Source organism: Musca domestica, unplaced genomic scaffold (assembly GCF_030504385.1).
Source record: "Musca domestica strain aabys unplaced genomic scaffold, Musca_domestica.polishedcontigs.V.1.1 10, whole genome shotgun sequence".
Classification (NCBI taxonomy): Eukaryota; Metazoa; Arthropoda; class Insecta; order Diptera; family Muscidae; genus Musca; species Musca domestica.
In genome coordinates this window covers 10245040-10317128 of record NW_026712115.1, presented here as the reverse complement: position 1 = coordinate 10317128, position 72089 = coordinate 10245040, and the positions used below count along the sequence as shown (strand labels likewise).

At 37.0% G+C, this 72089-nt stretch overlaps 3 protein-coding genes and 2 non-coding genes across 7 annotated transcripts in view; 3 read left to right on the top strand and 2 right to left on the bottom strand.

Moving 5' to 3' along the window:
- The window catches only part of LOC101901005 (protein late bloomer), an 18498-nt gene extending 2050 nt beyond the window's left edge, over positions 1-16448 (bottom strand). Inside the window, exon 1 of one of the 2 annotated variants that reach the window (XR_009342870.1) lies at positions 4181-13844. Coding sequence is in view for 1 of the 2 variants with exons in the window: in XM_059126225.1 (XP_058982208.1) it covers positions 16249-16308 (60 nt within the window). In the remaining variant the exon portion in view is untranslated. Of the gene's footprint in view, positions 1-4180; positions 13845-16248 lie in introns of those variants that run through there. The other variant, XM_059126225.1, reaches the window with a different exon arrangement.
- Positions 16449-23080: 6632 nt separating this feature from the next.
- Positions 23081-40065, top strand: LOC101893639 (protein late bloomer). 2 transcript variants are annotated; one of them, XM_005181857.4, is made up of 5 exons: positions 23081-23234; positions 39114-39281; positions 39358-39516; positions 39604-39801; positions 39865-40065. In XM_005181857.4, the coding sequence occupies exons 1-5, from the start codon at positions 23175-23177 to the stop codon at positions 39934-39936; spliced, it is 657 nt and encodes a 218-aa protein (XP_005181914.1). In that variant the 5' UTR covers positions 23081-23174; the 3' UTR covers positions 39937-40065. The 2 variants fall into 2 exon arrangements, with proteins under 2 accessions (XP_005181914.1, XP_005181913.1); XM_005181856.4 differs by lacking the exon at positions 23081-23234 and adding an exon at positions 36681-36820.
- A 3911-nt stretch (positions 40066-43976) lies between these two features.
- LOC101893923 (dynein light chain Tctex-type 4) lies at positions 43977-58032 on the top strand. Its single transcript, XM_020036171.2, has 3 exons — positions 43977-44322; positions 57414-57740; positions 57811-58032. The coding sequence occupies exons 1-3, from the start codon at positions 44306-44308 to the stop codon at positions 57974-57976; spliced, it is 510 nt and encodes a 169-aa protein (XP_019891730.2). The 5' UTR covers positions 43977-44305; the 3' UTR covers positions 57977-58032.
- A 4134-nt stretch (positions 58033-62166) lies between these two features.
- TRNAT-AGU (transfer RNA threonine (anticodon AGU)) lies at positions 62167-62240 on the top strand. Its single transcript has one exon. It is a non-coding gene; the product is annotated as a tRNA-Thr (tRNA).
- Positions 62241-65435: 3195 nt separating this feature from the next.
- On the bottom strand, positions 65436-65509 carry TRNAT-AGU (transfer RNA threonine (anticodon AGU)). Its single transcript has one exon. It is a non-coding gene; the product is annotated as a tRNA-Thr (tRNA).
- Between the last annotated feature and the right edge of the window lie 6580 nt (positions 65510-72089).

Genomic DNA, 72089 nt, shown 5'->3' with positions numbered 1-72089 from the left:
TTTTCTGTCACAGGCTGTAGCATCTATTACGAACTTCAAATACCACATCTCAAACAACTTCGGTGGGTATTGTACCTAAAATCGTCAAAATACCGAATATAGGGAGGTACTGATATATGGGGCCTATACGAAGACCTGGACCCGCACAGACAATTTTCTGTCACAGACTGTAGTTCCCATAACGAACTTCAAATACCAATTTTGAAACAATTCCGGTGAATAATGTCGCTAAAATCATCAAAATACCGAATATAGGGAGGTACCGTTATATGGGGGCTATATGAAGATGTGAACCTGCACAGACAATTTTCTGTCTTAGGGTGTAGTATCCATTTTGAACTTCAAATACCAAATTTGAAACAATTCCCGTGAATAATGACGCTACAATCATCAAAATACCGAATATCGGGAGGTACCGTTATATTGGGGCTATACGAAGACGTGGATCTGCACAGACAATTTTCCGTCTTAAGGTGTAGTATCCATTTTGAACTTCAAATACCAAATTTGAAACAATTCCCGTGAATAATATCGCTAAAATCATCAAAATATCGAATATAGGGAGGTACCGTTATATGGGGGCTATATGAAAACGTGGACCTACATGGCCCATTTACGAACTTAACCTGCCTACTGGAAAAATAAACATGTGTGCAAAATTTTAGCCATCTATCTCAATTCATTCGAAAGATAGCGTGATTACAACAGACAGACAGACGGACAGACAGACGGACAGACAGACGGACAGACAGACAGACAGACGGACAGACAGACAGACAGACGGACATCGCTAAATCGACTTAGAATTTTACGCTAATCAAGAATATATATACTTTGTTGGGTCTGATATGAGTATTTCGAGGAGTTACAAACGGAATGACAAAGTTAATATACCCTCCGTAGTATGGTGGAGGGTATAAAAAAACAAGTAAGTAAAGGCTATAGTGCGGGGGCGACAATGTGATACCCTACAACACTACAATATGTTAGAAGCTCCCTCATGTCCAAATCCATTTTGGAAGATTTCGCTTTTGAAATAATGTCACGGAGCACTGCCCAGATATTTCCCTCAGCATTTTGACCAGGGACATTTGGCCAATATTTACGAACTCCGTCTTGCTGTTAGTTGTTGTGGTTCATTTCACGGCTAAATATAATTCAATGGTCACCCAAAATGCCAGAATTCTTCTCTGTGCTTAACTATCTTCTCAGGCGTGTCGATTGGTTTCAATTGTGTGATCAGGAAATTTTTTCTGTTTTTGGATCATTTGAACCCCTATATATTTTGCGATCATCTCCAAAAGCAAGAGGCCTTTCTGTGTGTCCAAATTTAAACTCATCTATATGATTTGCTTGTCAACGATATTTGGCTATATTCGTCAACGAAATCAACACAAAAAACAGAAGTTCGCCTTTTGTGTATTTCGGATATGGCACACAAAAGTAGTGGCCCATTCTACCCGCTGTCCTAAACTCTAACTTCATGCGAGATTTCGTGTTTCGTGTTCGTGGTTTCTATTTGTGACGTTTATAACGGCTGCAAAATCAGGAACATTTTGAGTTGCTGGTCCATTTTAACCTCTAAATATATTGCGGACATCTTTGAAAACAATAGGCTTCGCTCTTGTGAGCCAAACCCTACCTTTGTGAAAAATTTCGTGAGGATTGAATGAACTCAACTCACATTATTCACCGGAATTGTTTCAAATTTGGCATTTGAAGTTCATAATGGATACTACAGCCTAAGACAGAAAATTATCTGTGCAGGTCCACGTCTTCGTATAGCCCCCATATAACGGTACCCCCCGATATTCGGTATTTTGATGATTTTAGCGACATTTTTTAACGGAATCGTTCCAAGTTTGGTATTTGAAGTTCGCAATAGATACTTCAGCATAAAACAGAAAATGGGCCATGTAGTTCCACGTCTTCGTATAGCCCCCATATACCGTACCCTCCAATATTCGGTATTTTGATGACCTTAGCGACATTATTTACCGGGATTGTTTCAAATTTCGCATGTGAAGTTCGTAATGGATACTTCAGCCCATGCCAGAAAATTGTCTGTGCAGGTCCACGTCTTCGTATAGCTCCCATATAACGGCACCCCCTATATTCGGTATTTTGATGATATTAGCTACATTATAAATAGATTTTTCTTTAAGTTTCGCATTTAAATATTGCATTAACTTATGACAAAAGTTGCCTATGCAGGTCCACGTCGTCGTATAGGCATTCGGTATTTTAAAGATTTTAAAAGAATTTTTAACGGATTTTATTTTATTTTATTTTTTTGGAAATTGATAAATTTGTACCGAATGGTGGAGGGTACTAAAAGTTCGGCCCGGCCGAACTTATAGCTTTTTTACTTGTTGAAACTACATCTATGCATTCAAATCGAATGATGATTTTTTGTGGAATATTTGTTTTTTTTTTAATTTTACTATTTTTTATTTCCATGACTTTTTCAATCAAAATATAAAAATGTTACTTATAACATTTTAGGTATATTTATGATGTATTTTCATTTTTTCACATTTGTCCGATGCAATTTTTTAATTTTTGCTAACCATTAAAGAAATGTTAGAAACCTGGAATATTTTAAAACTTTTTACCAAATAATGCTGATTTTGATATACATGTACTTTTTTCTTTTCTACAAGTTTGACCAATAATAGCAACGGAACAATAACGGAAAATAGAACTTAATAATAAGACGGAATGAGTAACGGAAAATAAGTCTTTGCATGCGGCCTTGCCAAAAAGTGAATTGTAAATTCCAATTACCTTAGGTTGCCATAATTTTTAACATTTCTTATCTGAAATTTAGTTAGTTTTATCAAAAAATAAATAAATATAATAATACCAAAGTTTATCAAATAATTGTGAAAATAATGACTTTGTCAGACACCGTTACTGTTCTTCAGTCTAAACATTTTTTGTCAGGGAGTTCTAAAACATTGTACTCATATTTTATTGGCAAAGCAATTATTTATATTGAAAAATTAAAATTTCAAACCTGCTTCATTTTGTACGGTATGAGTATATATCAAAAAATGTGGAGTAGATATGTATGTACTTTTTTGCAGGTTCTGCCCAGTTTTCCTCATTCATTTCAAATTGGAATTGAAAACCTAAAAACTAGCATTTTGGTTTGATGTGTTACCATCACGTACGTCTTATCTTTTTAGCTTCTGTAAATAGTTAATATTTTATGAAAAAAAAAACAAAGAACATTCTACCTCAAGACTTCAGTTGATATGAAAACTAGTGCACTTTTTATGTACATATACATATATTCTAAAAAAATTATCTTGGATGACATAATTAGCTATATTCACACTAGATTTAACATTGTTGAAATATTGCAATGTGGGGAGTTAATAGAAAATCGAGGAATCCGAATTATTATTAGTTTTAAAATTTGGCATACAACACTATGCGACAAAATTCAATTTTGTGGTAAATCCAGTAAATTTTGAAAGAAGAGCTAAAAAACGAAGACATGTGTATCGGCATTTTGAAAGCTTACATTGAACAAAATAAATGGGACAAGTTCCCCCATTTTCCACAATTTTGCTAATTTTCGGATTAAGATTCCTTGGAACCCGTGTATTTTAGGTACATAGTGTCTTCGGCAATGTTGCAGATAAAAATACGTGGAATGTTTTGAACGCTCTAGCTAGACAAGAAATGGGTTTGTTGGCCTTTTTTAAAAGGTATCGTAGCAAGTCAAAATATGTTGCAACAATTTTTTATAAAGAAATTCTACTATTGGTACTAGAAGAAGTCAAGATTTCAAATTTTACCTAAATGTCAGGAATCCACACATAATACAAATACAACTCAGGGTTAAAGCCGCATTTTTTAAATTTTGTGCAAAAAACACCAACAAAGCACCATTTTAGAAGGATGCCGTCAAAGACAGAAGTATTCTTCTTCAAATTTTTCTATAAGTCACGAAGGGAAAGAAATCTTTTTTTCTACTGCACGTCAAAAAAAAAAAATGCATCAATGTTCTCAAAAAAAAATCCGAAAATATTCCTTAATTTTGTTTATCACTTTTTAAGGACCTTATCGAGTTGACGCCTATAAATATGTAAAATATAATTCAGTGGAAGCTTTTAAAATAAGAAATATTCAAAACAACATTTTAATAAATCTCAGAATGAACCATTACATTGTGACGACGTGTTTTCACTTTGAAGCTGGGGTAGGTTCAGCGGGGGCCAGAGTCGTCACAAAAATTTATTTGTTAGGACATAAAGAGAGAGAGAGCGAAGCAAAAATATTTTCTTAAAACGTTATAAATTTATTTCCTTAAATAACACTAAACACTACACTAAACACAATAAAATCACGTTCAGAACTTTTTACGAAGAACACTAAATCACAAAGTTCAGTCGAAATGTTAATAAACGGGTAGCAGTGGTGGCAGCTTGGCACAGCGGCGGCCCGATGAATAGGCGAGCGACGAATAGAGTGGCGGCAGCTTGGCACAGCGGCGGCCCGATGAATAGGCGAGCGACGAATAGGGTGGCGGCGGCTTTGGCACAGCGGCGGCCCGATGAATACGTCAGCGGCGAGTAGTAGTGGCGGCAGCTTGGCACAGCGGCGGCCCGATGAATAGGCGAGCGACGAATAGGGTGGCGGCGGCTGTGGCACAGCGGCGGCCCGATGAATACGTCAGCGGCGAGTAGTAGTGGCGGCAGCTTGGCACAGCGGCGGCCCGATGAATAGGCGAGCGACGAATAGGGTGGCGGCGGCTTTGGCACAGTGGCGGCCCGATGAATACGTCAGCGGCGAGTAGTAGTGGCGGCAGCTTGGCACAGCGGCGGCCCGATGAATAGGCGAGCGACGAATAGGGTGGCGGCGGCTTTGGCACAGCGGCGGCCCGATGAATAGGCGAGCGGCGAATAGGGTGGCGGCGGCTTTGGCACAGCGGCGGCCCGATGAATAGGCGAGCGGCGAATAGGGTGGCGGCGGCTTTGGCACAGCGGCGGCCCGATGAATACGTCAGCGGCGAGTAGTAGTGGCGGCAGCTTTGGCACAGTGGCGGCCCGATGAATACGTCAGCGGCGAGTAGTAGTGGCGGCAGCTTGGCACAGCGGCGGCCCGATGAATACGTCAGCGGCGAGTGGTAGTGGCGGCAGCTTGGCACAGCGGCGGCCCGATGAATAGGCGAGCGACGAATAGGGTGGCGGCGGCTTTGGCACAGCGGCGGCCCGATGAATAGGCGAGCGGCGAATAGGGTGGCGGCGGCTTTGGCACAGCGGCGGCCCGATGAATAGGCGAGCGGCGAATAGGGTGGCGGCGGCTTTGGCACAGCGGCGGCCCGATGAATACGTCAGCGGCGAGTAGTAGTGGCGGCAGCTTGGCACAGCGGCGGCCCGATGAATACGCGCACGACGAATCGGGTGGCGGCAGCTTGGGCACAGCAGCAGCCCGATGAGTACGTCAGTCGCCGTCAACGCAGCCCGAAGAATAGGGAGTATTGCTACAGCCCTCACTCGACCCTGCGTTCAGTCGCCGTCAACGCAGCCCGAAGAATAGGGAGTATTGCTACAACCCTCACTTGACCCTGCGTTCAGTCGCCGTCAACGCAGCCCGAAGAATAGGGAGTATTGCTACAACCCTCACTTGACCCTGCGTTCAGTCGCCGTCAACGCAGCCCGAAGAATAGGGAGTATTGCTACAACCCTCACTTGACCCTGCGTTCAGTCGCCGTCAACGCAGCCCGAAGAATAGGGAGTATTGCTACAACCCTCACTTGACCCTGCGTTCAGTCGCCGTCAACGCAGCCCGAAGAATAGGGAGTATTGCTACAACCCTCACTTGACCCTGCGTTCAGTCGCCGTCAACGCAGCCCGAAGAATAGGGAGTATTGCTACAACCCTCACTTGACCCTGCGTTCAGTCGCCGTCAACGCAGCCCGAAGAATAGGGAGTATTGCTACAACCCTCACTTGACCCTGCGTTCAGTCGCCGTCAACGCAGCCCGAAGAATAGGGAGTATTGCTACAACCCTCACTTGACCCTGCGTTCAGTCGCCGTCAACGCAGCCCGAAGAATAGGGAGTATTGCTACAACCCTCACTTGACCCTGCGTTCAGTCGCCGTCAACGCAGCCCGAAGAATAGGGAGTATTGCTACAACCCTCACTTGACCCTGCGTTCAGTCCAGTCCAGTCACCACAAATAGTCAAGGCTTATTGTTTGGCTTACTAAGACTCAATTCAACCGAGGTTGCGCGCCTTTTCTTCCTCCCAATCACACTTGACTTACCAGCCATCAACAGAAGACTGATCCCGATTGGGTGAAATGCGTCTCCTTTTATACCTTTTTGGCTGGACAACGATTGTTGTTTTCTCATGACAGCAGCTGATCCCAATCTGACAGTTTTGCGTAGTTCCGCCATTTGCCACCAGGGGTTCCAATGTTGTATTTTAAGTATACTTCTTTCTACTAGGGGACAATAATAATGTACCCCAAAAACGAAAGCATGACTTTTGGGCGTTACATGGCATCTCTTCCTCCCTCTGATTTTTGATTCCTTGATTTGCTTTCTCTATTGCTATTGGGTTTCAATAGCCAGGAAGCCCTAGGGTGTTATGTAACCTTTTATTTCTCCGACATGGGCACTTTGGTTCGACTATATCTCGGTCGAATAGGAAGGTATGTTAGAGACCAATTGCAGAAGTTCGGAGAGATACCTTCACTACCCCGTCTGCTGATATTATTATGCGGTACTGCTTGCCATCTTGTTTAACAATTCGCTTCAGTTTGTGTCCCTTTTTCCAATTGTTTTTAAACTTCTCGATACGGCTTTGTAGGTTTTCGGGATAATTTGGCAGTTCGAGAAATGTGTTATTGTTCACGGGATTGTCTGTCGAGGACGATGGCGTTGACTCAGTTGGGATTTCAGTGACTGGCAATTTGATTGTACTTGGTGTGCTATTATTCTCCTTCGCCCGTTTGAATTTTTTCGTGTTGGGGCTATCTTGCTCCATCGTGATGTTGAAATTTTGAGAATTGCGATGGTCTTTGAAGTATGGGCTTATATTAGGACACTGATTAGTTTGGGTATTGTCAATTTAATGTCTAAAAATAAAGTAAGAAATTATAATGAAATGGCATCACATAAACGTAAGTGGAACTACAATCAACATTCTACTTCTATGTCTACCATTTAATTTTGTTCTTCATAAAAAGGCTTAATTTCACTTAAGTGATGTTGTCTTTTCCTCGGACTACAACGATTACTGGAGATTGGAATTTTTGTACGACAAACGGCCCTCCGTATTTGGGCGCTAGTTTGGCGGCGAAATTTTCGACGGCCTTCGACTGAGGATGTAGACGAACTAGAACTTGCTCCCCAATCTTTGGTTTCCAAACTCGTCGTCTAAGGTTGTACTGTCTCCGCTGGTTTTGAGATGCTTTTGCCAAGTTTCGACGCACTATCTTAAATATTTCTTTCAACTCCTGGGCCCGGTCTTCTGGTAAGACTATTCTAGCACCAGTTCCTGTTGTGAGCTGATCATATAATGCCTGGGGCAGTCGCGGTTCTCTTCCTTGTGTCAGGTATGCCGGCGAATATCCAGTGGATTCTGATGCACTAGTGTTTATGGCTAACATTATTTCGGGCAGCATATCGTCCCATGTATTATGTTGTTTCGAAACTTGTGCTATCATTGTTTTCACTGTCCGATTTGTCCTTTCAGTAGGGTTCTCTTGCGGGGTGTAAGGAGCCGTAAGTTGATGCTTTATACCCATTTCTGCTAGGAATTTTTCGAATTGGTTGCTAGTGAATTGGGTTCCGTTATCAGTTATCAATATTTTTGGAACCCCATATCTAGAAATAATTCTTTCTCTGCATGCCTTTATTAATCCCTCTGTCGTAGCCTTCCGCAATGGAACCAACTCCGTCCATTTTGAGAATCTATCCATAATAACGAGTAGCATTGAGTTACCGTGCTTAGATCGCGGTAGGGGTCCTACGAAGTCCGCACAAATAGTGGCCCATGGTTCCTCCGGGATTCTTATCAACATTTCCCCTGCTGGTTTCTGTTGGCTGACTTTATATTTTTGGCAACATTCGCACTGCTGGACATAACGTTTGATGTCCTGGAACATACCAGGCCAAAAATATCGGTTCGCCACCTTGTTGCTAGTCTTTCGCACTCCCAAATGACCTCCGGTGACACTGTCATGATTTTCTCTAAGGACCTGAATCCTTGATCCGGTGGGCACACACAGCTTCCATGGTGTGCAATCTTCATCGTTTATTTGCTTGGGAAGATGTCGATAAACATTTCCCTCAATGATTGTATAGTCTGGATACTTCTTCGGATTCTTGGTTATGGTTTCCTTCAACTTTTCTAGCCATGGGCACGGACTGGTGTCATATTTTACTGTGGCTAGGTCTAACGTTTCCAAAGGTGTTCTCGAAAGCGCATCCGCCACAACGTTCTGTTTTCCTCTACGGTATCTGATCAAAAAATTATATTGCTGTAGCTCGAGAGCCCAACGTGCGAGTCGACCTGTAGGGCTTTCAATAGAATTTAACCATTTTAGGGCCAAATGATCGGTAATAACTATAAACTGGTAACCCTCTAAATAGGGTCTCATGTGTCTGATGCCCCACAGTATGGCTAGACATTCCTTTTCAGTCGCTGAGTAGTTCTTTTCAGCCTGTTTTAAATGTCTGCTGGCGTAGGCTATGACACGTTCCACGTTATCTAACTCCTGTGTTAGAACTGCTCCAAGGCCATAGTTGCTGGCATCAGTTTGCAATATGAACGTCTTTGTGAAATCCGGACAAGCCAGAACGGGGGCTTCAGTTAACTTTGCTTTTAGGTCTGAGAATGCTTCTTGTTGTTCGGGACCCCACTTCCAATGTTTTCCCTTTTTAAGAAGACTAGTCAATGGTTGTGAAATTGTTGCAAACTGTGGGACAAATCTTCGGTACCAAGATGCTACTCCAAGAAATCTTCGTACCTCCTTTACCGATGTTGGAGGTTTCATTTCCACTATTGCGGCAACTTTATCTGAATCCGTCTTTATTCCCTCGCTACTCACAACATGGCCTAAATACTTCGTTTCTTTTCTGAAAAATTCGCATTTCTCAATGTTTATTCTCAGGTTAGCTGATCGCAATCTTCTGAACACTTCTCTCAAGTTCCGCAAGTGTTCCTCAAACGTTTTTCCAATGACGATGATATCGTCAAGGTATGCAAAAGCGTGGGGGTCCATTTCAGGCCCAATCACACTATCTAATGCCCGTTGGAAGGTTGCCGGTGCTGAATGCAAACCGAAAGGCATCACTTTCCACTGATATAGACCTTTACCAGCTACCGCAAAGGCCGTGTATTTTCTGCTCTCCTTCGCCATCGGTATTTGCCAATATCCGTCTTTAAGGTCCAGGCTACTCACGTATTTGGCATCCCGTAGTCGATTCAGTATTGTGTCGATGCGGGGTAAAGGGTAGGCATCTGGAACAGAACGTTTATTCAATTGGCGAAAATCCATACAAGTTCTCCAATTCCCATTTTTCTTTCTGACTAATGTGATGGGGAAACAGTATGGGCTTGTAGACGGCTCTATACATCCTCGTTCTTCGAGCTTTCTCACTTCGGCATTAATCACGGCTTGCATTGCAGGATTTCGCGGAGCATATCTTAATTTAATGGGTCGATCGTCGGTCATTACAATCTTATGTTCAGCTATTGACGATAGGCCATTTAATTGTTGGAACTTAGGGAGTTCCTGTGCCAGAAAATTTTCAACGATCTCACATTGCGTTTTACTCAATTCATCGTTTAAGAATTTAGGTCTGGGGGATACATTATTCGTAGCTGTCATTGTATCTATTACCTCTTTTGATGGGGTTTCCTCTCCTATAGCCACGGTACAATGCTCCGTTGATGTGGTTGGCTTACTTAATTTGACACTTATACCGGCGCAGTGAATGGTCGTGTGGAACTGTTTTAGAAATTCCAATCCCAATATGATGTTTTCCTTGAATTGCGGCATGATGAGAAATGTAACATCTGAGCTTTGGTTTCCAAATGTAACAGGTAACACTGTTGATCTTGTGATGTTCACCGTGGTGCCGTCTGCGAGGATAACATTTGCCTCATGCCGTGAATAAGTAAACCTTTTCTTGATTTTTTTCGCAAATTCTCTTTTTATAAAACAGCTAGTGGCACCAGTGTCGACAGTTGCTTTAATAGCTTTCCCCTCTATTAAGACAGTTGCAGTAAGGCGATATTCTTCACATTGCAATGATGTAATATTCTGGTTACTCTTCTTTGCCGGGGGTTCATCCTGCTGCGTTTCTGGATTGGATGAGCTTTCGTTTAGCACTTGGTCACCTTGATTGGTGCAATACAGGTTATTTCTAGAGTTGTCCGCACGTCGATTATAGTTTTGTTGATTTCGAGGCTGTTCTGACCGAGAATTATTTGGTATGCTTTCGAGTTCGTCTGCCAAGGAGATCAATTCCGAAAGTGTGGTAAAGTCTTTACGGCGAATGTACCATTGATAATCCGAATGCGCGTTTCTAAAAATTCGTTCCAATTTTTGTTCTTCGGTCATATTGGTGTGCTGCATAAGATGCTGTATAGAGAGTACATATTCCTTAAACGGCTCCTTATTACGCTGTATCCTTCTCCTAATTTCATCCTCCAATTTCTCAAAGTATCTCGGTGGCAAAAAGAATTTCAGAAAATCACTCTTAAATTCGTTCCAGGTAGTCCAGTGTCGGTTGTTGTTCCTTAGCCAGATTAAAGCTTTACCTCGTAACAACTCTGGCATTACTTTAATTATTTGATTCAATTCCACGATGTACATTTCAGCCATTTCTTCTACACGTTCTACGAATCCAATAGGGTCCATTCCATTTTCAAAAGTAATATTCCATTTTCGGATTTGGTCGAGAATTACGAGTAACGACGAATTATTGGATGGCTTGGGCGGAGAATCTTTTTGAAATCCATATTCGGGGTTTGTTGGCGACATCTTCTGTACTTTTTGATCGTTTGTTACCCCTGTGCTTGACTCTCCATGTGACCTTTCCGCGGAAATGTGGGGAAGGGCGTACTCTGTTTTTATTGGGGATAATACTATTGCTTCTGCTCCACACGGTGTTACGGTTATAAGGGGTTGTTTTGTGACGGCTCGCAATGTCGGCGATTTGGTCGGACTGGTACTTTCATGTTTGTTCTGCAACTCTATAAGCCGTCTGTATACATCGGCTTCATGGTCGTTGTGGAGAAATTTAGCCCATCTTTTTCGGAGATCGTCCACTTTTCCAACTGGATCAAGATTGAATTCAGTAAGATATGTTACCAAGTCTTCTTGCTTTAGCATATAGGCCCAGGAGACCTTCAACATTGTCTTTTCGTTTGACATTTTTTTTTTTTTTTTTTTTTTTTATTATTTTTACTTGTTTCAGTTTTTTTTTTTTTTTTTTTTTTTAACTGTTTTTTTTTTTCACTGGGTTTTCATCTGTATTTGTCTAATTATTGTTCACTCATTTATTTATTCTTTCTCTCTTTTATGGTCCCTGCTCGGGCGCCATTGTGACGACGTGTTTTCACTTTGAAGCTGGGGTAGGTTCAGCGGGGGCCAGAGTCGTCACAAAAATTTATTTGTTAGGACATAAAGAGAGAGAGAGCGAAGCAAAAATATTTTCTTAAAACGTTATAAATTTATTTCCTTAAATAACACTAAACACTACACTAAACACAATAAAATCACGTTCAGAACTTTTTACGAAGAACACTAAATCACAAAGTTCAGTCGAAATGTTAATAAACGGGTAGCAGTGGTGGCAGCTTGGCACAGCGGCGGCCCGATGAATAGGCGAGCGACGAATAGAGTGGCGGCAGCTTGGCACAGCGGCGGCCCGATGAATAGGCGAGCGACGAATAGGGTGGCGGCGGCTTTGGCACAGCGGCGGCCCGATGAATACGTCAGCGGCGAGTAGTAGTGGCGGCAGCTTGGCACAGCGGCGGCCCGATGAATAGGCGAGCGACGAATAGGGTGGCGGCGGCTGTGGCACAGCGGCGGCCCGATGAATACGTCAGCGGCGAGTAGTAGTGGCGGCAGCTTGGCACAGCGGCGGCCCGATGAATAGGCGAGCGACGAATAGGGTGGCGGCGGCTTTGGCACAGTGGCGGCCCGATGAATACGTCAGCGGCGAGTAGTAGTGGCGGCAGCTTGGCACAGCGGCGGCCCGATGAATAGGCGAGCGACGAATAGGGTGGCGGCGGCTTTGGCACAGCGGCGGCCCGATGAATAGGCGAGCGGCGAATAGGGTGGCGGCGGCTTTGGCACAGCGGCGGCCCGATGAATAGGCGAGCGGCGAATAGGGTGGCGGCGGCTTTGGCACAGCGGCGGCCCGATGAATACGTCAGCGGCGAGTAGTAGTGGCGGCAGCTTTGGCACAGTGGCGGCCCGATGAATACGTCAGCGGCGAGTAGTAGTGGCGGCAGCTTGGCACAGCGGCGGCCCGATGAATACGTCAGCGGCGAGTGGTAGTGGCGGCAGCTTGGCACAGCGGCGGCCCGATGAATAGGCGAGCGACGAATAGGGTGGCGGCGGCTTTGGCACAGCGGCGGCCCGATGAATAGGCGAGCGGCGAATAGGGTGGCGGCGGCTTTGGCACAGCGGCGGCCCGATGAATAGGCGAGCGGCGAATAGGGTGGCGGCGGCTTTGGCACAGCGGCGGCCCGATGAATACGTCAGCGGCGAGTAGTAGTGGCGGCAGCTTGGCACAGCGGCGGCCCGATGAATACGCGCACGACGAATCGGGTGGCGGCAGCTTGGGCACAGCAGCAGCCCGATGAGTACGTCAGTCGCCGTCAACGCAGCCCGAAGAATAGGGAGTATTGCTACAGCCCTCACTCGACCCTGCGTTCAGTCGCCGTCAACGCAGCCCGAAGAATAGGGAGTATTGCTACAACCCTCACTTGACCCTGCGTTCAGTCGCCGTCAACGCAGCCCGAAGAATAGGGAGTATTGCTACAACCCTCACTTGACCCTGCGTTCAGTCGCCGTCAACGCAGCCCGAAGAATAGGGAGTATTGCTACAACCCTCACTTGACCCTGCGTTCAGTCGCCGTCAACGCAGCCCGAAGAATAGGGAGTATTGCTACAACCCTCACTTGACCCTGCGTTCAGTCGCCGTCAACGCAGCCCGAAGAATAGGGAGTATTGCTACAACCCTCACTTGACCCTGCGTTCAGTCGCCGTCAACGCAGCCCGAAGAATAGGGAGTATTGCTACAACCCTCACTTGACCCTGCGTTCAGTCGCCGTCAACGCAGCCCGAAGAATAGGGAGTATTGCTACAACCCTCACTTGACCCTGCGTTCAGTCGCCGTCAACGCAGCCCGAAGAATAGGGAGTATTGCTACAACCCTCACTTGACCCTGCGTTCAGTCGCCGTCAACGCAGCCCGAAGAATAGGGAGTATTGCTACAACCCTCACTTGACCCTGCGTTCAGTCCAGTCCAGTCACCACAAATAGTCAAGGCTTATTGTTTGGCTTACTAAGACTCAATTCAACCGAGGTTGCGCGCCTTTTCTTCCTCCCAATCACACTTGACTTACCAGCCATCAACAGAAGACTGATCCCGATTGGGTGAAATGCGTCTCCTTTTATACCTTTTTGGCTGGACAACGATTGTTGTTTTCTCATGACAGCAGCTGATCCCAATCTGACAGTTTTGCGTAGTTCCGCCATTTGCCACCAGGGGTTCCAATGTTGTATTTTAAGTATACTTCTTTCTACTAGGGGACAATAATAATGTACCCCAAAAACGAAAGCATGACTTTTGGGCGTTACAACATATGGTCCTAATGTAATAAATTTGGCATTATTTCAATGAAAATCAGTCTAATATATATTTTTCATCCAATTTGATATTCAAGTCTCTCAAAGTCGCTATACCTTAGAAAAGAAATACCTTCGACAAATTTTGTGGATATTGGTTAAGATTTGGATAAAGTTTCCACATTAGAATTCGATGTGAATGATACAGCAGAATTTTGGATGGTGCCATAAAATCTCAACTTAATAAGACCTATCAAGTTTGGACTAAACAGGTTGAAATGTAGCTATAACTTCGATCCATAATTTTCCTTCAATTTTTGTATATCTAAACCTTCTCAAAGACATGAAATGCATGGTACGAGAGGTCTCATATTACATGATAAAAATATCTCCATTAAATTTAGTTAGTAAATCTTTCAGTTCGCATTTTCACAAAAAAATCCATATCTTCACCTTAGGTATCCACAGTAACCTTAACATCAAATTTCAGTATTTAAGATTTTTAATTTCGTCCATTACCAAATTTAGTACAATTGAAATACGCATATCCCAAAACCAGCACCTTCTCTCAAACCCAGACACCAACCCAGACGCTTCTCCAATACCCATTTTTTTACTACTTAGTACTTTTCGAACAATTATAGTACACATTCCCAAAACTACCTCCACATTTGAACCACAGACACCAACGGTTACAACTATTTCAGGATCTCAGCTCTATTCCTTCACTCGTTACCAAATTAAGTACTATTTAGTACTTTTCTTACAAATATAGTAAGCATTTCCAAGCCACCGCCAAATCCCGAACACAGATACCACCACTATTCTAAATGTCAAATTTCAGAGTTTTATCTCTATCCCTTTATACAATACCAAATGCATTTGTATTGCATTTCTACCATTCATTATTGCATTGCATCATATTGTTGCATTTTAAGAGAAATTTATACGGGATATCCGTATTATGTATTATGTTTTCTTCCTGGTGGATTGAAATTCTTGTATTTTATTTGTTTCACCACATTTTTATACCCTCCACCACAGTATAGATGGTACATTAAGTTTGTCATTCCGTTTGAAGCATCTCGAAATATACATACTTGATGGGCATAAAATTCTATGGTGATTTAAAGATGTCTGTCCGTCGATGGAAATCCCTCTTGCTTTCGAACGACCTGAAGTAGGATGATAAAATTGGTTATGCAGGTCCACGTCTTCGTATAACCCACGGTACCTCCCATTATTCGGTATTTTGATGATTTTAGCGACATTATTCACCGGCATTGTTTTAAATTTCCTATTTGAATATTGTTACGGCATATGACAAAAATTCTACGTAGGTCCACGTCATCGTATAGACCCTAATATAACGGTAACTCCCTATATTCGGTATTTGTATGATTGTAAAAATATATTTCAACGATTTTTTTTGAAAATTTCCAAATTCCATCTTAATGGTGGAGGGTATTTAAAGTTCGGCCCGATCGAACTTACTGCATTTTTACTTGTTTAATGATACCGGCTGATATTTTTATCTCTCACTTGGTATATCAACTCCATATGTGTGTTGATATACCACATATTGCTCATAATGGGGTACCGGCCGATTTCAGATAGTTTAAGGGCTTCCCCATGCTATCCAATGGAATTGGCTCGCATATGGGGTCTTGATTTCTTAATGCGGTTTATTACTCTTCAAGTTTATTTTTGTTATGATTTTCGTATTAATTCACATGCCATTAGTTTTCATCGAAATATAAGTGCATTAAACTTTAGAAAGAATATTAAAATAGTCTACGGGTTTTAAGATTAGACCGATAAGGATCACATTAACAATACGTGTTCAAACTTTTAGGGGGAAAATATTAATATGAACCGATATCTATACGAAAGTTAATTTTTAGAGAGTGTGGATCAATCGAGACTACAATAATTGGTTTTATTAATTCATTTTTTTATTACACATAATTCTTTAAAATCGCAAAATATTTTTAGGGGTACTCTATATAACGCAAAATAAGTGTCTTCGGATGGGTCGCAAAAATTGGGTTGTTGTCTGCTTGTTGATATTTTGGCAAAATTAAAAAAAAATTGTTTATAAATATCCGCTGTGTTTATATTCACGAAGCGTATTTTAATTGTTTTTCTTAACAAACAAAATATTCATGGATGGCAAATCAAAACAACCAAATACACACATCGATGGCTAAATATGTACACTTCCTAATCTTGTAAAACAGCAGTTTTCAAAACTTTTAATCTTTTTGTTTAGGAAAAAATGTATGGTTTATTGAGCGGCGGTTTTTCATGATCCGTCAACACGTTCATTCATTCACATGTTCTTTCTTACATAATTTCACTTTCAAGATCTATTTAATTAGAAAATAAAAACAGAGCGAGAACAACACTCACAAAACACAAAATATTCAATACGAATAATGTAAACTTCAATGTTGATTCGCCACAACCCATTTTGTTGTTATTGTATTTGGCGGCGGAAAATCAAAACAAAACAATTGAAACTGAAACAGACTCTTCTCTGTTTCGTTTTGTAAATTTTTACAACCGGCACGGATCCGTACTTCTCGACTGAGTATTGAGAACTAAAGTCTATTTTCTCGATTGTGAATCGAAATTCCAGCTCTTCTAATCATGTTGGTGTTCCAACTCTTGTTCGTGTGTCCCGACATAGGCTAATGTGTGTAGAAATGTGGATTATGAGTTTTTGAATTTTCGTTATCAGTTGTTGCGAGATAAGGAATTGATTGTTCCTCAATGCCAGAAGCACCTTAAAAACACGCATTGTTATTGTTTTTATTGCGATAAGAGAAAGTTCTATGACAAACGTAACACCTACAAATATATTTTTGTCGTAAAAATAACACTGGCGATCATTTCAATAGGTGAATTATATTCCAAAATAGTGATTGATTGATTCGTCAAATAGACTGAATAATACAATATTATCCTAGTACTCCATAGGTTAGTTGGTTGTTATTGTAGCAGTTGATATTGACGTGTTTGGTCGCTAATCTGGCTCGAACATTAAGTTTGACCAGTAAGAAAAGGAAAAAAGATGGGCTGGAGCGACTGTATACTCAAGGACCATGCCTTCTTTACAACCTCATATCTTCGTATCACAATTTGATGAGATTTCAATAAAGATCTGATAAAATCCTCATTTTAAGGTGATTCGATAAAAAAAAAAACATCCATCAAGGGCTTATATGTGCATGGGGGTTGAGTTTCGTAGCAGCGACCGAAGATTTTTACATCTGACGTGCTCACGTTGTGCATCTTTTTCTCATTACTTGGTAAAATAAAAGTAATTTTTAACATTTTTATATAAAGTATCTGAATTCAAACGGGTTTCACTTTATACTACAAATACCAGTAAGACCGCTATTAAACTTTTCAAAAAACTATAAAGTGGGTGATGCCGTTGTATGGGGCCATACCAAAATGGCCAATTTTATACTTCAAGGATTGTCATCTACCAAATCTTCATAAATTCCAAATTTGAAACAATTTCGTGGGTAAATGTGACTAGAATTATTAAAATATCGATAAAATATCGTGGACATAGATTTTCAATGATCAGCCGCTGGAGCCAGAACCCATTATGAACTACCTAATACCAATTTTTAGACAAATCCGAGGAAAAATGTGACAAAAATCATTAAAATACAGAAAATCCGAAGGTACAAATATGCGGGGGTATACAAAAACGTGGACCTATACATACTATGTTCCACCAGAGGAGCTAGAACCCATTTCGAACTACAAATATACACTTTTGGAAAAATCCGTGGAAACATGTGGCAAAAATCATGCAAATACCGAATATCGAGAGGTACCGTCATATGGCGGCTATACCAAAACGTAGACCGATATATCTCATTTTAAATACCAACCATCCTAGCCTCAATACAAATTGTTTTGCTAAATTTTGTCAAATAGACAGACGGACCGACAGACATTGTTATATCGGCCTAGAATATTATGCTGATCATGATAAATATACTTTATGGGGTCTACGATGAATATTCAGGGATGTTACACACGGAATGACAAAGTTAATATACCCTCCTTTTCAAGGTTGAGGTTATAAAAATAAAAGCAACAAGGAAGGACAAATGTAGCGTCCTTGTTGTATTATTTACATAAAAATGGAGGGAATCCAATCTTCAAATCCAAATCTGTACCGATGTCGGCAAAACTTGGCAATGGTGATATTAGAAGTTTGATTGGACCAATATGTTTGTAAACCGCGAATATTTTTTATACGGGCGAAATTACAATTGGTCAAAAAGGTCATTTCGACCGTGACATTGATGCTGATAAATAACTTTAGACCTAAAAAGGTATATATATATATATTCTTGATCAGCGTAAAATCCTAAGTCGATTTAGATCTCTCTGTTCTTCCGTCCGTTTTAATCACGCTAGAGTCAAAACGAATTAAAATAGGAAACTAAAATTTTGCACAGATCAGTCTTTCGTCTGCAGGCAGGTCAAGTTCGAAGATGGTTACATCGGTTCACGATATCTTATAGCCCCCATAGCAATTTTTAATGGAATTTTCTGAAAATCCACACAAGGAGTTCCTTTTCCTCTGGAAGAGAGTTGTCTATATTGGATCACGATATCGTACAGCCCACACAGTACCCCCGATATTTGCTATTTAAATGATTTAAGCGACATTTTTTACGGAATTGTTTCAAGTTTCGTTATGGGTACTACATCTTATTACGGAAAATTGTTTATGTACTACGTCTTCGTATAGCCCGCATATAACTGCACCTCCCTTTATTTGGTATTTTGATGATATTAGCTTCATTATTTACTGGAATTATTTCCAGTTCATAATGGGTACTGCGGCCTATGACAAAAATGGTATATGCAAGACCACATCTTCGCATTCGATTTTTTTGGGAAAATTTTTAAGTTTATTCCTACCTGCTTTTTCACTTGTTTATTATATATAATCATAATCCTCCTGAAATTTTTCATGAGGGGCGGGTTAGGGTCCTATTCCTTTGAAGATTATCATAAAATATTTAGGGGTTGAAATGTAACAAACCAGCAAATTTTCCAATTTTGCAGTTGCTCTGCAGGTTTCATCTAAGGCCAATCGACGGAATTTCGGAATTTGTATGGTCCTAATATCTTCTAACCTTATATCTTCTACCGAAAATCATTGTTATCGAGTGTAGAATACGGAGCAAGATATAAAGTTGAATAAAGCTAAATCTTAACCGATTTTCACCAAATAGTTTTAACTTGGAAGCCTCTACGAAATTTTTCTCCATTGAACTAACAATAAAAATTTGACGAAAAATATACTTGAAATCGTACGAAGTTAAAAACTATATGAACTATATCCAAACCTGAACCTATTTCGTCAAAAATTGTTAAGGATATTTCATGGCTTTATCTGATATCTTGTACCGAATATAATTGTTATATAGTGAATATGACTAAGTGGAGGACTTAAATAATAAATTCTCTGAGGTATAAGAAAATTCTATAGCATACGTTGTACGTGTTCCATATAATTATATGGAATTATATGGAAGTTTTCTAGTCGATAAACATAACCTTAAAATTGTATATCTCTGCCTTAATCCATTAGGATAGATTTTAATATTAGTCAATTTGGTCACACTGTAAATCGGAGAGATTTATATATGGCAACTTTATTGAAATATGAACAGATTTAGATAGAATTTTGTCAAAAAAAATGTTTAGGCTGTATTGATATCTTGTACGTGCTTTGGAAAGACTTAAATTTCAAATCGATTTGGAATATACATGTAGGAAGCTTTGCTTTATCTAAACCACATTTCTCCTAGTAAGATTTTTAATGAGTTTACTTTTAAAAAGATGGTATTAGACTGACCCTAGTATTTCCGGATCGTCTTATCTTGAGATTCAACACCTTGTGACCTCCTTCTTTTGGGCCGCGTGAAAGAATGGGTCTATGTCCATTGGTCTAAATCTCATAAATGGAATACATAAATGTATCGAAGACAGTGGTATTCATTTTGCAATTATTTGATGCAACAGTTTTGATGCTATTGTTATTCCCCACACCACAAGGTGGTCAGGGTATTATGTCTTTGTGCATTTGTTTGTAACAGGAAAACGAGATAGATCCATAGTTCATTTTGATGATCTGCATAGAATCACATTCTCAGTCGATTTATGCGTGTTCGTCCATCTGTCTGTCCATGTATTTTTGTAAACAACGTGTATTATCAGCCCAAATAGTATGGAATTTTGCATACTTATTTGCATAAGCCTGGAAATAAGTATGCCAAATTTAATCGAAATCGGTACAGATATAGTTATAGCTCCCAAATGTATGTTCATCCGATTTGATATTTTTGTCCTCCGCAGCCGTAATATGCACTATCTAACAACGATATTTGCGCGGTATATCAATTACAGCACAGAAATACCTTTTCAATATTTTATCGAGATCGCTTCAGATTTGGATATAGCTCCCATATATCTTCGTCCGATTTGCCCAAATTTTAGAATTTCTTTACTGTTTTTTATTTATTTTGTGCCTTCTTCTTCAGAAAGGAAAAAACAACATATTATTATTTATCTCAAAAGGTAAGATAAACAAAAATAGTTGCTTATCATTCAGAAATACCACTTAAGATTAAAAAACCAAGGTGTAAATCGAGTCCAGATATGCTCTTTAAGATTTAACTGTTAAATTCTTCAAAAACACGTCAACGTATAAAGAAGTCAAGTTGTTACAATATCCGGCACTGATTCGATTGCTGTTCGTTGAAATATAACAGCATTGTTGCTGAGGACAGTGACACTTTGTTGGCTAATTTTAATACGCGGCTGTGTTTCTGTTCCAACCCTAGCATACTAGCAAAGCAGTCCACTAACCCATTAGTTTAAGTTTTGTTAAGTTTTGGTATTAATTACCAAAACACTAGTTTAAAACGCAATCGTTCCATTTTTAGAACACTAGAGTTGAATTTGTCTCTAATTTTCCACATTTCATTTTTTATACCCTACAACACTATGTGTTGGCGGTATTATAAGTTTGATTGGGCCAGAATTTATGTAACACCTCGAAATATTGGTTTCCCATATAGGAAAGTATATATGGATCTTCCTAGCTCGCCGAGCTGAGTCGATCTAGCTATGTATGTCCGTCCGTCCGTCTGTCCGTCTGTCCATGTTAATTTGTAATCACTCTACAGGTCGCAATTATGGTACGATCTTCACGAAATTTAAAATGTAGGTGGGATTAATGTCAGAATAGAACCCTATTTCTTTTGGAGATGATCGCCAAATGTTTAGGGATTGAAATGGACCAAATACTGAAAAAATGTCGGATTTTGCAGTAGCTATACAGGTCGCAATTATAGACCAATCGACGCGGAATTTCGTATGTAGCTAGAGTTTAGGGCGGGGAAGAAGCCTACCAATTTGGGTGGTCATCGGATACTATTTAGCGGCTAAAATAGACCATATCTTTTTTGTTGAAAAAATTCAAATTTTTTCATTAAACCGCGAATATTTTAAATCCCGGCGAAATCACAAAGCCATGACAAGGTTACTTCTGATCTTTACATTGATGTTAACATCCAACAAAAGGGATATATAGCAAAATATGTGCGATATATATGTCTATCAAAGAAGATATGCTTGAAAGATCGCATATATGTCGAGAACGGCTGAACTTATTTCGACAGTTCTCATTAGTTCAGAATGGCCTCTTGACAGGAAAGAAAAAACGTCTAAAAAATCGCATAAAAATATCTCTCTAAAGATGAAAATATTGATTTTGTAATATTTTCTCATATATTTTCAATTTTGTCATATTTTTGGCATATTTCCATTTTGATTTAAACATTTGGTAATATTTCTACAGCTAACAAAACTGAGTAGTTAGGATATCAGGATATCATATACAGATCGCATTTATGGCCCGATCCTTACGAAATTTTGCATGGGGATAAGATGAGGGTCAGAATAGAAGCCTACTCTTTTTGGAGATGATCTGCAAAATGAACTGCAAAATTGTCAGCAGGACGTAATTATCGCCCGATCCTCACGCACATTTGAATGGGGATTACCGGACATTGCAAAAGCCAAGCAGTTTTGGATGGCCATCCAAAAATATTCAATGTGTGAAGGAGTTTGCCAACTTTTGTATTCTTCGTTGAAGAATATAATCAAATGTCTGTATCTCATTTCAGTCAAAAACCAATAATAAATGTTAATCTTTTGCCATTTCTGAGAGATTATAGATCTTTGGGAAATATTGGTTCCAGATCTAGGAAGACCATTTACGTGCAACATCTACCAATAAATTGGAAATGAGCAAATTAGTTTAAGTTGCTATTATTCGAAAATAAAAGAACGAAACCTGATGGTTTTCTTTTATTATTTGTCACAATATCTTGTGGAATTCTTTCGAGTATCTCGCCTATATAAACTGTATCGTTTATTGTAGTGTTGTAGGGTATTCAACGGTCGGCCCTGCTCGACTGTAGCCTTTGCTTACTTGTTGTTTTGTGAGTTTGTTTTTGTTCTTGTTTAGAACGTCCAATAAGTAGGTAATGCAGTAAGAATTGATAAAATTGATAAGTACAATATTTATAGAGTTTAAAATACGGGGACGTTCCCTTATACCCTACAATATAGCTTAGGTTTCGATAATATCTAAGATTTTTATTTCACCCAAAGCATAGCCTGCCAATTTTAATAAAGGAAAATAAAATAAGTTAACACCATTTCTTATCAGTTGTCATATTGACTACCTATAGCCAAAATAAACTGATAAAAAGCACCCAGCAAATATTCCCCATCTCTGTTTCAATTTTCACATCAGTTTCAAAGTGACAATAACCGTAAAGAGTAGAAGAGAACGCATCCGCCAGCAGCATGGGTTGTGAGTTAGCGACAGTCAAATATGCGGTCACCCTCTCCAGCGTAGTAGGCGCGGTAAGTTGGTCACTGATTATAGCCCGAAATTTCGACAAATTGGAGCCTTTACGCTTTTGATTAAATTCTGTTAGGCTTTTGTTGTTTTTATTATGAAAATCTAAAACGTCAAGGTATGCTGATTGGTTTTTGTTATTGTTATTGGTGAGATACGTTATCATACGGCAAATAATACTATAAATAAAGGTTAACAGTTTAATAGGAAAATCTAAATGGAATAACAAAACAAGAAATGAGTTTAAAGCATTTGAATACATTTTTGGCCAATTAGTTGATTAGAAACGCTTAACGAGGATACATACAGACGGATTGAAGTGACCATTCAATTGAAACGAAAGAAAGAATTTACGAGAATGGGTTGTGCTACAGTGACAATAAAATATACCGTATTTTTATTCAATACGCTATGTGCGGTAAGTTGGGATGACATCCTTTTGCAGCGGGTGATGTATGTGTGTCTGTGTGTGAAACGTTATAATTAAATGTTATTCAAATTATATTTAAATGTCTGAAACATTCTGGTAAATAAAAATGGCCTGATATGAGTAAAAACGATCATTATAATGGAATTATTTGAATGAAATATAAGTTTAGAATTTGTGAACCATAATTAATATTAGGGGAAAAATATATACACATACAGGGTGAGATAAAAAACTGCAACAAAGTCAAACGCCATAATTTTTACGTTTTTTCTTTTTTTTTCAATTTTATTGAATGAAAGCAAAAAATGTCGGTAAAAGCATCAAATTTCGGAATAAGTTTAGATTTGTTGGAATTGGTCACCTTAGACACGACTTATGGCCTTCAAACGGCCAATGAAATCGTCACACGCTGCTTGAATGTTGTTCTGCGGTATTTTGGCCTATTCCCGGCGAAGCGCTTACTAGAGGTGATCGACACTTTGGTATTTTTTAGTGCCAACCTTGCTTTCCAAAATACTCCAGACACAATATTCCAACGGATTGGTATCTGGCGATTTTGGTGGCCATTGTGCGCTGGAAATGAAGCGAGGAACCTAATTTTGTAACCATTCTTGGGTGACGGGTGCTGAGTCCTGTTGGAATGTCCAAGGTCTGCGGCCAAAATATTTGAGTGGCCAAGGCTTTAATTTAAGACGAGCGGGGGCGACCATCAGCTGTTATGGCGGCCCGCACCATATCATGGCCGGCGTTTGATTTCTGGTGGACAACCGAAGGTCCACATTTTCAGCTGACCTCTTTGGCAAGTAGACACGATCATTTTGTTTGTTTACAAACTACTGGACAACGAATGTTTTCTCATCGTAGAAAACCAAATTCGGCAGTTCACTACTTTCGGCCAAGAGAAGCAACTCTTTACCTCTTTTGAGTCTATTATCTTTCTGTTGCGGTGTAAGTTCTTACACTTTTTGGAATTTCAATGGCTTTTCTCCTAGCTCATTTTTCAATATTTGCCGAATGAAATGTTGCGATATGTTCATCTCATCAGCTATTTTTCGGCCACTGCGACAAGTCGCTTCTTTACTTTTCGAACAATTCCTGCTGATGTTGCTGTTTTCTTCCGTCCACTTCCTTGATGTCGGGCTACGCTACCAGTATCACAGCGATGGTACGAGACACAAAAAATGCCTTCATATTAAAATTAAAATGCTGGGGTGCTCTAAGGAATAATTTTAATTTCAATATCTTAAAACGTTCGTAACATCATCTTTGAAAATATTTTATTGAGTTAATTTAAGCTAAGTAATAATGAGGCGAATATTCGGCAGATACATTTATAGTAAGATAATTCTACAACGTCAAAGTCAAGTGGAATCAACAATGTTTCGTCTTCCGTACACGTTTGTTTAAATTCTCTTGTCCTCCTTGGCAGAAACCTTCAAAACCATAAGAAGAGATTTTTCGCGGCGTCTATCAATAAGGACAGTTTGTTTGTAAAGGTGCATGCACATTAGCTGCTTGTCATCATAGCTAGGTATATTAACGTCAATTTATAAGGAAAAGCGCGGCTGACTTCGATGCTCTAGCATCCCTTTATGATATGTCACAAAATATGCCATGCGAAGACCTCAAGCTGGTTATGTACCCAAACCTTAAGTTTATTTGTGCCTCAACGGTACACGGATTTTCTCGAAATTGTCATATTGTTCTTCGGATTTAACTAAGAATTTATCTGGCATACTTTTTACGCGAATTATTAAAGCAATGAAATTAATATGCAACGGTTTAGGTGTACACAATCTCAAATGGCCTTAAGGATGGTAAACAATCCGCTATATTTTTTAGAGATAAATATTTGTTGTAGAAATTAATTAAATGACAATCTACGAAGCAGGAAAAATCCAATGAAGGTAAAAGTAGTTAAAAAGAATACGTCAGCCAATGTCCTTTTATTTGCGGAAAGGGACGTAAAATGCGTCAGGTACCAGATATAGGGGAACCAAGCATTCCACTTCATCTAATAAAATTAAAAAAATAATGAAAATCTAACATTTCCTTTTCAATTTTATTGAAAAATGTTAATAAAAAGTCGCTTTTTATAGGCAGGTACCACAAAGAGTTGATCGATAAATTAAAAATCCATCTTTTTGGGCTGATAATACAAATTTGGTTCCCAATAATCGGATAAAAATCGGATTAAGATATATAGGGTCCCCCAAAATTTTTTGAAAATCGAGTGTAGCTGTTAACATAGAGTCTCAATCAATTTTAATTACAATAATAAACCAGTAAAGAAAGTCTTAAAGCCGGGCGGGGCCGACTTTATGATACCTTACACCACTTTGCTAATTTAGTGGAGCTCCGCATAACAAATAAAAGTCTTTATGGGAGAATTCCATCATACACGCTATGATTATAATTATAATTTAAAGTTCAAAGGACTAAATATGCCGAAGCATTTGTATCTTTTAAATCCGGACTTGTATTGCCCATTTGGTGCACAATTAATTTGAAATCGGATAAAAATATATGTGGGAGCTATATCCAAATCTGAACCGATCTCGATAAAATTTAGCAAAGGTATTTCTGAGCTGAGATATATATATCTAGTTCCCCATAAAAACTTTTATTTGTCTACTAAAAGGGGTGCATGGTATAAAGTCGCGTCGCACGACTTGTAGGCTTTCACTCGTTGTTTCATTTAATTTTAGAACAAAATAGTTAGCATGTTTGATAGTGTTTGTGATAATGATTTGGAAATTATGTACATCCATTGGGTGTTATGACAAATAACTCTAATTTGCAAAGAATAATAATCACACATAATTTCATGTTTCGTCATTATTGCAGGAAATGAGAATCGCATAGCATGAATCAAAATACAAAGAAAATGCCGCAATGTGTCCACGATCTAAAAATTTTTTTTTTGCCTAATGTTCTAAATTCTAAATAACAGGGAATCAACTCAATAACATTCGATGACATGAGTCATTATAAAATTAAAAATATCCAATGAACAATTTCATTATTGTGTACTTATCGATTTAAAGTACATAATTGTAGTACACGTTTTGATAAGGGATATATATGCATATTGATTTGAAACATTACCATAATTGATATTGGCAAGTGTGACATTAAGCCTATTGACTATTGTGGGTAACTCCAATATTGGCACATTCAAAAAAATGCAGCAATTTTTGGATTTTGCAAAGGGTGTATCACTTATGACGTCATTTAGGTCATTTGTGACGTCAAATATTTTAAGTGTTTTGAGAAAATACATTTTAATGATAATCTGAATACTAATGGATCAAAGAAAATATTTTCTTATCATTTTTTTTTTCAAATATATAAATAAACACTGATACTCAATATTGAGCGCATAATGATTCATGCCACTGAAAAGTATTTGCAAATTAGGGTTATCAAAGAATGCAAATATTTTCTCTTTACATCCACTAGAGCGAGATAGACCCATAGTTACGTTTGATGATCTTCATAGAAACATTTTCTGAGTCGATTTATGCATGCCAGTCCGTCCGTTCGTCAATGTTTTCTTGCGAACAAAATATAGGTTGCATTTATTATCCGATTGATTTTGCAGACAATACTTGTTTGACTCAAGGACGAAACCTGTTGAAATTGGTGATAATCGGATCAGATTTGGATATAGCTCCCATATATCTCCAACCGATTTCGAGTTAATTGTGCACCAAATGGCCAATATAAGTCCAAAAGTCCTGAATTTTGGTACATCCGACCGAATTCAGTCTAGAAGCAAGTACATCGAATTTGGAGAAAATTGGTTAAGATATAACTATAGCTCCCATATATATGTTTCATCAGATTTAGTGTTTAAGTGCTTCACATTTGTAATATGCACTCGACAACAATGATATTTGGTACCTGATATCTTATAGAGCTCGGAAATACATTTGCCACATTCTATCGAGATCGGCTTAGATTTGAATACAGCCCCACATATATCCTTAATCCGATTTCAGGTTTATTGTGGAAATAATGGCTAATATTAGCCCAAATGGAGTGAATTTCGGGACATACGTTTACATTTTGTGCAACGCGGCTCCGATATATATATTTTTATACCCTCCACCATACTATGGAGGGTATATTAATTTTGTCATTCCGTTTGTAACTCCTCGAAATACTCACGTCAGACCCAACAAAGTATATATATTCTTGATCAGCGTAAAATTCTAAGACGATTTAGCCATGTCCGTCTGTCTGTCTGTCTGTTGTAATCACGCTATCTTTCGAACAAATTGAGATAGAAGGCTAAAGTTTTGCACACATGTTTATTTTGCCAGTAGGCAGGTAAGTTCCTAAATGGGTCATGTAGGTCCAAGTTTTCATATAGCCCCCATATAACGGTACCTCTCGATATTCGGTATTTTGATGATTTTAGCGACGTTATTCACCGGAATTGTTTCAAATTTGGCATTTGAAGTTCGTAATGGATACTATAGCCTAAGACAGAAAATTATCTGTGCAGGTCCACGTCTTCGTATAGCCCCCATATAACGGTACCCCCCGATATTCGGTATTTTGATGATTTTAGTGACATTATTTAACGGAACCGTTCCAAATTTGGTATTTGAAGTTCGTAACAGATACTGCAGCAGAAAACAGAAAATGGGCCATGTAGGTCCACGTCTTCGTATAGCGCCCATATACCGTACCCCCCGATATTCGGTATTTTGATGATTTTAGCGACATTATTTAACGGAACCGTTCCAAATTTGGTATTTGAAGTTCGTAATAGATACTGCAGCAGAAAACAGAAAATGGACCATGTAGGTCCACGTCTTCGTATAGGCCCCATATACCGTACCCCCCGATATTCGGTATTTTGATGATTTTAGCGACATTATTTACCGGGATTGTTTTAAATTTCGCATTTGAAGTTCGTAATGGATACTTCAGCCCATGCCAGAAAATTGTCTGTGCAGGTCCACAGATGATTTGATGATTTTAGCTACATTATAAACAAATTTTTCTTCAAGTTTCGCATTTAAATGTTGTAATAACTTATGACAAAAGTTGCCTATGCAGGTATACGTCGTCGTATAGACATTCGGTATTTTTAAGATTTTAACAGAATTTTTAAAGGATTTTTTTTTATTTTATTTATTTATTTATTTTATTTTTTTTGGAAATTGCCAAATTTGTACCAAATGGTGGAGGGTATTAAAAGTTCGGCCCGGCCGAACTTACAGCTTTTTTACTTGTTTAATATATTCCGTCTCCAAGGGATATCATGCACTCTATAGCAAACTACAACTGCTCCAAAGCCAAATGTTGGTAAGGTAGAAAGTGGTAGTCGATTTACCCAACAGATATACAGGGTGACATGAAAAAACTGCAACCAACTTCTAACTGCTGTCATTTCTAAGCCACTCGTCCGACAGCTGTTAAAATTACACCTAAGTCTGTTTTTACACGGTAGATTGGTTCCAGAAGAAGCCGTGTAAAAAAACCTTGTAAAAAAAGACATTGATCTTATACAAAAATGAGTGATTTGTTCCTAATCTCTAAAACCTATTAAAATTAGTGAAAAACAAGAATTTTTAAGAACAAGAATTCATGTTTATTTTATTAAATCAAATATATAATGCTTATTTTCACAAGCATAGTAATTAATGATAAAAAGATATGCACTCTAATCTTTAAAGTAATATAAATTAAATGTATGGCAAGTTCAGGAACTAAAAAACTATGTTGTGAACGAAAAGAATAGGTTATTCAATTTTTAAGGTAACAAATAAAATAAAAGAAAATAGAATAACTATCGATACTATCGATGGTTTCAGACTTTTTTCTTTCATAAATACTTTTTTGTGATATGAACATACTTCGCAAAAAATAAAATTTGACAAAAAAATTTAAGTACATAAAATTTAAAATCGTGCTAAATGGAATAAAATCGTGTAAAAAATTAAAAATATTCAATTTTCAAACCGTGTTATATCAAAACCGTGTACAAAAAGACCGTGTAAAAACAGACTTAGGTGTATTTATTATTTCATTATTATAGTTTACAAACGTACAAAAGCATTTTGGTGAGAATTTTCCAGAAAAAAAAAGTTATTCGCGATGGAATTCAAGCGTGATAGTGAGATTTCTTTATAGTTGGCTTGAAAACCACAATTGGCTATCGTTGGGGCACACCAGCATTTAAATGTGAATAAATCGTTTGTGTCTCGTACCATCGTTCCTTACCGTGATACTGGTAGCGTAGACCGACGTCAAGGAAGTCGACGGAAGAAAACAGCAACATCAGCAGAAATGGTTCGAAAAGTAAGGAAACGACTTGATCGAAACCCTTGTCGCAGTGGCCAAAAATGGCTCGTGAGCTGAAAATATCGCTCGGGGTAAAGCTTTTGAAATTCCAAAAAGTGCAACAACTTACACCGCAACAGAAAGAAAAAATAGACTCAACAGAGCTACAGAGTTGCTTCGCTTGGCCGAAAGTGGTGAACTGTCGAGTTTGATTTTCTCCGATGTCCAGGAGTTTTAAACAAATAAAATGATCGTGTTTACTTGCCAAAGAGGTCAGCTGAAACATTTTGGCCGCAGACCTTGGACATTCCAACAGACTCAGCACCATCACACTCAGCGCCCCCGAAGAATGGCTACAAAATGAGGTTCCTCGCTTCATTTCCTGCGCACTATGGCCTCAAAAATCTCCGGATACCAATCTGTTGGACTATTGTGATTGGAGTATTTTGGAAAGCAAGGATGGCACTAAAAAAACCAAAGTGTCGACCACCTCAAGCAAGCGCTTCGCCCGGAATTGACCAAAATACCGGAGAGCAACATTCGGACAGCGTATTGTCCGTTTGAAGGCCATAATTCGTGCCTAAGGTGACCAATTCGAACAAATTTAAGTTATTCTAAAATTTGATGCTATTTCCGAAATGTATTGCCTTAATTAAAACCAGTAAGGAAAGCTCAAAAGTCGGGCGGGGCCGACTATATGATACCCTACACCACTATGCATATTTAGTAGAGCTCTCGTAAAAAGGTTTATACAGGGCATTTCAGAGCTCTATGAGATATTTGGTACAAAATCAAAATCTATCTAATTCTATCGTGCATTTTACGAACTATAGGTATCTCTGAACCGGGTTTCTCCAAATTTTACGTATTAGCTTCTAGACTGAATTCGGTCTTATGTACGAAAATTCAGGTGATTTGGGCTGATATTGACCATTTAGTGCACATTTAACCCGAAATCGGATGAAGGTATATATGGGAGCTATATCCAAATCTGAACCGATTTCGATAAAATTTAAAACAGCTATTTCTGTGCTCCATCTAATACCTGGTACCAAATATCACGGTTATGGAGTGCATAGTAGGAATGTGAGGGACTTAAAGATCAAATCGGATGAAAGATATATATGGGAGCTATAGCTATATCTGAACCGATTTTCTCCAAATTTGATATACTTGCTTCTAGGCCGAACTCGGTTGGGTGTGCCAAAATTCAGGTAATTTGGACTGATAGTGGACATTTGGTGCACATTTAACCCGAAATGGGATGAATATATATATGGGAGCTATATCTAAATCTGAACCGATTTCGATAAAATTTAAAACAGCTATTCCTGTGCTCCATCTAATACCTGGTACCAAATATCACGGTTGTGGAGTGAATATTACGAATGTATGGGACTAAAACACTAAATCGGATGAAACATATATATGGTTGCTATATCTATATCTGAACCGATTTTCACTAAATTCGATATACTTGCATCTAGGCTGAATTTGGTCCGATGTACTAAAATTTAGTCCATTTGGATTTATATTGGCCATTTGGTGCACAATTAACCCGAAATCGGATGAAGATATATATGGGAGCTATATCCAAATCTGAACCGATTTCGATAAAATTACAAACAGCTATTTCTGGGCTGTATCTTATATCTGGTACCAAATATCATTCTTGTGGAGTGCATATTACGAATGTGAAAGGCTTAAACACCAAATCGGATAAAACATATATATGGAAGCTATAGCTATATCTGAACCGATTTTCTCCAAATTTGTTGTATTTGCTTTAAGGCTAATCTCGGTCACATGTGCCAAAATTCGGGCCATTTGGGTTGATATTGACCATTTGGTGGTCAATTAACCCGAAATCGGATGAAGATATATATGGGAGCTATATCCAAATCTGAACCGATTTCGATAAAATTTAAAACAGCTATTTCTGTGCTCCATCTAATACCTGGTACCAAATATCACGGTTATGGAGTGCATAGTAGGAATGTGAGGGACTTAAAGATCAAATCGGATGAAAGATATATATGGGAGCTATAGCTATATCTGAACCGATTTTCTCCAAATTTGATATACTTGCTTCTAGGCCGAACTCGGTTGGGTGTGCCAAAATTCAGGTAATTTGGACTGATAGTGGACATTTGGTGCTCATTTAACCCGAAATCGGATGAAGATATATATGGTAGCTATATCTAAATTTGATCCGATTCTCACCAATTTCAATAGGGTTCGTCCTTGGGCCAAAAAAATATTGTTTGGAAAATTTCATCTCAATCGGATAATAAATGCGACCTGCATTTTGTTCACAAGAATACATGGACAGACGGACGGACGGACGGACGGACGGACGGACGGACGGACAGACGGACTGACATGCATAAATCGACTCAGAAAGTGATTCTATGAAGGTTCTCAAAAGTAACTATGGGTCTATCTCGTTTCCTTCTCCATGTTACAAACAAATGCACAAAGACATAATACCCTTACCACTATGTGGTGTAGGGTATAAAAATGTAAAAATTATGGCTTTTGAACCTCAAAAGTAACTCCTCCTCACCTCCTTCTCCATGTTACAAACAAATGCACAAAGACATAATACACTTACCACACAGCGGCATTGGATTTAAAAAAAAATACATTTGGAAGAATTAAATATTTTTGAAAGTTTTTCTTGATTTTATTTGGATGGGTTGAATATGTGGACCTTGCGTATTTTGGTAATGCGGATGCACAAAGCAAGTTACCATAGTGAGGATGATGAGTATTGCTGTGTTGCAGGATGGATATTTGCCAAGCCTGTTTTAAGTCCAGTAGGCCTATTATGTTCTACCGCAACCTTCCTATTTACTTCATCTGCTGATGGTATCCAACTCGCAACCTTATGATTAAACACACTGACCCACTATTACGATTATTAAGGGTAGTTTCATGTCTCATATCTTCATCAAGAAGTTTTCTTTAAACTCACACTTTATTATCGGCCGTGCATACTATGTACGTTACTGATTACTTCGTAATGGGCAAATAAAGTTCTTTTGCTTTGTAATTTAAATAGAATGATCCCACCGGTAATGCAGACTTGGAGAGCCTTTTTATTTGACCAAAGGAAGAAGAATATGGTCCCCAATTATATCATCTTCGATTTCATGTTTAAGGAACACTGAATGTGTAAATAAATACCAGCTCAGATTGGAAGCATTTAGAACCAAACGAGCGAACCCAGCCTAGTAGAAAGTATATTAATTTTAAAAAATGAAAATCGGTTCAGATATATCTATGGCTACCACAAATGTGTTTCATCCGATTTTATATTAATTTTTCTTAGAGCTGTATATAACAATGATATTGGATACACAGGGTGAGCTGAAAAAACTGCAACAAACTTCAGACTGCTGTCATTTCTAAGCCGCTCGTCCGACAGTTGTTAAAATTATTCCAGTGACAGCGCATTATATTGTTTACAAGCACACAAAAGCATTTTGATGAGAAATTTCCAAAAAAAAAAAACATGGTAAAATTAAGAAGGTAAAGTCATTTCAAACAAGTAAGCAAAGGCTATAGTCGTGCGGGGCCGACCATGTGATACCCTACAACACTACAATATGTTAGAAGCCCCCTAATGTCCAAATCCATTTTGGAAGATTTCGCTTTTGAAATTATGTGACGGAGCACTGCCCAGATATTACCCTTAGCATTTTGACCAGGGACATTTGCGCAATATTTACGCACTCCGTCGTATTTTGCGATCATCTCCAAAAGCAAGAGGCTCCTCTGTTTCTCCAAATTTAGACTCTTCTATACGATCTTCTTGTCTACGATATTTGGCTATATTCGTCAAAGAAATCAGCAAAAAAAGGCAGAAGTTCGCATTTTGTGTATTTCGGCTATCGCCTGTAAGTAATGTTGGTATTTTTCAGACAAAAGTAGTGGTCCATTCTACACTCTGTCCTAAACTCTCTTTATGACCTTTATAACGGCTGCAAAATCAGGAACATTTTTAGTTGTTGGTTCATTTCAACCCCTATATATATTGAGCCTAACCCACCCTTTTCTTGAGAATTGGACGGTAATTGCAATCTTTATATAATATCCCAAACCTGTGTTGTAAGGTGGAAAAATATTACAAAATGTACACCTTAATATTATAAGTCAAATTGAAAAAATCGCATGCGATAAAAAATATGAAAAAATAAAAAAATGTCACAAAATATTAAAAAATCTATATTAAGATCATTTTTGACTTATTTTTATGCGATGTTTTAGATTTTATACTTTCATGTCAAGAGGGCATTCTGAATTGACAAAATTTGTCAAAATCGGTCCAGCCATTCTTGAGATATAAGCATTCCATCTAACATTCCTTTTCTTTGCATATACACATTGTATATATTTCGCTATACATATCCGATATATTTACTATCGGCATCAACGTAACTGTCAGAATTGACCTGTTCGTCTATTTATGATTTCGCCGGGACTAAAAATATTCGCGGTATTATGGAAATGTGACTTTTATTTATCACAAATATTATAGTCTTTTTCAACCACCAAATATTACCCCATGACCATCAAAATTGGAAGGCTTCTGCCCAGCCCGAAGATTTAGCCCCATGCTAATTTCCGCGTCGATTGGTCCATAATTGCGACCTGTAGAGCAACTGCAAAATCATGATTTTTCAGTTTTTGGTCCATTTCGACCCCTAAATATTGTGCGATCATCTCCAAATGAAATAGGGTTCTATTCTGACCTTATCCCCACCTCCATTCTAAATTTCGTGAAGATCGGGCCATAATTGCGACCTGTAGAGTGATTACAAATTAACATGGACAGACGGACAGACGGACATACATAGCTAGATCGACTCAGCTCGGCGATATAGGAAGATCCATATATACTTTCCTATGTGGGAAATCAATATTTCGAGGTGTTACATAATTTTTGGCCCAATCAAACTTATAATACCCCCAACACAAAGTGTTGTAGGGTATAAAAAGCCTTCTCATCTCTGCATTTTCTGTAATTTACCTTGTCACATTTCATTACATAAAAACGAGTTCCCACCTCTGATTTGTGTATCCACAATGAATTTATAAATACAAATTTTGACAATGAGATGCTGTCAAATGAATAATCTTTGAAAATAAATGTAAACATGTGATTGCATGGCTTAACCTCCCTGATTCTACCATGAAAAAAAAGTTCTTCGTGATGGAGTTCAAGCGTGATAGTGTGATTTCTTTATATTTGGCTGGAAAACCACAAGTAAGAGCACTTAAATGTAAATAAATCTTTTGTGTTTCATACCATCGCTCGTTACCGTGATACTGGTAGCGTAGCCCGACGTCAAGGAAGTGGACGGAATAAAACAGCAACATCAGCAGAAATGGTTCGAAAAGGCCGAAAGTGGTGAACTGCCGAATTTGGGTTTCTCCGATGAGAAAACATTCGATGTCCAGCAGTTTGTAAACAAACAAAATGATCGTGTTTACTTGCCAAAGAGGTCATCTGAAAATGTGCACCTTTGCTTGACCACCAGAACTCAAGCGCCGGCCATAGTGATGGTGTAAGCCACCATCACAGCCGATGGTCGCTCTGCGCTCGTATTAATTGACCGATTAGAATAAATGCCGAATATTATCGCGAAAATATTCTGGAGGGTGTATTAAAGCCTTGGGCACGCAAACATTTGGCCGCAGACCTTGGACATTCCTCCGCAGGCCTTGGACATGCGCCACCCAAGAATGGTTACAAAATAAGGTTCCTGGCTTTATTTCCACCAAAATCTCCGGATACCAATCCGTTGGACTATTGTGTCTGGAGTATTTTGGAAAGCAAGAATGGCACTAAAATATACGAATGTGTCGATCACCTCAAGCAAGCGCTTCGCCGGGAATGGGCGAAAATATCGGAGAGCAATATTCGGGCAGCGTGTGACGGTTTCATGGCCGTTTGAAGGTCATAATTCGTACCAATGTTGACTAATTCGAACAAATCTAAACCTATTCTAAAATGAAATTAAAAAAATGTAAAATTTATGGCGTTTGACTTTGTTGCAGTTTTTTATTTTACCCTGTATTCGGCATTTTTAAGATTTTAACAGATTTTTTGTTTTTTTTTTATTGAAAATTTCCAAATTCATTCCATATGGTGAAGTGTATTCAAAGTTCCCATCTGCCGAACTTACTGCTTTTTTACTTGTTACAATTTCATATTGCATCCACTCAATGGATATGTAATTAGATGCTTTTAAAAATAAATTGGAATGGGTGCATTCGAACATATTGTGCTGTGTTGTGAGTTTTTCGAGACATCTTGTCAATTCTTTGAGGATAGGAAATCTCCTGTCAAAACCCGTTTCCAACCACCGAGAATTTTCGCTGAAATGATTTTTTCGATCGTGGTGTGTCTTATGCATTTACCGAACTATAAAAGTCAGTTCAGCTGTACCCAATTGAAAAGTGTTTGGATTATCTCTTATTTCTATGAGCCAAATCAAAGAATGCACATGAACCAGTTAAGTTTGGATAATCTATCTTAAGTTGTGTTATTTTAATTAAACTGAATATAGAGATAATGTTTTTTGAACATAAGTTGCTCAATACAGTAAATTGATTGGATATTTGTATTGGCTAACCCAAAATACGTATTTATATTTAACCTAAATGGATACAGTATCGAAAATAATTACTGAAAGATAAGACCAATATTCTCAGTTGAGCACGGCGATAACGGTACCATCCTTAAGAACTTTGAACTTGCGTCATAAATTTTGAAATATTGGTCAAAAATATTTTGTTTGTTACCAAACCAACCTCAACAAATTTGGCAAATTCGCTTTAATTGAAATATAATGTCGGCAAACTTCAAAGCCAATTGTTTGGCTCAAAGTTCACAGTTGTATCTAAAGTCTATATCCAATTGCGACAGACGGATAGTGTAGCTATCTATGTCTATCCATGCATTTGATAAATATTGAATCAGAATTCATTGGCAATTCGAAGGATTTAGATCGTTGCACTTATAAATATGAACTCAATATTCATCCGACAATTCATCGCAACAAGTCTAAATCTCTAAAGTAAATTATTTAGTTGTGGAGTGAAAAAAAAAAAATTAAAAGTATTGTACAAAAAAGAAATTTTGGGTTTCTTAAAAATACATAAATCAACTCAAATATATGGAGCTATGGAGTTACGGCGAAATTTATGTAGCACCCAAAAGAAAAGTTGTACCCCAGCCACATATGCGATATCACAATTCTTCGGTAAATAGCGGTTTGAAAGTTTTATTGTGATTCATAGTGAAATGTAAATTTAATTAAGTAGTGCACAGTATTTTCGATGGATTATAAAGTTTGTCACTTATTGGACCTGCGACTTGTCCAATGGTCTTAAAGTATAAAGAATGCTACTGAGACTTAAACGTGAGTCTATTTAGATTACTACTATCTTCGGGACGCGTAAAGATGGGGAAATGACGATCTTAGCGAAATAACACCAGGACACAGACGCAGAAAGTGAGGTACAATTTCTGGTACCCAAGCAGCTCGAGGAAATATTTAAATCTTGAGTTTCCGTTATGTGGGGTCTATACCAAAACATGGATCTGAATAGTAATTTTTCTGATCACAATCAGGTATCATGGCCCTATATAGCATCTTTTTTGCTAGAGAACGTTGGGCCCAATCTTCAAACAATTCCGTTGAAATATGGGGGCCATTTTACACATAAATAATTTCAAACTTAATGTGAGAATGACCAACATTTTAGCCATCTGGGAAATCCATATGATAGTTATTAGCAAGAATATATACCATACTAGTAAGTGCCCGCTACTATACTAGTAAGTGCCTGCTAAAAGTCCACCTTAAAATTTAGATTCGTTTCGAGAGTTCGTGTTAGGCTTTTTAGTACTTCAAATGCTTATTTTTTTCTTTTTGATACAATTTTTTAATCAAAACTTCAAACATCATATTTAATTTTCAAACTTTCAAAGTTTTATAAATCATTATTTAAATTGCTAAGAATAATAAGAACATTCTTACCTTTAACACCAAAAAGTCTTCAAAATCTTTAATTTTAAAGTTGATCGAGGTTAGTAATCAAACCATTGCGGATTGGACCCACATCCAATTTTTCTGTTCAAAACTATTTCAATGTCTCCATATGTAAACCCAAATAACCAACAATGAACTTAATCTCAGCTCTATCCGAGTAACAAATACAATAACATTTAGTACGCATATTCAAAACAATTCTTACCTCACCATCCTAGACACAAACAGTGATCCATTAGTACTTTTCGAACAATTATAGTAAATAGTTCCAAAACTTCGCAAATATGTCAACACCAGATTCCATGAGAGACCTCAATGTCATATTTCTAGATTAGAGCTCTATTCATTTACTCAATACCAAATTTAGTAACCTTTAGTAATTTTCGAACAATCAAAGTACGCATTCCCAAATTCAGCTGCTTCTCTCAAAACTATATACCAACACTGGCTTCCATATCAAATTTCACTATTCGAGTTCTATCCTAAGACCCAATCACAAATGCATTACCATACTTTTTATACAGCTATACTACACATGTTCAAAACCACCCTAGACACCAACAGTGACCTTTATACCAAATTCCAGAATTCTATCTATATTCTACCTCTATTGGTTCTCCCAAATTTAAAATAGTACCAGATTTAGTACCATTTAGTACAAATAAGTACGAATTTCCAAAACTACTTACATTCCTCAGTCCTAGAATGCAATGGTATTTTTATTCCTATATTTCAGAATTCCAACTCTATAGGTTCATCCAAATCGAAATGATACAAAATTTAATACCATTTAGTAATTTTCGTGCACATAAGTGCAAATTTGGAAAACTTCCTCCATATCCCAATCCAGTGATGTTAATTTGAATTTTCGGTATTCCAGCTCCATACTTTCTCCCAAATTCAAATTATACCAAATTTTCTACCTTTTAGTACTTTTCGTATACATGAGTAAACACTTCCAAAATTAAGTCCTTACATCGATTCTACTCCTCAAACTTGATTCCCATTCCGAATCTCAAGTTTTTAGCTTTAGCCGTTCACATGATTCGAAATAGTGCTAAATCTAGTACATTTTAGTACTTTGCGTACACTTATAGCGCGAATTTTCAAAAACCGTTTGGTGTTCTAGCTCTAGTGGTTTCCAAATACTTTACGTCCCGTTATAATACGAATTTTTAAAAGCGCAGCGCTATCTGACCCATTCCATCCAAGAGGTACCCTGACACAAAATTGGGTCCTTTGGTTCCAAATGTATGTAGATTGGGTCCAAATGTATGGTAGGTGGATGGTACACCTTTCAATATACTCTTCCTTTGAAAAATGCGTCGGAAATAAAAAAAAAAATACTTTAGATCTGAGGTACCACAATAATCTTGCATTGCAATGTATTGCAATCGAAATGACAAAGTAAATATAACCTGACATGTGCTAACCAACCGATCACCATAATTTCCCTAAAATCCATTTAATCAACGAATTCTAATTTTTATTCTCATTTCAGCTTTTGGGCATTGGCACAATTGTCGTGAATTGCTTGGCCTTGAACAACTACACCGATGAGGGTCGCCTGCTCTGTATCTTTTGGATTGTCTTAGGTGCTATTGTGTTTTTGGTTTCCTTCTTTGGTTGCTGCGGTGCAATTCGTGAGAATATCTGTTTGACGTGGTCGGTAAGTATTTGTTCTGCAAGGATATCGATGTTTTCAGAGAGCATTTAATTGAGCCATCAACCTGTATTTTGGATAGTATGCCTTCTTTTTGGTGCTCTTGATAACCGGCAATGCCATTCTGCACTTCGGTTACATTTCACACATCGATGGCGAGACAAAGGCTCGCAAGGACATTGACATGGCCTGGCAATTGCAGATGAATGGCACCGATGCCATGTCGCAAATTCAAAGTACTGTAAGTAGATCATTTGTTGAGATCAGCTGTTATTTTTCGAATTGCTCTATTGAAATCACATATTTTGTTGTTGTTTTTGCATTGTAGTTGTCCTGCTGTGGTAAAATGAACTCTACCGATTACACCACTGCCAATTTGACCATACCCGATAGTTGTTACTCGAATGGAAATGTTGGAAATACCACAGCTATTTATCCTGATGGCTGTCTATACAAGTTAATTGCCGTCTATGAAGCTGCCGAACACTGGATAACCATTTTCAGCTGGTCCACTCTTAGTGTGGAGGCAAGTTATCCTCAATTCAAATTAAAACGAGAAAATTAATAATCTTTTCTGTCTCTTTTTTAGGCTGTAGCATTTGTATCTGCTTGCATCTTGGCCATTACTTTCCGTAATCAAGAGCGTAGATCTAGATATTAGTTTGGAGAACAAATCGAAACGGAAGAGATTTTATTTTGCAGCATTTCAAAAGAATTTATTATTTATTTATTTTCCACAAAATATTTTATATCATATAATATACACACGTACATTGTTGATTTAAATGTATTGCCTGATTCGTTTTTAAACCATGAACGATTATATTGTTAATTTACGGGTGAGGGAAAAGTGCTTTATATGGTCCTATCTATCAAATATTCAAAAATAAGTTAGAAAGTTTAAGTAGGCGTGACAAATATAAAATCTCTGCATTTGACCATATATTCATTAATAATAATTTTGGGGGACGTACCATGAAGATTGGACCTACACATGCCATTTATACTATAAATTTAATGTAAGCTCAAGTGTTGCAATGTGTGAAGTGAACTATCAAATAATACAATGTGAGAAACGATGAGCAAAAATAATCCTTGTCAATTCCTGACCTACGTCTGATATTAATATTATCACGGTCGAAGTTTGGAATATATAGGGTACTCGATGAGTTATGTATATGAACGGTTTTTATACCCCACACTACACTGTGGTAGGGTACTATGTCTTTGTGCATTTGTTTGTAACATAGCGAAGGAGACGAGGTAGACCCATAGTTCCTTTTAATGATCTGCATAGAATCACATTCTGAGTTGATTTATTCAGGTCTATCCGTCTGTTGATGTATTTTTGTAAAACAAGGTACAGCTCTCGATCGAGATGAAATTTTGTAGAAATCATTTTTTGGCTCAAGGAAGAACTCTATTGAAATTGAAAATAATCGGTCATCATATATATACAGCTCCCATATACATCTTCGTCCGGTTTGCTTTTAATTGGGCACCAAAGGTGTAATATTAGGCCAAATTGGATTTAATTCGGCACATACGTACAAATTGAGCCTAGGAACAAGTATGTCAAATTTTGTGGAAATCAGTATAGATATAGCACTCATATATATTCATCATCCGATTTGTTAAATTTATCCTCCATAGCTGTAATATGCACACCGTAACAACAATATTCGAGGAAATACATGGCGAGATAAAAAAAAAACTGCAACAAAGTCAAACGCCATAATTTTAAAATTTTATTAAATGAAAAATAAAATTCGGAAATAGCATCAAATTTTAGAATAAGTTTATATTTGTTCGATTTGGTCACCTTTGGCACAAATTACATATGACCTTCAAATGGCTAATGAAACCGTCACACGCTGTCCGAATGTTGCTCTGCGGTATTTTGGCCCACTCCCGGCGAAGCGCTTGCTTGAGGTGATGATTTGGTATTTTTTAGTACCAAACTTGTTTTTCAAAATATTTCAGACACAATCCGGAGATTTTGGTGGCCATTGTGCGCTGGAAATGAAGCGAGGAACGTTGTTTTTTCACCTTCCTTGGGTGGCACGTGCTGATTGCGATGGTGCTGAGTCCTGTTGGAATGTCCAAGGTCTGCGGCCAAAATGTTTGCGTGCCCAAGGTTTTAATACACCCTCCAAAATATTTTCGCGATAATGGTCGGTATTTATTCTGATGATACAATCGATTAATACGAGCGGAGAGCGACGATCGGCTGTTATGGCGGCCCACACCATCACCATGGCCGGCGCTTTAGTTCTGGTGGCCAACCGAAGGTGCACATTTTCAGCTAACCTCTTTGGCAAGTAAACACGATCGTTTTGTTTGTTTACAAACTTCTGGACAACGAATGTTTTCTCATCGGAGAAAACAAAACTCGGCAGTCACCACTTTCGGCCAAAGGAAGCAACTCTTTAGCTCTTTTGAGTCTATTTTCTTTCTGTTGCGGTGTAAGTATTTGCACTTTTTGGAATTTCAATGGCTAATTTTTCAATATTTGCCGAATGGAATATTGCGATATGTTCGCTTTTTTACTTTTCGAACCATTTCTGCTGATTTTGCTGTTTTCTTCCACTTCGTCCACTTCTTTGACGTCGGGCTACGCTACCAGTATCACGGTAACGAGCGATGGTACGAGACACAACAGATTTATTCACATTTAAATGCTGGAGTGCTCTATCGATAGCCACTTGTGGTTTTCCAGCCAAATATAAAGATATCACTCTCACACTTGAATTCCATCACAAATAACTTTTTTTCTGGAAAATTCTCACCAAAATGCTATTGTACGCTTGTAAACAATGTACTAAGCTGTCACTGGATTAATATTAACAGCTGGTGGCTTAGAAATGACAGCAGTTTGAATTTGGTTGCAGTTTATTCATCTCACCCTGTATTTCAACGTGACAGATTTGGACTATATCGACTACTTCCTGTACTGTACTTTAAATGAGATATGTGCATTTTTTGGAAAATGTGGAAATATGCGTAGGGTAACAGATATAGTCAAAGTATTTAATTTTCATACTTCATCTAATACAAATAAAAATATTGGTATGTGCAAAATTTGAAGGAAATCGAACATATATATCCAATTTTATGCGAAATAATAAATTCCGATTTAAAAGAAATATTTAGATATAGCAAGTTGTAAAGAATCGCAATATAGCAAGTTGTAAAGAATTTGTCCCTTTATGGTGAGGTACAGGAAGATGGATTTGGATGTTTATTTCGCTTTCTTTGAGCGTTTTGTTTTCCAAAATCTTAAACCCCATGTGGGAAGGTACCACAAGAAATGGTGCGATCTCTTTATAAAAGATCTTGTGTTGATGAACATTTTGAGATGTATTAGGTCGGAATGGAATCGCACGTTATTTTTGCGTTTTATGAGATTCATGGATACTCAAAATTTTGACCCTTTGTGGGGAGGTACAACAAGGCGTGGACCGATATATCTTCACACCAGACAAATACAAATATTGTGATGTGTGTAATTTTAAGAGAACCGGATGCTTATTTCGGATTTTATGATCGTTTTGGTTATTCAAAATGTTCACCCTTTGTGGGGGAAGTACCAGAAGGAATGGTCCGATCTCTACCATCTTTATAAGAAACCTTGTGTTTGTACAAATATGGAGATGTGCCAAGTCCGAATGGAATCGGATGTTAATTTCGTGTTTTATGAGCTTCATGAATATACAAAATTTTGACACTTTGTGGGGGAGGTACCAAAAGGCGTAGAATAGTAAAAATATTGTAATGTGTGTACTTTGAAGATAATCGGACTCTTATATCACATTATATAATATTGACAGTTTGTGATGGAGGTACTTGATGGAGTGGACAGATATTGTCAATTTTCGCACCTGACCTAGCACTGATGAAAATATTAGGATATGCAAAGTTGAAGCAAAATCGGAATATCGTTTCTCTTTCTGTGCAGTAAATTATTTTCTTTGAAAATGTTGTCATTTTATGGGGGAGGTACCAAAAGGAGTGGACCGAAATTGCCCATCTCCGAACTCGATCTAAGTTTAACAATAATATTACGATGTACCAAGTTTGGATCAAAGCGGATACTCCTTTCGGGAGTTATAGTGCGCACCAGGCAGTTAGACAGACGGACGGACATCGCTATTTCGATTCCAAATGTCCTGAAACGTATTTGGTCCAGGCCTAGGGTCTGTGGTATTTTTGGACCCGACTTAAACTCTAAACTCGTAAAAAATGCCGGGCCTATTGGTTTATAATTGTGACCGGTAGACTGGCAAAAAAATCCGAAAAATTATTTTTGGTCCATTTTATCCCCTAAATGTTTTTCGATCATCTTATCCTAGCCATAGTCGCATGTAAAATTTTATCATAACCAAACAATATTTACGATCTGTAGAGTGATTACAATTTAACATCAACAAACGCATGGACGGACCCACATATCTTGATCAGATTAACGAGATAATTAGTGTTTATTGTGGGTATGTTACCAATATATAAAAATGCTACATACTTTTTGGCTCAGATAAACCTATGAAGCCATTCAGAGAAGTTATTTACATTCAACATTTCATCCTTTAATTCCCCAACCTGGTCACCTTGATTTGCAAACAATATTTTGGGCCCATGCAGTCAAAGGAAGAAATTCGTTTGTCTATTCATGTGGATACCAGCGGTGATTGCCTACCTACATACTGCCATCATTATAATAGCGTTATCATTATATTGTTCTCATTTCGTTGCTAGCTTTGCTACTTTCCATTTTTGTTGTTATTGTTCGCCTTTCTGTCATGTGAACACGTTTTTACAGCTCACAGCTCATAACTCTTTGCCAGTCACTGTCAAAGGTTAAACTTCATTTCCGTTCCAACCACCGTAGTCCACCCACGTCACATATTCCATTAATATCATATCCTGCAGCCAGATTTCTTCATTAAGCGCCAAAGGAAACAGGAAACACAAAACAGAGTGAATTTGTGAACCATTTATCCAGAAAATAACCTAAAAAAACCCCCCTCGCGATGAATCGCATTCAGTTGTAAGTAATCAATTTAACCCCAAATGCATGTTTTATTTCCAATTTTTATTACCGACAATTAAATGCCAGACAGACAGACAGACTGAATGATATGGACGGCATTCAAAGGGTTGAACAGCAACACTCCACAAGTTATCCGACAAATTTGCCACATTTAATCGAAATGAAGATATATCAAATGTGACAGGATCTCCCGCACATACGGGTGATGTGCGTGATTTGACGCCATTCCTCAAACGGAGCAACTTTTGTGGCCAAATAAAGTTCCGCAGGGAAGTGTATAAATAAAACCATTTGGATTAGTCTTCAATTAGTTGTAGTTTTGTAACGAGAAAAGTGTCGGCGGCCGAGAAGATGTGTTTCGAAAACTTGATTTAACCTGAGTTGGAGTTTAATTGTGCATCGCCTTAATAGTGTTTTTTTTTGTAAAATGGTATAAACTTACAGCACATATTACATAAATAATGAATTTAAAAAATATCAAAATATCATAATGGGCCATTAACATTTGTTCGTGCTTGAACTTGAAACACAATTCCAATCGAAATAAATCAATAAAAATTACTTATTATTGAAAGTTTTCGTTTTCAATTATTATTCTGCAAGTGAAGGTGCATTTGCAGAGGAACAACAAAAACCACTGCATTTAAATTTATACAATATATTCGATTTGAATTCGATATTTTCCATTACACCTTGGGCACAGTGTCATTAGAAGGTTGCATAGATAATAATTCAAATTTTATTTTTTACACCATTTTAATTTAAACACCATTTTACGGTTAACGAATTATGGCTTTCAAACGGCCAATGAAACTGTTACTAGCTGCCCGAACGTTGCTCTGCGGTATTTTGATCGACAATTAGGTATTTTTAAGTGCCAAACATGCTTTCCAAAATACTCCAGACACAATAGTCTAACGGATTTGTATCAGGAATTTTGGTGGGCGTTGTGCGCTGGAAATGAAGCGAGGAACCTCATTTTGAAACCATTCTTGGGTGTCGCGTGCTGAGTGCAATGTTGCTGTGTCCTGTTGGAATGTCCAAGGTCTGCGGCCAAATTCGGCAGTTCACCACTTTCGGCCAAGCGAATCAACTCTTTAGCTCTGTTGAGTATATTTTCTTTCTGGTGCGGTGTAAGTTCTTGCACTTTTTGGAATTTCAAAGGCTTTACCCCGAGCTCATTTTTCAATATTTGCCGAATGGAATATTGCGATATGTTCATCTCACTAGTAATTTTTCGGCCACTGCGACGCAGGTTTCGATCAAGCCGCTTCTTTACTTTTCCAACCATTTCTGCTGATGTTGCTGTTTTCCTCCGTCCACTTCCTTGACGTCGGGCTACGGTACAAGTATCACGGTAACGAGCGATGGTACGAGACACAAACGATTTATTCAAATTTCAATGCTGGACTGCTCTAACGATAGCCACTTGTGGTTTTCCAGCCAAATGTAAAGAAATCACGTTTGAATCCCATCACGAATAACTTTTTTTCTGGAAAATACTCACTAAAATGCTTTTGTACGCTTGTAAAAAATATAATGAGCTGTCACTGGAATAATTATACCCTCAGCCATATGGCTACAGAGGGTATATATCATTTGATACGGTCAAAACGTGCCTAGTCGAAATAACGGCTTTAGACCCTAGGTCTCTTTGGACCAAATCCGTTTCAGAACATTTTGAGTCGATCTAGCGATGTCCGTCCGTCCGTCCGTCTGTCTGTCTGGCTGGTGCGCACGATAACTTTCGAAGGAAGTATCCGATTTGGTCCAAACTTGGTACATCGTAATATTTTTGTCAAACTTAGATCGAGTTCGAAGATGGGCAATATCGGCCCACTCCTTCTAGTACCTCCCCCACAAAAGGTCGAAAATTGCAAAAAATTTATTCTTTGCACAGAAAGAGAAGGAAAAATCCGATTTTGCTCCAAATTTTGCAAATCCTAATATTTGCATCAGTGCTAGGTCAGGTGTGAAAATGGACAATATCGGTCCACTCCATCAAGTACCTCCCCCAAAAATGGTCAAAATTTTGAATAATTACAACTCTCATAAAATGTGACTTAAGAGTCCGATTGTCTTCAAATTTTACACATCCCAATATTTATATTAACCCAAAGTCTGGTGTTAAGATGAGCAATATCGGTCCACTCCTTCTGGTACCTCCCCCACAAAAGGTCGAAATTTGCAAAAAAAATATTTTTTGCACAGAAAGAGAAGGGATAATCCGATTTTGCTCCAACTTTGCAAATCCTAATATTTGCATCAGTTTTACGTAAGGTGTAAAAATGGACAATATCGGTCCACTCCTTCTGGTACCTCCCCACAAAAGGTCGAAATTTGCAAATCATATATTTTTGCACAGAAAGAAAAACGATGATCCGATTTTGGTCCAACTTTGAAAATTCGAATATTTGCATCAGTGCTAGGTCTGGTCCGAAAATGGACAATATCGGTTCACTCCTTCAAGTACCTCCCCCACAAATGGTCAAAATTTTGAATAATTACAACTCTCATAAAATGTGATTTAAGAGTTCGATTGTCTTCAAATTTCACACATGCCAATATTTATGTTAACCCAAGCTCTGATGTTAAGATGGAATATATCGGTCCACTCCTTCTGGTACCTCCCACACAAATGATCGAGATTTTCAAAAAATATATACAGTGGTGGCCATATCATATGCAACTAAAATCTAACCTTTACCAAAAACCGTGAAAAATTTTTCTGAAAACAAAATTATGCAATTATTTTTTTAAATATTATTTTTTATTGCTTGTAGTTTAAGAAAAAAACATATACTCCATAGATATTCAATTCATTTATACAAAAAATTAGAAAAAGATATTCAGTCTTATTATGAAGTGGCCAAAACATATACAACTAATTAAATCGAGCTCAGTAAAGTGCAAATAAAGTTAATATTTTGTTGCAAATCCGTTGTTGTCGATTACAGCCTGACATCTTCGAGGCATTGACGCTATAAGATTGTCAATGACGCTTTTTGGGATTGATTTCCAGGCATCTTCCAGCCGGCAAAATAAAACATCTAAACTTGTACAATTTTCTCGATCAATTTTTTTGTTTACGATTTCCCACAGGTTCTCTATTGGGTTTAAATCTGGGGATTGGGGTGGCCATTCCATTACCGTAACTCTATTATCGGCAAACCACGATTTGACCACCTTCGAAGCGTGTTTGGGGTCGTTGTCCTGTTGAAAGACCCACCGCAATGGCATATTATATTCTGCGAATGGGAGCATTACCCTTTGCAATATGTCTTTATACATAAATCTATCCATAATACCAACAATTCTATGTAGGGGGCCAACTCCAGCACCAGAAAAACAACCCCACACCATTATATTGCCCCCTCCATGCTTGACCGTTTTTTTACAGTAACGTGCTTCGAGTCGTTTTCCTTCTGGTCGCCTTACATAGCACATGCCATCGCTACCAATGATGTTAAATTTGGACTCATCACTAAATAATATAGTTCTCCATTTACTCTCTGTCCAATTTATATGAGCTTTAGCAAATTCCAAACGCTTTTTCTGGTTTCGCTTCGATATCAGTGGTTTTTTTGCAGGACGTCTTGCGCAGAGGGAGGCTTGTAAAAGTCTTCTACGGATGGTGCGAGCAGAAACTGGCAACTGAAATCTTTCCACTATCTTAGAGGAAGATATAAATGGGTCTTTTTTCACGTGTCTGATTATTAATTTGTCCGTCCGATCGCTTGTTTTTCGACTTCGACCACCACGGTGTATAACAGAGACTTGTGAATTTTTTTTGTAATTATTAATGATGCGCGATATGGAGCTTTTATGAACGGTATATTTCTCGGCAATACATTTCTGTGATAATCCAGAAGAATACGCAGTCACAATTCGTTGTCTGAGCTCAAATCCAAATTTATCGCGTGCCATTTTTGACCAAACTCTATTGTAGCTTTGTGAAAAAACAACGCAATAAAAATGTGAAGGTAGCTTTAAATCTCTTTACGCAGTGTCTCTAGCTAATAATAAGAAGAACAATAGAACAAAGGAAATTGTAAAAATGCCGTTATTTAAACCAAATATATAAAGTTGCATATGTTTTGACCACACCAAATTTCATATTTGTCAACAAAACACCTGTGAACATAGAGATATAAACAAAAGCTGCACATTTTGATAATAATTTGAAATCGTAAGAACGTATTGACTATAATTAACCCATCTTTATATACTTCGTTGTGAAATTTACAAATTTATATAGCCTTTTAACGTAGATGAATCTTAGTTGCATATGATATGGCCACCACTGTATATTTTCTGCACAGAAAGAGAATCGATAATCCAACTTTGTTCAAACTTTGCAAATCCTGATATTTACGTCTGTTCTAGGTCAGGTGCAAAAATGGATAATATCGGTCCACTCCATCAAGTACCTCACCTACAAAGGTCGAAATTTTGAATATCCATCAAGCTCTTAAAACACTACATTAACATCCGATTCCATTCAGACTTGGCACATCTCAATATTTTCATAAACGCAAGATCTTTATAAAGATGGTAGAGATCGGACCATTCGTTCTGGTACCGCCCACACAAAGGATCTAAGTTTTGAAGAATCAAAACGAGCAAAGAATCCGAAATAAACATCCGATTCTCTTCATATTACACACGTCCCATTATTTCTACTAACTCAAGATCTGGTGTGAAGATGGGATATATCGGTCCACTCCTTCTGGTACCTCCCCTACAAAGGGTCAAAATTTTGAGTATCCATGGAGCTCATAAAACGGAAAATTAACATACGATTCTATTCAGACTTGGAGCTTCTCAATATTTCCATCAACACAAGATCTGTTATAAAGATTGTAGAGATCGGACCTTTTTTTCTGGTATCTCCCCACATAGGGTTCAAGATTTTTAAAAACAAAACGCTCAAAGAATTCGAAAAAAACATCGAAATGCATCCATTCATCTCCTCAAATTTCCCACAAACAGACATTATTTGTAACCCAAGATCTGTTGTGAAGATGATATACATCTGCCAACTTATAACTGTCATAACTTGCGAAACAATTCGGCGGTTCTTTACAACTTGCTATATCTACGAATTCGCATAAAATTGGATACGAATGTTTGATTTCCTTCAAATTTTGCACATACCAATTTATTTTATCTGTATTATATGAAGTATGAAAATGGAATACTTCGGTCCGCTATATCTGTTACCTGACGCATATTTCCATTTTCCGAAAATGTGCACATATCTCATATAAAGTACAAGAAGTAGTCGATATAGTCTAAGTCTGTCACGTTCATATCTCAAGGCTGAGGGTATACATCTGTCGGCAAAACTGACTGATACTATTTTACTTGTTTTAACAGCTATCGGACCAGTGGCTTGGAAATAACAGCAGTCTAAAGTTGGTTGCAGTTTTTTCATCTCACACTGTGGGATAAGTTTTTAAATCCATCTGCCCTTCACGGGCACAACTCAACTCACAAACTTTCCAAATGCTCTACTATTTTGGGCTTATAGTGGTAAGGTATGTTCCTCGTTCCTAAAGGGGATACTGGATGTACTTCCTCTAAAAAACTTCACAGTTACTGGCCTATTCCGATCATATTTCTTATGATATGAGCCGTGTGTATGGTTTTGCATATACTACAGAAGCGATTAATCTTCTGGTTGCTGCATTCTCCATAAATTGTGTGCAGTTCATAGAGCTGTGCCCGTGAATGAAGTGAGTCGGGCCGTTATATAGGGCCATACCAAAACGGGAACCTCTTTAGACAATTGTGTATCTCTAGGATTGTCATCTACAAATCTTCTTAAATACCAAATTTTAAAAACAGTTTTGTGGGTAAATGTGACTAGGATTATCAAAAAAACCGAATATCGGTGGGTATCGTTAGAAATAGAAAACGTGGAACTAAATATTCAATTTTCTGACACTTGGCTAGAACCCATTATGAACTACAAATACTAATTTTTAAACAAATCAAAAATCATAAAAATACCGAATATCGTTAGGTAATATCAGGAGGTACCGTTATATGGAGGCTATACTAAAACGTGGACCTAATACATACAATGTTTCGCTACACGAGCTGGAACCCATTACGAACTACAAATTCCAATTTCTAGACAAATCCGTTAAATATGTGGCAAAAATCATCAAAACACCGAATATCGGGAGGTACAGTTATATGGGGGCTATACCAAAACGTGGACCTATACATACAATGTTTTGTCATACGACCCACAAATAACAATTTTTAGACAAATTCGTGGGAAAATGTGGCAAAACTCATCAAAATACCGAATATCGTTAGGTAATATCAAGAGGTACCGTTATAAGGAGACTATACCAAAACGTGGACCTATATATACAATTTTTCGCCACCGGAGCTAGAACAAATTATACCAACAAATACCTATTTTTAGACAAATCCGTGAAAAGTGTGGCAAAACCCATCAAAAATACCGAATATCGGGAGTTTCCGTTGTATGTTGGCTATACCAAAAGGTGGACCTATACATGCTATATTTCGCCACACAAGTTAGAACCTGCTATACCCTACAAAAACCAATTTGTAAACGAATCCGCGAAAAAATGTGGAAAAAATCATCAAAATACAGAATATCGAAAGGTACCGTTATATGGGGGCTATACCAAAACGTGGACCTATACGTATAATGTTTCGCCACACGAGTAAGAACCCATTATGACCTACAAATACCAATTTTTGGAGTCGATCTAGGTCCACCATTAACTTTGGGCAAATGAAATTGAGTCTCAAGTTACAAGAATTGGCTCCGCCTTGTCTGCAACAATTTCCAACTTTTTATACCCTGCACCATACTATGCAGGGTATATTAACTTTGTCATTCCGTTTGTAACTCCTCGAAATACTCATGTCAGACCCAACAAAGTATATATATTTTTGATCAGCGTAAAATTCTAAGTCGATTTAGCGATGTCCGTATGTCTGTATGTCCGTTGTAATCACGCTACCTTTTAAACGAATTGAGATAGAAGGCTAAAATTTTGCACACATGTTTATTTTGCAGTTGGCAGGTTAAGTTGGGCCATGTAAGTCCACGTTTTCATATAGCCCCATATAACGGTACCTCCGGATATTCGGTATTTTTTTGCTTTTAGCGACATTATTCACCGGAAATGTTTCAACTTTCGTATTTGAAATTCGTAATGGATACTACAGCCTATGACAGAAAAATGTCTGTGCAGGTCCACGTCTTCGTATAGGCCACATATATCAGTACCTCTTTATATTCGGTATTTTGACGAGTTTAGGTACAATACCCACCGATATGGTTTGATGTCGTATTTAAACTTCGTAATGGATGCTACGGCCTCTGACAGAAAATTGTCTGACTGGTCCAGGCCTTCACACAGATATAACGGTACCTCCCTATATACGATATTTTGATGATTTTAGCTACATTATTCAACGTATATTTCAAGTTATCGAATTTGAATATGGTAATGGCTCATGACAAACAATGGCTTTGTATGTCCACGTCGTTTAGACGCCAAATAAACTGTTATATTCGGTATTTTCAAAATTTAAACAGAATTTTTTAAGAATTTTATTTTTTTTGAAAATTTCCAAACTCATTCCAAATGGTGGAGGGTATTCAAAGTTCGGCTCGGAACTTACTGTTTCTTAACTTGTTTAATATAATCCAGATCCATGCCAAACTATCCAAATCAGTTTTGTACCATAGATAAGAATCCATGGATCGCCTAATGTTGCTTTATGTCTATTAGAACTAATGGCGTCTAGGTCGCTCCTCTTTTCCTAACATAAATCCGAAAGAGTAGGTGTGAAAAGAATCGCATATACCAGCAAGAGGACACTTGTAATACAAGGATGCAATTTATATTCTGGCAACTTCAGTGTGATTTAAAAGTTTAAAGCAACTATCGTTATTATTATCTAAATCAGAGATTTAAATCCATATCAACATTTTGCTTTAAGTATTTTTTTTAATATGAAAACACAGTGCTGCGCTTTTGAATTTGATGTAGAACAGTCGAAGAATTGCATTATGTTCGCCTATTGTGAAAAAGAGGTGGAGGTATCAATAAAATAGATCATTTCAATGCACGCAAACCCACAAAGTTTGCGAAAAATCGGCGTAACCAATCAACAAATCGCAGGTGAGACACGTACACACCGCGTCGTATGCTTTACGTAAATACTTGCAAGTGAATGTGGCGCTTACGTTAAAGTGACATGAAATCCCCCATTATTAAAAAATAACGAGGGCCGTTTGAGAAATATGGATCAAAGAAAAAAAATTAATAATAATAATAATTATAATAATAAATAAATAATTTAGTAGTTATCAGATTTTAAAGGCTGATTCGTCGATTTGACCAACTGTAGGTATTTTGAAGGTTCTAGCCATTCACAGACTAAAGAAAAATTAATTGTTATGTTTGCAGTTCTATGGTTTCCTACGCATTAATTTCATGCAAAAATTGTGTAATCTTTTCAAAGGATAAGTAAAACGCATTATAGTGATAGTATGCTCTAGAATATTACCAGACTCCCACCTCCGCAAAACAATAATTATTGTTGAAACTACATGTGTATTGATGGTGTATCCCGTTAGTGAACAAGGCCTTATTTGGTTTTGGTTATTGAATACAAACATTTAGTCGTTACCCACACCGCACTCATGTCCTTAAGTCACGATGTGTCAGACATAACCACATTATCAGGTGGGGGTGACAATGAAACTGTGACGGCATGTATGTTTGGATGTATGTATGTATGGCAAATGTAATGAAATGCAAGGAAAATATTGAAAACAAAAACTTTATGGTTTCAAGAAATAACGAAGTTGGTTGAAATGTTGCACAATTTTACAGGTTCAGTCACATGCAAACGGTGCATGAAGAAAGTAAATCGCTTGAAAGTTCAGGGATACAATAAACGCTACGCTAGAAATGTCATCATGGAGCAACATGAAGTCTCGGTTAGTTAAATTCAATTTTAGTGGTTTCCAATATTTGTTCTTAATAAATTTATAGAAATCGTATTAGGTTTAAATAAAAAATATTTCTTGAAAGAAACAAGATCTAAACTTGCTTGTTTCCTAACTAATAATATAACGAAAATCATGAAAATAATTTGAAATAAAAACGTAAAAGCTAACTAACGATGTGAAAAATTAAAAACGATGTTATGAAAATCTAAAAAATAAAACAAGCCAGCATTACATTTGTACATTTTTTTATTCAGAGTTTTTAAAGGGATTTAATATTTATAGCTGCATTCACCAGTGCCCTTCAATCAGCATCTTGATATCAATTTCCAAAAAAAAAAAACGAAAACAAATAAAGAAGTTTTAACGATTTTTTAATACCCTCTACTACGACTACGGGATTCAATTTTCGAACGAGTCCCAACTTAAATTTTGGAGGCTAGTAAAATGCAGTTTAATCCTTCAAAATACCATGAAGTGGGAGGTACATACATGAACCCACTTCAAAAACATTACTAAAATCCTTAAAATGCCGAATATCGGGAGATACCATTATATGGAGGCTATAGGAAAGAGTAGACCTATATGGACATTTTTTGTCCAAGAGACTGGCACGCACTTTTTCCGTTTTCCAATAAAAGAATGTGTCTACAATCATCAGAATACCGAATATCGGGATGTGCCGTTATAAGGGGGCTAGAGAAAAGACTTTGACCTATGTTGAAAATTTTTTGCCATTGAAAATTTCATAATTAAAATTCAATAAAATTCCATTGAAAATGTGGCTAAAATGCTCCAGATATCGAATATCAGATGAACTGTTGACAGAATTTACGAAGCGGACCTTTTTAGACAATTTTTTTCTAGGGGGATAATTCTATTCTATTCCAGACCACTCCATAGAAAAACCAGACTGAAGTCATTAAAATATCGAAGATCGGCAGATCTGCCAAAGAGATAACTACTTTGGGATGCCGTTATATGGGGGCTATTGTATATTGTGGACCTGAATAGCCCATCTTCGAACTTGATCTGATTGCAGACAAAAACTCAACTCTAGCATTATTACGGACTGAAATGGCTAATTAATTTTGGAATCAAGAATATATATACAATATGGGGGTATTTCTCAGAGGAAGAAAATTAATTATACACAGTTATGCTACTTTTGTTCTATAACGAATAGTCCCAAAACCAAATTATGGGTTTTATTAGTACATTTCGATATTAAAAACTACCTACACAACATCATCTTTCCACTTTTTGAACACGGATTTGTCGTAGGAAACACACATCAAACTACCCCCAGTAGTCCAAAAGTAAGTTAAACCAGTTCGCAAAGGGTATAGTCTGCCGGTCCGACCATTTGATACCCTACACCACCCCAATTTGCGGTAAAATTTTTGCAGATCTGAAACCCTTTTGACTAGAATGAAGATTCCTCCAAAAACATCCCCAAATATACTACATAATAAGAGCCAATGTTGAACCTAATTGCTACCCTTTTCTTTAATTTTCAAAAAAAAAAAAAAACATTACAATTTCCAAAAACATACGATCTTTAAAAAACATCGATATTTTACAAAGCAGATTGTGGTTCTTTTCACCAGCTAAATATTATCCGATGACTATCCAAAATTCTGGGCTTCAGTAAATTTGTTCGGAATCTAGAGCGATTCTCACAGACAACATTGTAAAAACGCCATAGAATTTTATGCTTCTCAACAATGAATATTTTGAAGTGTTACAAACGGAATGACAGCCTTAATATACGCTCCATATTGTGTATAAAAATGTGTTGAAAAGCCACAAAATACCTAACATTAACATATGCTAAATACCGATTATCGAACTCAATCTTGATACAAATAAAATACAAGAATTTTAATTCGGCAGGAAGACAACATGATAACATCAAAACGGATATTCTGGAGAAATTTTTCTTTCTACTATAGCGGGAAATAAAGTTTCAGTAACGAATCGGCAAAAGTCCCGCCGTCTAACATATCATACCACACTGGGTGAAAACAGAGCCTTCACGCGTGTTCTCCGTGAACAAAACATATCCACTTAGTTATGCGAAGTCATTGATAAACTGTTGAATCACACAATAACAAAGACAAAATAAACCCAGTTAAAAAATACAGTAAAGCCAGGTCTATGATTCCCTACTCCACCATCCATATCTAGCAGTCCTACGCGTAACATTTTCTCTTATATTATATATCACTGTAATGATATTGAAGATAAAGAAGCTGCAACAAAGTCAAACGCCATACTGTTTGTCGGAAATATCATCAAATTTTGGAATAAGTTTAGGCACGAATTATGGCCTTCAAATGGCCAATGAAACCGTCACACGCAGCCCGCATGTTTCTCTGCGGTATTTTGACCCATTCCCGGCAAAGCGCTTGCTGAGGTGATCGACACTTTGGTATTTTTAATGCCAACTTTGCTTTCCAAAATACTCCAGGCACAATAGTCCAAGGGATTGGTATCCGGAGATGGTCATTGTGCGCCGTAAGTGAAGCGAGGAACCTCATTTTGTAACCATTCTTGGATGGCGGGTACTGAATGCGATGGTGCAGAGTCCTGTTGGAATGTCCAAGGTCTGCGGCCAAAATGTTTGCGTGCCCAAGGCCAGAATATTTTCTTGATAATATTCGGCATTTATTCTGATGCTACGATCGATTAATACGAGCGGAGAGCGACCATTGACTGTTATGGCGGCCCACACCATCACCATGGCCGACTCTGGAGTTCTGGTGGCCAACCGAAAGTGCACATTTTCAGCTGACCTCTTTGGCAAGTAAACACGATCATTTTGTTTGTTTGCAAACTGCGGGACAACAAATGTTTTCTCATCGGAGAAACCCAAATTCGGCAGTTCACCACTTTCGGCCAAGCGAAGCAACTGTTTAGCTCTTTTGAGTCTATTTTCTTTCTGTTGCGGTGTAAGTTCTTGTACTTTATGAAAATTCAATGGCCTTACCCCGGCTTATTTTTTAATATTTGCCGAATGGAATATTGCGATATGTTTAGCTCACGAGTCATTTTTCGGCCACTGATTCGTGATCTGAACATATCGCAACATTCTATTCGGCGAATATTGAAAAATGAGCTGGGGGTAAAGGCATTGAAATTCCAAAAAGTGCAAGAACTTACACCGCAACAGAAAGAAAATACACTTAAAAGTGCTAAAGAGTTGCCGCTCGTATTAATCGACCGGATATTATCGCGAAAATATTCTGGAGGGTATATTAAAGCCTTGGGCATGCAAACATTTTGGCGGCAGACCTTGGACATTCCAACTGGATTTAGCACGCGCCACCCAAAGTCCCTCGCTTCATTTCCACCGCACAAAGGTCACCAAAATCTATGGATACCAATCCGTTGGGCTATTGTGACTGAAGTATATTGGAAAGCAAGGTTGGCACTAAAAAATACCAAAGTGTCGATCACATCAAGCAAGCTCTTCGCCGGGAATCGACCAAAATACCACAGAGTAACATTCGGGCATCGTGTTACGGTTTCTAAACTTATTCTAAAATTTGATGCTTATTCCGACATTTTTTGCTTTCGTTTAATAAAATTAAAAAAAAAGTAAAAATTATGGCGTTTGATTTTGTTGTAGTTTTTTTATCTCACCCTGTATATTGAATCTAGTTCTGAACTGGTTTAACCATATTATATATATTTACTTCAGTTCGGATATATTGGAACCATGTTCAAATCTTAACCGATAACAACTAATTTCAACAGGCATCATTCTTGTGCAAAAAAATAAAATATGAAAAATTCTTTAGAGGTCACCAAAAGGACGAAAAGAAATTATATACCGTACCGTTTCCTTTTGCATATTACAAACAAATGGACATTATAAGGGTATAAGACATGTCAGACTGGAGGAAACGTATAAAACTTTCGAAGTCCAACTGTGGTCCTCTTTGCTTAGCATGAAATGCAGTAAACTGTGCACAAACTTTAGAAGACACCTGAAATGTAGAAAAACTGACAAATCGATTGTCTTCGAGTTGTTAGGAAATTTATTTTAATTTTTTAATTTTTCCAGAATCACGGCTTCCGTGCGAACGACAAATCGCATGAATGCCTTGCTCTCTGAATCTATGCTGGGGCGACGCAAAGCCTTGACGAAAATGGCAACTGTTGACGGTGACAATGATGGCGAGGAGGGAAATTCAAAACCACCACGAGATTGGGAGTTTTTTAGAACCAATTTTAGCATGGAACAAGTTTACAAACTAATAGAGTCCTCCATTGAAGAACGTTTGACTTGGGATCGTTTCAGTCGTTCGTACGATTCATGGCGTTCTCTGCAATTGGCCGAAAGTCTGGCCAGTGATATACGTGATCGGGTGCGAGGATTTAATCATAAGAGGTAGTGCTTTCTAATCGCAAATGTTTTTAATTAAAGTCACATTTTCTCTATGTTTTTCTCTTTGGTACAGACATCGCATTGTTTGCATTTTATCTGTGATTGAGAAGCAGAATCAAGGCATTCACATGAGCATGCGCCACCTAATGGATGAGAAAATGGATAATTTCACCAAACTTGTCTATGAAAGACCATCGTATTTTATTGTGGTTGTCGTTTATTTAGTACACAAAGATTAAAAATAAAGATTTTGTAAATATTGGTTTATTTTAAAATTTAGGAAAACAGTAATAAACATTGGGACTTGATCGAATGATGCAAAATTCAGTCTAACTAGACAAATGTACCTTGTGTGCTGCATAATTTACCTGAAAGAATAAATTCAATTTGTTTGTACTGTATATTTATACAACTATTGTGAATCATAGAATTTTACATAGTCTAGACGCAAACCCAAAAGTTCACAGGGTGTTCCACATATGGGACGTAAAATTAAAACTTGATTGGATACACACATATCGAAGAGCTTCTTAGGAAACTTAAAGCATGTTTACTTTTATAGTGTAAATCCTTGTAAATTCATTGCCAGCCATTGAAATTCCAAAAAGCGCAAGAACTTACAACGCAACAGAAAGAAAATAGACTCAAAAGAGCTAAAGAGTTGCTTCGCTTTGCCGAAAGTGGTGAACTGCCGAATTTGTTGTCCAGCAGTCTGTAAACAAACAAAATTATCGTGTTTTCTTGCCAAAGAGGTCAGCTGAAAATGTGCACATTCGGTTGGCCACCAGAACTCAAGCGCCGGCCATGGTGATGGTGTGGACCATAACACCCAATGGACGCTCTACGCTTGTATTAATCGACCGTGGTATCAGAATAAATGCTTTATATTATTGCGAAAATAGTCTGGAGGGTGTATTAAAGCCTTGGGCACGCAAACATTTTGGCCGCAGACCTTGGGCATTCCAACAGGACTCAACACGCGCCAGCCAAAATAGTTACAAAATGAGGTTCATCGCTTCATTTCCAAAGCACAATGACCAACAAAATCTCCGGATACCAATCCGTTGGACTAGTGTGTCTGGAGTATTTTGGAAAACAAGGTTGGCAATACAAAATACCAAAGTGTCGATCACCTCAAGCAAGCGCTTCGCCGGGAATAGGTCAAAACACCGCAGAGCAACAATTGGACAGTGTGTGACGAATTCGATAAAATCTAAACTTATTCTAAAATTTGATGCTATTTCCGACATATTTTGCTTTCATTCAATAGATTAAAAAAAATGTAAAAATTATGGCGTTTGACTTTATTGCAGTTTTTTATCTCGCCCTGTATTTTTGCGGCTGATTTCATGTATTGGACAATATCACTCCATACATCTAATATTTCAATAAAATTTTGAATGTGTCACGGAATTTGGTAAAAAACATAAATTTTCCAAGTTATATTGAAATCGGTTCAGAGTTAGATATAGTTCCCATATATATTTTACGATTTTATGTATTCGATGCACCAAACATGCTATGTATCTCTAATTTCAATGTGTAACGGAATTTGTTAAAAAAATTCGAAAATTACATTGAAATCGGTAATAATTTGGATAGCTCCCATATATATTTTCTGCCGAGTTCATGTATTTGATCCACCAAACACGCTATAAATCTCTGATTTCAATTAAATCTGGAATGTGTGAGGAAATTTGGTCTACAGATAAATTTGTCAAATTATTATCCGTCCAGATTTGAATATAAATCCTACATAAAGTTAACTGTTTCGCATTCCATCCCCAAACATGTTTTTCGTTTTGTTTTATTTTCTGCCGTGCGAAACTTCTTTTACTTTCCGCCATTTTCAAGAACTGGAAAAATTTTAAAAAGTTCTTTTGGGAAATACCTCTCAAATGAAACCCGTTATATGGGGACTATACGAAGACGAGTTCGAGGAATTTTTTTGTCATTGTCTGTAGCACCAATTCCTAACAAAACCTAAACAATTCCCATGAATAATACCTCTAAAATCATCAAAATAACGAATATCGGGAGCTATGGTTATATGAGGGCTATACGAAGACTTGGACCTGCATACGCGATTATTTGAAACAATTCCGGTAAAATATGGAGGCTATACAAAAACGTGGACAGACTTGGCCAATTTAAGAGTATTTCGAAGAGTTACAAAAACAAAGTTAATATACCCTCATAGTATTGTGGAGGGTATTAAAAGAGAACATAATTAAAAATTCATTTTTTTCGAAAATCGATTTTGAAAGTGTATATTTCACTATTTCAATAGGGCCCGCCAAACTACTTTCTTTTTTTTTTTAAAAAAGCAGTGACGTGTAGTCCTTTTGAAAAAAAAATGTTGCCAATATTGTCCTCTTCAATTTGTGTTAAAAAAATTCGTTCAGTATGACCCGATAAATTAAATGCCACTTTTCGCTCATTTTCGAAGGAAAATGGTCCAATAAAGCCTCTTGACCAAAATCCGCACAAAATAGATATTCGATTTAGGTGTATCCACTTTTCAATATATGTGTACGGGTTTTCTGAGCCTCAAATGCAACAATTTTGCTTGTTTAATAAATACAAAGTTGACGCGGTTCTTCTTCTTCCAAAATCCGTACGCAATTTTCGCAACATTACCATTATTTACAAAGCAATGTAACAAAATTTACAAGCATTTTTAAAACCATATTCGTTTAGCAGAAGTATTAAACTAATAATCTTTCATACCAGACAATAGCTGAGTGTTACCATTATTAGATATGATATGATAGATTAGATATGATACTAGATATGAACTATTAACTAAGCTTAGAATGAGCTCAGCAATGAAAAAATTAAATATCGTTGGGCCGCCACTAAACGTTATATTTTTTTGTGCCAGTTTGTATATATATATGTTTGATCAGGACAGGAGTCTGTATCGATTTAGATATGTTCGTCCGTCACCTGTGGAAATTACTTTATCTTCCGAACAGAATGAAGTAAGTGCATAAACTTATACTCAGAGGTCATATTCCCCATAAAGCTTTACTTCAAGAAATTGGGTATTTTAATCATTCGTGTCACATTTTTCACCGGAATTGTTTCAAATGCGGTGTTTGGAGTTCGTACTGTTTACTACTGGAACCTGCAAAGGTCACCATATAATGGTACCTCCCTACATGCAATATTTTGTCGATTTTATTTTAAATTTACCATTTGGAGTTTGCATTGGGTACTACTTTCTATTACAGAAAATTTCTTGTACAGATCCACGTCTTCGTATAGACCCTTATATAACGGTACCTATATTTGGAATTATCTCTAACATTGTATTTTGAGTTCGTAATATGCATCGTCTTCTCTGGCAGTTTTCCTATAGTCCCATATAACTGTTACACATGATATTTGGAATTGTAAACATTGCATGTTCTTTTAAAATGGTGGTAGGTATAAACATAACAACCCGGCCGAACTTAGTTGCTGGGCACAGTGTGATACAAAAATTACCATATGTAGTTCGGGCTTAATCGTGGAATTTCTTCACTTTATATGTGGTTTAATATTATTCAAAAAATTTACCATCATTACACTGCTTTCAGTATTTGTTGAATATTTTGATCCGTTGGAGGAGCTTTTCCCTCTGACTGTCCTGAACTTGACTGGATGAGATACACAAATTATGATATCCAACATTTCCTTCTTATGTAATATTAGTACTTATATGCATAATTCGACCTTTCCTTAACATGGACACAATTCTGTCATATAGATCATGGTACGAATTTGTGGGATCTAATATATTTATTCTGATGGATATTAAATGCTGAAAATTTGATATTGAAGTGAAGTGGACTGAAAGCGAAACAACTATTAGTTTCAATTTTATCTGTACGAGTACTGCAAATCTCTGGCAATTGAACTTTTCTTAAAAAAAAGAAAACAAATACGTCACACATATTTCCCCCTTTTCTAACTTTATGCTCTAAAAATTTCATCAATCGGTCTATAATTGTGACTTTTGGAGTAAATGGCGATTTTTACCTATAAACTTTATCGATTATCGATCTTATAACTAAAAGAAAATTCATGTGAAATTTTGTATGATTTTGACATGTAGAGTGATTACAAAAGAGCATGGACGAACAATTCAGCTTTTCGAGATGGGAATATGCTGAGACCAATATTACTGGGAGTTGCGTTGTGGACCAAAGCAAATTTATGATATAATCATGTGGGGATATACATAACAAGCTGCTTTTTTAAAAATTTCTGATTAGTGCAAAATAAAATGAATTTCCATAGGGTTAGATATTCTTAAATTTGGTTATAAACCGTAGATGACAAACTAATATTTCTTTTGTTCAAAATGAAATAATAATTTATTGTTAACAATTAATTATTAAAATCTTTATTAATTTATATCTCATCACTTTTTAAATGTCAAGGCGCCGTGGCTTAGTTGGTTAAAGCGCCTGTCTAGTAAATAGGAGATCGTGAGTTCGAATCTCGCCGGGGCCTATGAATAGCATTCATACATTTTTACATTGTTGATATACTCTGACATTGAAATTATTCCATTAATAAATATCTCATATCAGATAGGAGATGGAAAGAGTTGGCCTTGTTTAGTAGTCTGCATAACGAATAATACGCCCAAATGTTTCTTTCCCTTTATCAAATATTTAATATAAAGTGGAGACGTGGCTACATCAGGTATATTGCTTAAGCAATTCAGAATATTTTTCAAAGAAGATAATTCATCTAATTACATAGTTTTACATCTGGTAGTCAAAAAGTAGGCCAATGGTACGAAATTTTAGCCCTTTTAGGATAATATTTTATCCTGCTCTACTTTGGATATTTAACACATGTGTTTGCCGCAACAAATACATTATTGCAATTGTATAATTGATCAGACTATTTAATATGTTACCAAATAGAATAGTTTTTATACCCTAGACTACACGGTGTTCAAAGTTATTTTTGTATGTATTAATGTATTCTGTGAATTAAAGTATTTTTTGTCGCATTTATTGTCTGATTGAGATGACATTAGGTAAACAAAATTTGTTCCGCCCAAGGACGAACCCTGTTGAAATTGGTGATAATCGGTCTAAATTTAGATGTAGTTCCCATATATTTTGTCCCGACTTCAATGTTATTGTGTGCCAAGTGGTTATATTCAACCAAATTAAATGTATTTCGGAACGAATTCGAATTCAGCCTAGAAACAAGTATTTCACATTTGGTGAAAATCGGTTCAGATATAGCACCCACATATAGGTTTCATCCGATTTGATGTTTAAGTCTTTCACATTCGTAATCTGCTCTTCACAACAATGATATTGGGTACCAGATATTATACACAACTCAGAAATACCTGTTTAAAATTTTGTCAAGATCGGTTCAGATTCAGATATTGTTTCTATAAATATCTTCATCCGATTTCGCGGTTATTGTACACCATATGTGCAATATAAGCCCAAATTGGATTTAATCCGTCCCAAAGTGATATTTTGCACTCTATACCAATGTTATTATGTATGAGACGTAAAAAGACTCCGTCAAATTTGGTGCAAATATATTTGGAATTTGATATACCTCCCATATATTAGCTCCCTCTGAAACCAAATTATAGCTGCTCATTCAAATACGGTTCGTTAAAGTTCAGTTCAGTTCGGTTAAATTCCCATTATAATCTTTTTTGGTAACGGGGGCTCTACAAAATGCATAGTGATCCTTATCTGGTTTCACATACAGCCGAATTCAGGTTAGAAGGAAACAATTTGCTGAAAATCTTTTCGACTCAGCAAATATTTAAGTTTATAGCTTATCCCATGTATGTCTCCAAAGCCGCAATGTGTGATCTCATAAAAATTATACTATATACTGCCTATAAATATCTTTACAAAATCAAAATGGCTTCATAAAGCTTCCTTGTACATTTCTTTTTATTTCGAGATGAAATGAAATGGCAGAGAGTTTCCAAAGCGAATTTTTGAAACAAGGGCATTTGCTGAGCAGAAAATCTTTAAGAAAGAGATGATGGGACAGGGTATCGAAATATTTGTTAAACAATCACCATGGACGAAATACTAGCGCACGGAGTCTCTACATGAAAGCTGAGGTTCAGAGAGAGTCCCCAGTTTCTATAGGTCCAGAGTATCTCTACATAGTAATTGGATATACTGTTCACAGAGTTTCTCCATTGCTAGAGAGTATCCACAGGTTCTATGAAAGGTCAGAGAGTTTCCACAGAGTCTCTTCAGAGCCAGATATACTTCACTGAGGCTTTGGAGAGCCAGATAGTTTTCACATAGTCCCTTGGGACACAGCAAGTCTTCATAGGCGAGCTGAAAGGCCAACAAATATGTGCTGCCGGGCAAAAGGCCAACGAGTCTAAAGGCGATATGAACAGTCACTAAGTCTCTTAAATTTTCAGTAGAATTTTGGATCAAAGGGTCAAGTTCTAACTAAAAAAAACAATAACATGAACTCTATAGCAATAATATATGTTGAGACAGGTCACACCTTCTTCTTTATCTATAAAAGAGGGGCTCGTTAGCCGCTGAACAGATTTTCTTGAAAATGTTCAAGCATAGTACAACATTGCCTGAAAGTAACATAGGCTATACAAATTGTTGAAATTCCACTTGGATAGATTAAAGATACAGTCTCCAAATTTGAAATGCACAACGGAATTTGGAACAAAAATAAATTTGCCAAATTATATTGAAATCGGTTCAGATTCGGATATAGCTCCCATATATATTTTCGGCCGATTTCTTTCAATGAAATTTGGAATCTATGGTGAAATTTGTCTAAAAAATGTTATAAATTGAAATCATTTCAGATTTAGATACAGTTCCCATGTACATATTCCGCCGATTTAATGTATTTTATGCACCAAACACGCTATGTATCTCTAATTTTAATGAAATTTGGAATGTGTAACGGAATTAGAAACGAACATTCATTTTGAAAATTATATTGAAATCGGTTTAGATTTGGATATAGCTCCCACATATATATATATATATATATATATATATATATATATATATATATATATATATATATATATATATATATTTCGACCGATTATGTTTATTTGATGCACCAAACACAATATGTATGTTCTATTGTAATGAAATTTGGAAAGAGTGACAAAAAAAAAATAATATTGAAATCGGTTCAGATTTAGTTTAAATTCTTAATTTTTTTTATTATTCTCTTTAAACCATAATTCGTATATACATTTTTGAATGCATATAATATCAAAAGGGGTAGCGAAGCGCACCGGGCTCAACAGGTATATCATAAAATACCTCCATCAAATTTAGTGAACTCGAACAGATAAAGATAAACCTCCTATAAATTCTTAAATTCTTAATTTTTTTTATTATTCTCTTTAAACCATAATTCGTATATACAAAAGGGGTAGCGAAGCGCACCGGGCTCAACAGGTATATCATAAAATACCTCCATCAAATTTAGTGAACTCGAACAGATAAAGATAAACCTCCTATATATTAGTTCAACTACTCTAAAGTTGTAATACGCACTTAGTAGCGATCGTAGTTGGTTTAATTTGCGTCATAACATTTTCAATATAAACACGAATATGGTGTAGGGCGTCTACCGAGGTTTGTTCTCTCCCTACTATTTAAATTATATCTTAAATATAACAGTAAAAAACATTTAACGATTTTCAGGCCCCGGCGAGATTCGAACTCACGATCTCCTGTTTACTAGACAGGCGCTTTAACCAACTAAGCCACGGCGCCCTTGCATTATGGTGCTTCAGTTGTTGTCGAATGCTGAGCATTTATGTTTTAATAAAGACTCACTAATATGATAACTTCGAGTTATCATGTCTTGAAGACAGTAGTGATAGATTGAATTTTAAATTAAAATATAAAATAACTTATTTGAAATGATAACACAATAATATTAAATTGAATGTGATAACTAAACAATAGTGTGTTTAAACAAAGTGATAAGGTTAAACTAACGAGCATTATCTGTTTGCAAATGGTACGGCAACTCATTCACTTGAAAGCAGACAAAAATGCTGCATTTTAAATAATCAGAAGTTGCGGTTATGACTCCAATGTTGAAATATTAAACGCAGTTAGCTGTTGGGGAATAAGAGGTCGATTTGTAGCGAATCATAGTGAAAACTATTGTTTGGCGCCAAAGTCTAAACAATTGGTACGAGGAATTGGATAAGGTGTTGTTTTTAGACATTTGAACTATAAGCTCTAAATATTGTATTGTTAGAAGTAGAGTTTTTAAATTCGTACCTTTTTTTCATACACTTCTGTGCCAAATATTCATACACTTCTGTGTGTATGAATATTTGTACCAAAAGTACTGACTACATTTTTATCTCGATTACTAGAAGACGTGTCATAAGTACTAAAAGGTACTAACAGTAAAATATGGTACAGAATTGCTCTAAAGCCATATATATGAGCTTTAAATTTTGAATGAGGGTTAACATGCAGTGGGAAAATATTTCTTAATTCCTAATTTAAAGACAAGAAAGCAGTACAAAAATTGAAATTCGTAATTCAAGGTGGCCACAAATTACTAAGTTGCGCAATAATGGTACAAAATAGTATTGAGCTATCGATAATAGCTATAACACTCCACATTCTAAGTAATGCAAATGGCAAAAGGTTCAAATCAGAAAGTACTAAAACGATGTCATTGAGGGATTTGTGAGAGCTTTGAAATTTTACATGTACATAGAGTTACAAAATATTATACTATGGATTTTGAACGATAAATAAAAACTATCGCTTTGAATTAGTGCATGGGTAAAATTTTGAATGATAAAGCGGGACTATTCGAATTGGTACAAAATTGTTATTGAACAAAGCTACTCACACTCTGCGCATGGGAGCGAGTTACGACAGGGTCTTCGGAATTTATACTTTTAGTGTAAATGCAGAGTGTAGAATTTACAACATTGTTGTTGATCGATCGATAAGAGCTTGAACTTTGAACATTTCTATGATATCACTCTTTGTGTGGATAGGCGGAATTTTCGTTATTTTCAGGGATACGAAAAGTTCTAAAAGGTACAATATCGTTATTGATACATCGAGACTTTGAAATTAGTGTCAATCTTTGTGCAGATGAGTGAATTATGAATTTTTGAAATATGTTTTACTTCCAATGTGTATTAAATACCAAAATAGTTTTTAACATGGTGCAACAAAAAAAAGGTAAGGTAGAGCTACCAGCTGATTATGTATTTGTTGTTTTGAAAAATAAAAACAGAATATTTTCAAAATCAATGATTGAAAGACGCGTAGTTTGCTAGAAGCGCATTAAATCTATTAGCCAGTTTTGCCATGGAATTGAAATATAGAACTGTTTAGATCATATTTTTGAAGGAAAATCCAGGCATTTAATTTATTTTTCCCGCTGTTTAACTGTTTTTAAAAATGAGGAATCAATGAAAACAACTTGCCGAATGGATATTTGACAGGAAGCGGGAATAGCCTCAGCGGGAATAGTTCTACTTTTGTAGTTTTACGAAGCTGTTCTACCTCCTTATTGTACCACTGTTTTTAATTCGAAAAGTTTGAATTAGAATAAAGATTTTGATATATGAAAAAGTTTTATTATATTATTGTTCATTTACGCTAAGTAGCAGAAAACTAGCATAAATATCTAAAATTAAAGGACAGAGTCAATTTTTTTTTAGAATTTTAATGTGTAGCTCATATATAACGATACCTATGACAAACATAATAATAAAATATCGTTTTCGTCTAGTCCCATAATAAAGTTCTCATTTAAGCCATATTATTCGGATTTTTTTTTAAACATTTCAAGTTACTTTCAAATGGTGGTTGGTTTTAATTTGGTATATCGTAATATTGTTACCAAAATTAGGTTGAGTTCGGAAATTTGCAATATTTGCCACATTTTCTCGTACCTGCACCAGAAAAGTTAAAAATTTCAATTTCAATTAAAATTTTCATAAAATGCGAAATTATGCCCGAATTCTTTTCAAAGTTTGAATATTGCAATATTTGTAATAACATTAAAGTAGTGAGTAGAGCTGGAAGTCGACTGTTAACCCGAAAGTTCTGCAAAACAGAGCGTTTGGAGAGAGACAGTCCTTTCAGTGAGAGTTTGCAAATTTTTGCTGTACAAATTTCTTCTTGCAATCACTTGCAACTCTTCTTCTTCTCATTCATCGAATTCAATCAGATGGTTTATATTTTTTTCGTGCTTTCAATTTGAATTTTTATACCCTACAACACTATGTGTTGGGGGTATTATAAGTTTGATTGGGCCAAAAATTATGTAACACCTCGAAATATTGGTTTCCCACATAGGAAAGTATATATGGATCTTCCTAGCTCGCCGAGCTGAGTCGATCTAGCTATGGATCCGTCCGTCCGTCGGTCCATGTTAATTTGTAATCACTCTACAGATCGCAATTATGGCCCGATCTTCACGAAATTTAGAATGGAGGAGGCTAGAACCAGAATAGGACCCTATTTCTTTTGGTGATGATCGCATAGTATTTAGGTCGAAATGGACCAAAAACTGAAAAAATCCAGATTTTGCAGTTGCTCTACTGGTCGCAATTATGGACCAATCGACGCATGGGGCTAGAGCTTCGGGCTGGGCAGAAGCCTTCCAATTTTGATGGTCATCGGGTAATATTTAGTGGGTGAAATAGACCACAATATTTGTGTTAAATAAAAGTCAAATTTTCCATTAAACCGCGAATATTTTTAATCCCGGCGATATTACAAATAGACGAATAGGTCAATCCTGACCGTTACGTAGATGCCGATAGTAAATATATCGGATATATATAGCGAAATATAAACCATGCGTATATACAAAGGAAGGGGATGTTAGCTAGAATGTTTATATCTCAAGAATGGCTGGACGGATTTTGACAAATTTTGTCAATTCCACTTGGTATAAAAGAATAAAATCTAAAAAAATCGCATAAAAAGATGCTAATAATGACGTTAATATAGATTTTGTTGTATTTTGTGACATTTCTTTATTATACCCTCCACCTTGGAAAGGAGGGTATATTAACTTTGTCATTCCATTTGTAACATCCTTAAATATTCGTCTTAGACCCCATAAAGTATATATATTCATAATCAGCATAAAATTCTAAGTCGATTTAACGATGTCCGTCTGTCTGTCTGTCTGTTGAAATCACGATACAGCCCACATTATTTGACGTAGAGCTCCAAAATTTAGCAGAGCTATTTGAATTGTGTCTAGGATGGTTGGTATTGAAAATGAGATATATCGGTCCACGTTCTGGTATAGTCCCCATATAACGGTACCTCCCGATATTCGGTATTTTGATGATTTATGCCACGTTTTTTCACGGATTTGTCTTAAAATTGGTATTTGTAGGTCATAGCAGGTCCCTGAGCGTGTGGCAAAACATTGCATGCATGGGTCCAAAATTTGGTATAGCCCCCATATAAAGGTACCTCCAGATATACGGTAATTTGATGATTTTTGCAACATTTTTTCACGGATTTGTCTGAAAATCGGTATTTGTTGGTCATAATGGGTTCCAGCTCCGGTGGCGAAACATTGCATGTATGGGTCCATGATTTGGTATAGACCTCATATAACGGTACCTCCCGATATTCGGTATTTTGATGGTTTTTGCCACATTTTTTCACTGATTTGCCTAAAAATTGGTATTTGTGGGTCATAATGGGTCCTAGTTCGTGTGGCGAAACATTGTAATTATAGGTCCACGTTTTGGTATAGCCCCCATATAACGGAACATCCCGATATTCGGTATTTTGATGGTTTTTGCTACATTTTTTCACTGATTTGTCTAAAAATTGGTATTTGTGGGCCATAATGGGTCCTAGTTCGTGTGGCGAAACATTGTAATTATAGGTCCACGTTTTGGTGTAGCCCCCATATTACGGTACCTCTCCATAATCGGCATTTTAATGGTTTTTGCCACATTTCTTCTAATGTTTATTTTACCCTAAGGTGGAGGGTATTAAAAGTTTGGCCCGGCCGAACTTAATGTTTTTTTACTTGTTTTTTCATATTTTTTATCGCATGCGATTTTTTCAATTTGACTTATAATATTAAAGTGTTTGTTTTATAATATTTTTTCACCTTACAACACAAGTTGGGTTATTATATACAGATTGCAATTATCGTCTGATCCTCACGAAAATTTTCACGAGGGTAGGGTTGGGCTCAGAAGGGCTAGGTCTATTGTTTTCGAAGATATCCGCAATGTATTTGAGTGTTTAAGTGGACCAAAAACATAAAAAAATTCCTGATCACAAAATTGAAGCCAATCGACACGCTTAAGAAGAAAGTTAAGGACAGGGAAGAATTCTAGCATTTTGGATGATCACTGGATTATATTTAGCTATAAAATGGATAACAACAACTAACAGCACAACGGAGTGTGTAAATATTGGGCAAACGTTACTAATTTCGAAAGCGAAATCTTCCAAGATGGATTTGGACATAAAGGAACTTCTAACATATTGTAGTGTTGTAGGGTATCGTATGGTCGGCCCCGCACGGCTATAGCCTTTGCTTATTTGTTTTTTTTTTTTTTTGAATTAGCAAGACAAATTGTTTTTGGAGAACAACTTTGCAAAATGTGAAAAACGTAAATATTAATATGTAATAAGAAAATAAAAGACTATTTCCAACATTTTTAGACAAACGCAACCAGGATCTATACATACAATGTTTCGCAACACGAGCTACAACGCATTACGAACTACAAATACTAATTTTTAGTAAAATCCGTGAAAAAATGTGGCAAAAATCAACAAAATACCGAATAGTGAAAGGTACAGTTATATGGGGGCTATGTCAAAACGTGACCGATATATCTCATTTTTAATACCAACCATCTTAGGCACAATACAAATTGTTCTGCTAAATTTTGACGATCTATGTCAAATAATGTGGGCTGTATCGTGATTTCAACAGACGGATATCGTTAAGTCGACATAGAATTTTATGCTGATTATGAATATATATATACTTTATGGGGTCTACTACAAAAGAAAATATATAAACCAAAGACCTGGATATAGTTTCGATCGTTCCTTTCGCGGAGTAGTCCTTTCGAACTAGTTCGTTCCGGAACTACCCAACTCTACTTTTGATATTTCTTCCATTATTGGCACAATTATTTCAACTCCAGTCCACACTAAAATTCCCAAAACCCCCTTAACCAAAATGAAATTACAATAATCTTCATATTCATATACAAATGTATTAAATGCTTTGCTGATGCGTGCTAAGTAGCCAATTATTTTTGGACAAAGTGTTAATGGATTGCGTCTATTGTTGGCATGTTATTTGTCATGAATTATTTATGACTCAGCTCAACCACTCAGTACCGAGCGTGAATGCAGCATCTTTTAATTTCCAAAGACGGATTGCTTTAATTTTTATTCAACAATGGAAATTAACACCACAATTGTTATCCTTTATTGGATATATTCCAACCCGAGACCGTACCAAACAACCACACATTACAATTGAGCATGCACAAACATGTGCACACTGTGGCGTATACATATTGATGAATGAATAGCAGCAAATCCGGTAATTTGAAAATTTCATTTCACATCCTATCGAATAAAAGTTTCATGAGATCCATTCGATGGCATTATTGGTCGTTATGACGGACCAAAGTGGATACCAATTTAACCATTTAACTGTAGTTGATCCCTTTTTATTGATATGGCCAAAATACTAAAACAAATGTCCCGACTCGTACAGTTACGAGCCGGATAGCTATGTACGTTTGGGTGTATTAATGATTTTATAGCTATTTGTGTGCGGGTGTATGTGTGTGTGTGTGTGTGGACAACCACTGACAATTATCGTAGATAGATGGATACTCACTAATACACAGCCAAAATATATTGGGGGGATTGTAAAACATTCTTATCTTTTGATTAAAGCTTTGTCGTTGTTTTTGTTGTTTTGTATTTTGTTGCCCAAATGTTCTTTGTTTCCATTTCAATCGTACGTTGGCATCGTTGTCATCAGCATTACGGATTCATGGCAAACGAATAGTTGTGTGTGGCTTTGTGTGAGTGAGTCGTGAACAATTTGTTTAGTTATTAGAAAAAAAAACATATTACACTGTTTACATCAGAAAATGTAAGGTTATTTCTCTACGGAATACTTTTATAAGTTATTATATCCACACTGGGAAAGTAAAAGGTGTTTAAATGTGACCTCTTCTTCCATAAAATAGTTATATTAATGGACAATGTTCTTGAAATTTAACAGGCCTCCCTAATACCCGACCCACAGAACAAAATACACACTTGCCCCACTATAGTG

Coding starts and splice junctions, on each gene's coding strand:
- LOC101893923 (XM_020036171.2), top strand. Junction 57,741..57,810: donor CGAGGATTTAATCATAAGAG/GTAGTGCTTTCT, acceptor TCTTTGGTACAG/ACATCGCATTGTTTGCATTT.
- LOC101893639 (XM_005181856.4), top strand. CDS start 36,734: ATGGAGCTATGGAGTTACGGCGAAATTTATGTAGCACCCAAAAGAAAA. Junction 36,821..39,113: donor TGCGATATCACAATTCTTCG/GTAAATAGCGGT, acceptor TTCTCATTTCAG/CTTTTGGGCATTGGCACAAT. Junction 39,282..39,357: donor ATATCTGTTTGACGTGGTCG/GTAAGTATTTGT, acceptor TATTTTGGATAG/TATGCCTTCTTTTTGGTGCT.